Genomic DNA, 62198 nt, shown 5'->3' on the forward strand with positions numbered 1-62198 from the left:
ATTATTCCATATATGAAAGGGGTTGTCCCCTTCTCAACACCTGGTTCTTTGCGCTAAAGTTTGACTCTTTCTTACTACTCTACTTTTTAAATCAATAGAAAACTTTAGCGTAAAGAGCGAGGCTAAACGGTTTTTTTTACAGTTTTGATCAGACGATTTTGATAAAAGAAAAAAAAAGGTGGAGGAGAAGGAGGCCTAGTTGCCCTCCAATTTTTGATTACTTAAAAAGGCAACTAGAACTTTTTTCACGAACGTTTTTGTTAGTAATAAAATATACGTTACTTACGAATTAACTTGTGTAATGAACGGTTTGCAATATGAAGGGTTTGCCCCCTCGTCAATACCTCGCTCTTTTCACTAAAGCTTAAATTTTGTCCCAATTCTTTAATAATGACCCGTGAATCACAAAGGCCGTACAATAAATAGTTAAAATTACTAAAAATACTTTAGCATAAAGAGCAAAGTATCATGGAGGAGATGAACCTCCTTATTTACATAATAATTTCCGTACTTCTTAGGTTTTAATGCTGCTCCTTACTTTCATCTGAATTTTCTTTTGTCATTTATTTTAATTAATGCTAGAAAATCCTGGCTCTTCATGGAAATTCTCTCCTCTTATGACAAACTCTTCCATGCAGAGATCCTCCCACGTTAACTCCCTCCCCCTCAACACAAAAAATTCCCCCTGGAAACGACTGTACACTTCCCAATAACCCTTACTATATGTAAACAATGGTCAAAGTTTGTAACTTAGACCTAATATTTTCTGTCACTTAAAAAGGGCACTATAAATTTTAATTTCCGTTAGAATTAGCCTCCTGCGACATTGTAGGGCCACATTTTTGTAGATAGGAGCTTGAAACTCCTGCAGTAGGGTTCTCTGATACGCTGAATTTGACGGTGTCATTTTCGTTAACATTTAATGACTTTTAAGGGATGTTCCCTGCTATTTTCTAAAATAAGACAAATTTTCTCAGGCTCATAACTTTTGATGGCTAAGATTGAACTTAATGAAACTTATATATTTAAAATCAGCATAAAAATATAATTCTTTTGAGGTTTCATTTTTAAATTTTTTTTAAATTCCTTTTTTTAGAGTTTCGGTTACCATTGAGGCATTTTGTTGTTTTCTTTCAGGTCTATTAACTGTTATCCAGTGATTTAAGTTATAGATGGTGCTTAAACGCAATCACAGGACAACAGTATAGACTATTTTGGATTCAAATACAATCACATGCAGATGCTCTATTCGCAATGCTCCAGTTTATTCAGAATGCTCCATTACTAAAGGAAGATTTGGCTTAATGTTCGCTTCACAAACACCCAGTATCAGTACCTTTTTTGTTTTTTATCATGAATAAAATTAAATTTAATGCATTGTGGAAATCTTCTCTTCTAAACTAGAGCCGTTCAATAGAAAAACTACCAATAAAGTCTTACTATCACATAGGGTGTTCCATTGTTACCGAAAGCACCGCCCAACCTTCTCCCTCGGAATGTGTACGCGTACCAGCTTACATCTTGGTCTTGTGGGATAAAGACCAACTACAGATCAAATTGGAACCTTTAGAGTCGTCCAACGATAAAACTAAACATTCAACCCATACCTGGTTAACGAGGGAGACCTGGCCATAGCTGTAATGAAAGTAATGAAAAGCTTAATTTAATGATGCTCCTTGTAACGAGGAGCCAAATTTCTTTAGAATATTTAAGGCTTAAAGCAATTTGTTGACAATTTTCTGTTTCAGTCTATCTTCACCCTATTAGGTTTTTGGGAGCGCTTCATGATTTTATTGTGGGGGGCCACTACAATGAGACAATTGAAGTCTCTACAGTGTATGTATTTTAAAAAAGTAGTGGGCTTGAAACAGTTTGGCTCTCAAAGGTGACCTGGGTTTACCAAAATTGTGTCATAAGAGCATTATCAAGATGATCAAATTTTTATTACAGATATTACATTTGCCTGATAATCGTCTAGTGAAGGCGGCTCACAATAACTTGTTGAAATCTTCTAAAAAGGCGAGGTGGCCAAAACAGATTAAAGCCACGCTGGAAGAAGCTGGCTTCTCATGGGCATGAAATAATGACCAGGGTCCCCATTGCAAGCCTAATGATTTCCTTGGCATTTTGGATTTGGTTCTTTACCACCAGAAGATTAAAGTAGCTTATGATTTTATAACCAGATTAAAGTAATGTATTGAGAGGAGTTTTAGTTAATACTGAACCTACGGTGGAGCGTGCTAAGGTGTTGGTTGTAGGTGTTTGTAAATTTTATGCCATAGCCTAGGGCACACTTGGATTCTTGTGATGAAAATGGTCCGGGAGGATGGTCTGCTTGCGCCCTTTGTTTGGAATATGGGAGAGACGTAGAGTATTTTATGAGTAATTATACAAGTTTGGAGAATTTACGGAATTGCTTTTTTTTTTGGGGGGGGGGGGATAGGGTGCATCATGGCTCCCATTTATCTTGATGACCTTTTTTAAGGAGCTAATTATTATGGTGGAAAGTTTTGTAAAGAATGATTTAGAGGGGGCTACCCCTCCTCAATACCCTGCTCTTTACGCCGAAGTTTGATTTTTTGCTCCAATTACTTAAGAATGACTCCTGAAACACAAGATCTGTTTAATTAGAACAATTAACTTTTTAAAAATTCAAAAACTTTAGCATAAATAGCGAGGGAGTGAGGTGGGGCGACCCCTCGTAAACGTAGCAATTTCTGTTCGTTTTAAGTTGTAATGTTACTCCTTGATTTCAGTTGAAAGGAAAAACTGTTTTTCATTTTATTGTTTTTAAGTCCGCATGCCTCAATGACGATTTGAAGACATTTATATCGCAAGGCCATTGGTGAAATTTTAGGCGCTTGATAAAATAAATTCTTAAGATTTGAGTCATATGTGTAACTGCTGAGAATATCTTGTTTTCATAAGAAAGTATTAAGCAGAACCAGCCTTTGGGGGTGACAAGTGGTATAACCCCACTAGGCCTGCTCATAATACCCCATTGACGCCACTGCTCCAAAAACCCCACTGGGGACCCGCGCTAATAAACTTGTTACGAATTATAATCACAAATTGATTTTGTGACTTCACGAGGGGCCTCACAGAAAAACAGTATAATCTAAGGCTGGAGTATCCAAATATGCCATCCCTTTTTATGGCACTTGGTATTAACCAAGTGACATATAGCGATGTCCCGGTTTTGTTACTTTAGGCACTTCCAGGTAAGCTAGGACGATGAAATTTGGCAGGCGTATCAGGGACCGGACCAGATTAAATTATAAATAGTCGTTCTACCGATTTGACCATCTGGGGGGGGGGGATCCGGCTAATTCGGAAAAATAGAAAAAAATTAAGTATTTTTAACTTAACGAACAGGTTATGGGATCTTAATGAAATTTGATATTTGGAAGGATATCGTGTCTCAGAGCTCTTATTTTAAATCCTGACCAGATCCACTTAATGAAATTTGATATTTGGAAGGATATCGTGTCTCAGAGCTCTTATTTTAAATCCTGACCAGATCCAGTGACATTGGAGGGGGGCCTAAAATCTTGGAAAACCCATAGAGTGGAGGCATTGGGATGAAACTTGATGGGGAAGTTCGGAAGGATATCGTGTCTCAGACCTCTTATATTAAATCCCAACCGGATTTGGATAAGTTTGGGGGAGGGGCGGAACCTAAAATCTCATGAAAATAATAAGCACAAATAATAAGCACGGTGGGAAAAATAAGCACAAGTCTTAGATATGGGATTCACATAACTGGAACGGATCTGATCTTTTTAGGGGAGTTGGAGGGGGGACAGGATTTATTCTAAAAAATTAGAAAAAATGAGGTATTTTAAACTTACGAAAGAGGGATCGTATTTTAATGAAAATTCATATTTAGAAGGACCTCGAAACTCAAATCTCTTATTTTAGATCCCGATCGGATCCAGTGTCATTAGGGGGAGGGGGTCTTGGAAAACGCTAAAAGTGGAGAGATCAGGATTAAACTTGGTGGAAAGAATAAGCACAAGTCCAAGATTGGTGACTGACATAGCCCGACCGAATCCGCTCTCTTTGGTGGAGTTGGGGGGGGGGGGAGTAATACGGAAAAATTAGAAAAAATGAGGTATATGTAACTTTCGAACGGGTGATTAGATCTTAATGAAGTTTGATATCTAAAAGGATTTTGTGCTTTAGAACTCTTGTTTCAAATCCCGACCAGATCTGGTGACATTGAAGGGAGTTGGAGGGGAAGCCGGAACTCATGGAAAACGTGAAAATTGAGGTATCTTACGAATGGGTGATCGGATCTTAGTGAAACTTAATATATAGAAGAATATTATGTGTCAGATGCTCCATTTTCAATTCGAATCGGATCCGGGGACATAGAGGGTTGGAGGGGGAAAACAGAAATCTTGGAAAACGTTTAGAGTGGAGAGATGTGGACGAAACTTGATGGGAAGAATAAACACAAGTTATAGATACGAGAACGACATAATTGGTATGGATCCGTTGTCTTTGGGGGAGCTGTGGGTTGTTAATTTGGAAAAATTGAGGTATTTTTAACTTAAGAACAGGTGACTTAATGAAATTTGATATTTAGAAGGAACTCATTTCTCAGAGCTCTTATTTCAAATCCAAACCAGATCTATTGACACTGGTGCTTCTGGACGTCCTTGGACGATGAAAGTTGGTAAGCGTGTAAGGGATCTGTACAAATTGACTTGAAAGAGTCTTTTTCCCTGATTCACCATCTGGGGGGCTGAAGGGAGAAGAAAAGTTAGAAAATTGAGGTATTTTTAACTTACGAGTAGGTGATCGGATCTGCATTAATTTTGATATTTAGAAGGACCTCGTGACTCAGAGTTCTTATTTCAAATCCCGACCGGGATTAAGCCTCTGATTTTCCTTTTAAAGCAATCTATTGATTCTTAGAATTTTGCTAGAGCTCATACCATATGAGCTCTTAGCCCTTCCAACCTTGTCATAAGTGCCATCTAAGCTCTTGTTCAATTATGGAACAAGCGTCAATTATGAACGCCTTTGTTATATTGCCCCCTTCCTCTCCCAAGATTTTGCTTATTGATGCCCATGTCATATTGAGCCCCTCCCCTTAAGATTTTTTTCTAATATCTTCCCTTGACGGAGAAAACTAAGTGCAGCTTGGACGTGGCTCATTTGTTCACTTTTCCTTTTATCTAGCTCGTTTTGCACTTCACTATTTTTAATCGGTATTTTTTTTTCATTTAATAATCATATTCCTATTTATCATATTTATTCCTATATATTCCTATTTCAATTAACTCGTTACGGCCCAAGGCAGGTCAAAGTAGGCCTTTGAGAAAGATTATGGCAGGAAAGAGAGGAGAACTTTGAGCTAGGACTTCGCTACCCAGAACATTTTTTTTTTTTTTTTTTTTTTTTTTTTTTTGTAGTGTAACATTTCAGTGCGAAAGTATGCCTCCAGGCATGTGTACTGGTTTGTCATATCTATCTATGTAATTGTTGCAAATAAAAAATTAGCTATCTAGTTAAGTGCTAGAGTTATAGATATTCAGACTTATTTAAACTTACATCATTAAAAAAAAATTTCGTATTGAATGAAGCTGAATTTTTTTTTCGAAGTTCAAGAAAGGGCAGTCCCTAAAAATACTCTAGTATACCTGCTAGAAAAATAATAATAATAATTCGCTCAAAATTAGTCTCATTGTATAATTTCACATCTTTAGAGGTTTTCTACTGTGCTAACTTCCTTGATTGAAATATTCGCAGACATAGGATGTAAATTATTTTACAAACGGAGAGAAATTAAAAAGAAGTTTAAGAAAAACTTCTGGAAGAAGTTATCGGTCCTAGAAGTAAGTTGTTGTTTTTCGGGGTTTGAAGCGTTCTAACACCAGGTCATATGCATCCGTATCACTCAATTATACTAAGCCTTATGTAATCACTAACTTACTTGGGTGTCAATTTGGTCAATATTCACTGAACTAGATCATATATTACTTATCTTGCTATTGGTAGGGGGTTATTTACCTGCAGTAAGTAGAAGTATTAACGTTTGACGTTTCCTCTTCTTTTTCTTCCAGTTTTAATGGTTCCGTTTTAAAGTTTGCTTGTTATATTTCTTTGTCAATAATCCTTTTTTTAGGTGACGCTAGTCGTCAACGTGGATTTACAGATTCTCATTATAAAGCTTTAAATCGAATGCAAGATATAATTGGCTTTGAATATAGATTTCAAGTTTTGGCTTTTCCTTGTAATCAGTTTGGTGAGCAGGAGCCAGGTACCAACTATGACATCAAGAATTTTGTGTACGGAAATTATCGTGTTGAGTCTCCTGTGTTTTCGAAGATAGATGTCATTGGTGATAAATCGCATCTGGCGTTTAGAAACCTTGTTGGTAAGTAATTAGAATAAGAAAAGTGAACTGTTCATTGTAAATTGATAGCATATCCATAAAATTAATGTTTTTGCCTGTTTGACATACTCTCTCTCTTACCTATGCCTGATTGAGAATGCAACAAAGTGCAGCAACTAGCTTTTCAAAAATATAAGATAAAATTTCTGCAATTCTCATCTCCAAATCATAGCACAAAGAACTGATCTGAATGAACTAGCATCTGAATGGTGGCTAACCTTAATACTTGAGCATGGAACATGAGAAATACAATATTTTTCTGATAAGGCTGCCTTTTGGAAGACGGTAATTCATGGGGCTATAGGGACGAAACATTGTTTTTTTTGTATTCATTGATTTTGTGACATGCATAATATATGCATGAATTAATTTTATGAATAAAAAGTAGACAGAAACTAAGTTGTTAAAAAGAAAAGTATTGCAACAAAATGTGAAGACTGACATTCAAACTTAAAACAAGCATAAGTTAATTTGTATAAGAAGTCAAACTTAAAATGAACTGAAATTTCTACGAATGAAGAACTGAAACCAAAACATTTACACCAAACGAGGAGCTGTTTTGAATAGCTTCATTTTTTAATTGTAAGTTGTGTAAAGAAATCCAACGTTGTTGAAAATATATTACAATAATGTAATAAAATTAGCAAATTACTTTTTATAGTCTACCATTGTACCAATTTTGATTTGTTTTCATCTCTTTTTTCCTATTAAATCTATTCCTTCCACTTTTATAGAAGATATATTAGCTAAGTAAAGCTTTCAGTTTGACAAATTTCGGTAAAGCGCTAATGACAGTCTAGACCTTGGGGTGGGAAGGGTACCAACAGCGCACCCATTTATGGTAATTTGTGTTTGTTGTTGGACTTTAATTATGACTTAGTTTCTGTTCGCTCTAAGTTTCACTTCTGCCCGTTTCATAAAGTTAAAAAAATTTTCATCCGTAGAAACACCAACTTGTTCAAGAGCTTATAGGAAAAAGATTTAGTTTTTTGTACTAACTCTAAATATGTATTTGATTCAAATATCGGATTAAGATTGGAGTTAGATGTGAAAATAATTTACTTGTTTCCTCTAAAGCGCAAATGACACTCTAGAGCCAGACTTTGGGGTGGAGATGCTACCAACAGCGCACCCATTTATGGTAATTTCTGTTTGTTTTGAGTTGGACTTTATTTATGGCTTAGTTTCTGTTCGTTCTGAGATTCAGGGCTGTCATTTCCGTTCGGTTCCAAATATGTGTTTGATTCAAATATCGGATTAAGATTGGAGTCAGATTTTAGAAATCAATCCCGTTACCCAGGTAACGTTAAGATATAAATGAAAAAAGAAGGTCAATAATGCTTGGGTATGTTTTATAAATGAAGAATGATATGCAACCAAAAGTTCTGCTTTTTGTTAATCCAGCTGGAGCAAAACACAAAGCAAGACGCCCTTGAAGGCCTCTAGTAGGAAGAGATAATAGGTCAAGATTTCGCGAGAATACCATGGGAGTGTACTAAGATCGAAACTCTGAATGGAGTTGGTTATTGCAGCGATATGTTCATATGCATTTGCCTTTGGCGATTTTTGCCGTTCTGAGTTGTTAGTAGTTGTAGTAGAATATAAATAATCTTTTTCTTACGACTACATTCATTAGAAATGGTAAATGATCATTTCTAATATTAACTTCCGTTTTTATTCTAGCCCAATCATCTATACATCCAGAATGGAATTTATACAAATATTTGGATAATCCTGAAGGGAGGGTGATCAAAGCTTGGAGCACTAAAGTAACAATTGATGAGATATTCAGCGACGTTAAACGTGCTGTAGAAGAAGCAGGAAAAGACAATACTACGAAATTTCAAATCAAAGAAGAAGTTTTTAGTGAAGAAAGAAATAGAAGTAGTGACGAAGTTCTATTGAATGCTCAAGAAGATTCAAAAATTCCTAAGCCTATGATTGTCAGTGAAAGCGTAAAGGATGAATTATAATTTCATAGGATAGTTCTTTCATAATTCCTGGGCTGTAGTTCTGTCGTGTCTTCAGTATCAAACTTTCCTTGAAGTATTTTTATTTCTATTGTTTTCAAAAGCAACTTAACTTTTTCAGTGTTAGTAAAAATTGATATTCGGTGACGCTACCTGTAAATATAAAGTTTGTGCCTTTAAAACGGATTACTTTATGGAGTTTTCTGCTATATATTGAAATTTTAGTCTTCCGCTTAAGAAAATTAATAAAAAATTCGTAAGATTTTACGAATGGCTTTTCATGGTGCTTAAAATTTAATTTATAGTTGGGTAAAGAGGTAATGAGTCAAAGAAGTTTGGTACCTTTTGTTTTATTCTTCGTGAGTTGACGAAAACAAAGCAAAGATAAATTTAGGCGGATTTTTTTTTTTTTTTTTTTTTTTTTTTTTTTTTTTTTTTTTTTTTTTTTTTTTTTGATTATGTTTGATTCAATATTGCATGAAATGCCTATGGTTTTAGATCTGTTATTAGCTCTAATTTTTGATGTCTTCTATTTAAGATAAAACCTACCTTAAAGGTGATGGTCTATGATGTTATATTTCTGGTTCCGTTATTATTATATTTTTTTTACCTTGTATTTAGAATTTTGTAATAAAATGGTGTTAGATACAGTTACAACTAATATATAGATAGATAAATTTTTTTGATCTGAAGATTCGTAGAAAAAATCGACATCTTGAAAACGGAATTGACTGGAAGACAAAATAAAATAGAGAACAAATGCTCAAAGAAAATATCATAAACAGTATCAGGGATTATGCCTTAAGTATCCACTGTTTGAATTTTTCATTTAACAAGTGCTTTATTAACAATTTCTCCTATCACATTCGCGGGAGTTTCCAAAAAAATCATAAGTCATGTTTACCTCTAAATCAATCTAAATGGTGCTAAATGCTAAATGGTGCTAAGATCAATCAGACTAATTGGCACATTCACATGTATTTTTTAATAGCATTGTAGAAAAGGTTTGATAATAAGACATTAGAATTTTTTTTTCCAAGCAATATCAGGACCTCAAGTTTTTGAGAGTTTTTCCTCCATTCAAATCTAATGATTCCAACATGATGTATTATAAGCTGAAAATTGGAGCTATTATACTTAATGCTGATATTTAATTTGGGGTATCTACCATTCTTCTCTTTGAAGAAATTGCATTCTAACTTCTAAAAACTTCTAATCCCTAATTGCATTCTAACTTCTAATCCCGTTGATCATCGACCAAGATTCTAAAAGACTGAACATTTTTAGCCATCAACTGAAATTTCATGTTTTTCATGTAGATATTATGTAGATATTAGATATTCATGTAGATATTACTTAAACCCTAATAGGGACCCTAAGAATGTGTGCAAGAAGGTGAGAGAAAAAAAAAAGTGAAATCGACAACGCGCTCAGAGTCTTTCTTATTCATGTTGAAATATTTTATTGAAGAAGAGATTAGATCTTATTCTATCTTTTTTATTTTCTTAAAATATATGAAAATTAGTTTTTCTTTTTAGCGCAATCAGAGGCGATGCTATGGCATTGCTTATAGCAAAGGCCATATGGCTCTAATGTTTCATCATTTTTTCCCCAAAGGCATTTCATATGGAAGGGGTCATCGCATAAACTTCAGAAGGGACTCATTCCGTTTGAATCAGAAGTTCTAGTGACCTTTTTAAGAGTCAAAAGAGATCGGAGGGCTACTAGCCATCCCTAACGCCCTTTTCTCCCCAAATACATCGTATAAACATTTTGAGACATCCATTTTAATAAAAATTGTTAAAAGATCATTTAACAAAAACTCCTGGGTCGACACAAACTTCAGGGCCTGGGCGTAGGGTTTTTTCAGTTATGTCCTGGGAGCATATATGATTCTTATAGAACGGATGCTCGTATAAACCTCAAAGATGGCTCATTTCATTGGAAATTGAAAGTTCCCATTCACTTTTTAAGAGTCAAATGAGATCAGAGGGCGACTAGCCCTCCCACGCTCTTCTTTCCCAAAAACATCGGATAAAGAATTTTGAGATAGCCATTTTTTAAAGTTGTTTGAAGATCCTATAACGAAAACTTCAGGGTCTGCACAACCCATATAGCCTGGGGGCAGGCGTTGTAAGTTATATCCTAGGAGCATATATGGTTGTTGTAAAGGGAATGCTCCAATAAACTTAAGAGGGCTCATTGATTGGAAATTGAAATTTCTATTTCACTTTTTTAGAGTCAAAAGAGATCATCTGGTAACTAGCCCCTCCCCCTCTCCCAACCCGTTTTTCCCCAAACCCATCCGACAAAAATTTTGATGTAACTATTTTTTTAAAAATAGTCGAAACATCAGATAATAATACTCAGGGTCGGCAAAACTCCCAAGGGTCCAGGGGTAAGCTTTATAAGTTATTCTCTGGGGGCATATATGGTTCTTAAAGAAGGGATGCTCGTATAAACATTATAGAGGGCTCATTTGATTGGAAATTCAAAGCTCTGGTTCCCTTTTACAGAGTAAAAAAAGAGACCAAAGAACAACAACCCTTCTCCCACCACGTCCTTTTTTCCCTAAGCCCATGTGGTCAAAATTTTGAATTAGCCATTTTTTTAAAAATAGTTCGAAAATGCGATAATGAAAACTCCGGAGTCGACACGAACCCCTAAAGCACTGGAGCAACAGTTATAAGCTATGTTCCTAGGCCATATAAGGTTTTTTGTAGGGGGGGGGGGGGGGTCTTAGAGACTTCAGAGGTGACTCATTGAAAGTTCTAGTTACATTTTTATGAGTCAAAAGGGATCGGAAGGTATCTACCAACTCCCCAAACCTACTCCCTTTTCCACAATTGTATCGGAACCAAATTTTGTCATTGCCAGTTTGTTCAAAAGAGGCCAACAATCAGATAAAAAAATATTTAGGGTCAACATAACCTCCCCCCTCCCTAGAGCCTGGGAAGAGTTGTAATTTATGCTGTGGGGGCATATAAAGTCTTATGGAATACGTGGTCGTATACAACTCGGGGGAACTCATATGATTAGAAATTGAAAGTTCTAATTCCCTTTTTAAGAGTCAAAAGTGATCTGGTTGCCAATAACCCCTCCTCGCTTCCTCCACCAGCCCTCTCTTCCCCAAAAGGGTCTGATTGAATTTTATATAGCCATTTTGTTAAAAATTTACCAAAGATCACCAAACACTACAGGGATAACACAGCCCGCCAGAACCTTCGGGTAAGGGTTGTAAATTGGATTAACTTCGGAGATGCCATATTCGATTTTAATTTGAAATTTCTAGTCACAAGTGATCAGAAGGCAACTACCCCCTTCCTCCCTTGGAAGACCCCCTTTCCCCAAATGTATCTGATCAAAATTTTTAGATCTCCATTTTGTTCAAAATAGTTTAAAGATCAAATAACAAAAGCTCAGGGGTCAACATAGCCCGGGGGAAGTGTTGTAAGTTATGGCCCCCGAAGGAGGGGGCAGATAAGGTTTTTGTAAGGGGTGATCGTGTAAACATCAGAGGTGGCTTATTTGATTTTAAATTGAAATCTCTAATTAACTTTTTAAGAGTTATAAAAAGTGATGTTGGACACATATCCCCCCCCCCCCTTCACCCTCTTTTCCCCAAATGCACCCGCTCAGAATTTGGGATAACCATTTTGTTTGAAATTTTTCAACGATCAGATGACAAAACTTCAAGGTTCACATACCCTTGCCCCCCGAAACCCGTGGGAAGAGTTGAATTTTATGCCCCCGGAAAAGGTCGGAATAACTTCGAAGGGGACTCAAATGATTAGAAATTGCAGTTTAAATTGGAATCTCTAGATCAATTTTTAAAAGTCAAGAGCAATCAGACTGTTTGCATCCCCCCCCCCAACTTTTCTTTTTCTAAATGCTGTCTATCAAAATTTTAAGTTAGCTAATTGCTATACTCATGGGTTTGATAGTCCGAAATACAAGAGCTGAATGAACATTATTCATTTTTGTTTATTTTATTGCATTTTAGTTTTTTTTTAATGTCGAGTGAAGTCCCATAGTTTTGGGTACTTCGGAAAAACAATAATATCATAAACATTATCCATGGAACTATAAGAATCAGGATACAAAGTTTGTCAAAAATGTAAGTTTTTTCTAATATTGAATGTGCTTCGACCTGGTTTTTCGGTTATGTTAAAGTGTTTGGAGGTTATATGCTATTGTATATACCCTTAGCTCTTCTACAACATTTCTCTTGTGACCTTTTGACACCCATCCTGCACACAGTGTGCTTTCATTATATTTTACACCCCCTCAACATTTTGAATTTCAACATAATATTCTTTGCCTTTTTGGAGACTCGGGATCAAACATGCCCTATTTTCCCAACAAAAAACCCTTTATATAAACAATCGACAAATTATATAACTTAAAATACTTACCCCAGGGAGTCTGGGGGTTACGTCATCCCTGGAGTATAGTTATTAGTAATTTTGACTATTTTGAACGAGATATTCCAAAATTTTGATCAAATGTCTTTGGAGGAAGGGCAGCTAAAAAGAGAATGCTAGGGAGATCGATTGCCCTCCGAACACTTTTTAACATCCTCCTCAACATTGCAATCAAATAAGCCTTTTCCCAAGTTTGTGCGATCAGCCCTTCCAAATGAAATGCCTCTGGTAAATTCATAACAATAATAATAATACATTTAAGTCTTGTGACCTTTTACTATAGGCAACATTAGTTCATTCTTTACGACAAACAGCCAACTGGTTTTGTGCATCTTATTTGAAGGTCTTCAATTTTTCCTTATTTTTGATTAAGTTTAAACTTAATACACTCATCTATTCATGTGATATTGCATATACACTTTTTTGATAACAGAATGCATATAGTATCTTTAAATTGGGTTTAAAATGCTCCACATCATTCCCTAAAGGTTCACCTTAATACCCTTACCCTTTTCAAACACACCTAGAATATAGATCTCCCTTTTCTTTTTGATAAATCCTGCATATAAAAGAGGGCAAATTGCAAAATCTGTAAACCTTGTCCCGGGGAAGTTGGAGAGGGGGGCGATTGCATCTACGGAGGAACAGTTACTGGAGTGTTACTGTTTCGAAAAAAGAAGATTTTCCAAACATTTTCTTAGTGATGGGAAAAGGGAGCATCTAAAAGGGGCAAGGGGGCTTGCTGCCTTCCAAAAACTTTTCGATGTCCCCTAAAATTTTCAACTTAATACCCTCAGACATTCCTTATATATTGATGGTACGTCCTTCTGAAAACCAGCACGTACACAGTGTGTTTTACTGTGTCCGTTGTCGTTTTTCAAAGCTGTGGGGGCTATGTCATTCCCATATTAATAGTCGTTGAAGCTTATGACTATCTTGAACAAAAAGTCTATTACTAAATAATATGGAATATTTTTGAAAGAAAGGCAGCTAAGAAGGTCCTTAGAGAGGGCTGGCGGCCCTCCAACCACTTTCAACATCCTCTAAGTTTCAACTTAATACCCTCAGCCGTATTTAAAATACCCTCTTATTAAATAGACTGAATGGTAGTGTCTTTTGTTTTAACATAACAAACCCCTCAACATCCTCCATAATTTCAGCTTAATACCCTTAGCCTTTTCGGATACACCCATAATCAAATATTACCCCTTCTTCAAATGATAAATTCTGCTTGTAAACAATGGGCAAATTCAATAATTTAAATCCTTGTCCGGGGATATGGGAGGGGGGCGTTGCATCTCTGGAAGTATAGCTATTAGATCTTCTGACCAGTATGAGCAAAACGACGATCCCAAAATTTTGATCAGTGCTGAGGAGAGGGGGCCCTTAAAATTGGCAATGGGTGGGGGTGGGTTGTTGTCCTCTAATCTAATAAGAAAATTCACACTTAATGGAAATTGTAGGAAAACAGTTTATATTTGAGTGGCCTAGAAAAAAAAGGTTTGAATTGTCTTTGGACTAAAGAAATTAGCATATCTTCAGTTTCCTGATTCCACACTTCCAAATCCTTTTATAAGTTTTCTCTGGAACTCTTTCCATATTGGTCATCTTTACGAACTTTTGAAAAAGTTAACTAAAGTTTAACTTTAATGCTTACTCACGTAAAGGTTTAAGGAAGGCTAACGAAGCAACTTTTAGAGCTTTGCAGACAACTTTACAAACTTTACGGACGTCATCTAAGCCATCCTTAAGGCTTTCTATTATCCCGTTTCATTTTAATCATTTAAAAACAGCAACAAAAGAAATATGGTGGGAGGGTAGGCAGTACTTTATTTTTCTATTTCAATCAAGTGTGGTAAGTTGAACGTTTGTATCTTCTTGTAGTTTAGATTTTAGTATTTCTTTTAAGGGAAAGATGGGAAAATTATGAGATGGTTAATTTAAATGGCTGTAAATAGACAACTGTGGTGTCACTACAGCCAATTGTTATTTAGAAAATGGTATTAAAACTTAGTTGGATGTTAGTATATAAGTACTCCTGCTCGAAGTGAACACAACATTGTATTGTCAATACTTTTATTATTGTAAAATGATTTATTAATTCATTCCTTGGTGACTATTAATTCAATAAATAAATAGGCTAATAGGTTGTCAGAATGTTAGTTTTTCTCTGAGTTGGCCCAACTGTAAACAAGAAGCAAGAGTAGGAAGTTTACCATTACATTAGCTTTTCTAAAATTTGTATTGGGTTCCTTATGCTAGCCATATAATATGCTAGCCACATAACCTTATGCCACATAATGGTTTAAAGATGTAGCAGAATAAAAAAAAAAACAAAATTAGAGTAGGATTAGGACTATCAGTAGTCCTCCTTATTCAATTTGATTTGTATTTAGTGGTAAAATAATGGAAAAATTTAAAAATCACAATTTAAAAATTGTGACTAACTCCAATCTGAAAGCTTCAGCATTTTTTTGTCAATAAAGTGAAAGTTTATTTTTTCAATGTTGACTTTACAGAAATCATAAACTGCAGTTGCTGTCTTATTTGATTTGCATCTGAAAGTCAAAAGGCTGGCTTTTTAAAAAAATTCTCTTAACAGTTCCCCTCAAGCCATCACATATTGATTTCCTGTGGCTTGTTGCAAAGAATGAATGTTTGGCTTTCATACCAAAGTCTTCATGATGGTTTGTTGGGTTTTTGAAACTATTTCTATTTTTGTATTGACCAGTACAGCCGTAAGTGAAATAATGAACTTGGTTTATTTTGGGATGATTTTCTTTCAGCCATTTCGAAATTTCTTTTAGTATGTAATTCACAAAACAAGTGTCATGTTGTATATCATCACTTATGTCTTTCATTTCAAACAGTTTGTGGTAACAAACTGTAGTAAGGAGTGACCTGGCTCAATAGTAACTAAAACTCTAAAAAATGGAATTTTGATGCCTATCACTACATCAAAAGAATCACCTTTTAATGCTGATTTTGAATATATTCAAGTAGAGTTCAACTGGATGAATTGTGTTCTAGTGACAACTTTGGTTCTGTGATAACTCTCTCTCAGGTTCTGCTCTATTTCAGCTTTGGCATGCTAATTGCTTGATTAGGACAGTTAAGACACCAATGCTAGGTTAAAGACACCAAAGTTTATATATGAATGAAGTACACATATGTCTGTTTGTTTCCTGTGACCATACATTAAAACAGCTAAAGAAAAAAAGATTGAAACATTGGACTTTGGTACAACTATATTGAAACCATGTAAATGGTTACAAACAAATATATATTGAAAAATATCATAGAAAAGAAGTGTCATATAAGGTGTGAAAATTCCACAAAACAGAAAGAAGTCCTTGCAAGATGCAAGCAAGGCCATATCCAAAGGGTAAGTCCGCTTCCCCCCCCCCCCCCCCCCTCAAAATGTTTGTTCGACTCGTAAAAACGTAAAAAATTGAAAATAAAAATTTTTTTAGTGCATTTTTTGAAGTTTTTGCATATCTTGATTATATAATCATGCATTGGCGATGGCTGTTGTCTGGGCTGAGTTGTCTCACCTACCAAAGTGCCGAACTTGGTAACACCAACAATCAATTTGTTGCAGCCAAAATAGGGCTTTGCCTAAAAGATACTAAAACCAACCAGTCCATTTTGGTGACCTTATCCAGAGGTTTGGCAAAATGCTGCTGTCTGACATCTGGATAACATCATTCGTTCTGTGATAACTCTCCACTTCTGTTTCAGTGATAACTTTGGAACTTATTTTGAATGGTGTAAGAATAATTTTCACTGAAATCCATTATTACAATTGCAGTATTCAAAGGCAGATCTTCTTTCAGTTTTTTGAATGTTTTAGACTGTGATTTTGTAATATATGAATGTGGGATTAGGTTTTCTACTGATTTGCTCAGTAAAGAAATAAAGCTTTCAATGCTGATTGATTGCTTAACTATTTCTGTCCTGTGAGTATTAACCATTTGGCTTATAATTATTTCTTCTTCTAAATCATAATCTTCACTCAATTTTGCAGTTAAATATTCAATCAGGGCATCATCAGATGGACAGTTGTCACAATGGCATAGTATACACTCATTGTTTTCAACATTACAAATCAACATCTTGATCAAATCTTTGTAACTTTCTTCAATTTTTACAACATCTAGTAACAATTTCACATTCTGGTGTATGCTGCATACACATACTGTATGGGTACCTGCTGACCCAGCAAGGACATACTGCTTTGGTCTTATATTGCAAAATTTTGGGAATCCTATATTCAAGTTGGGGCATTCCCATATAAAAGAAGAGTAAAGCTCTCTCAAATTACTGAGAATAAGTCTTTTGCATGTAAATATTTTTTTAATGCTCACTTTATCTTTTGCTCTGGGTATAACTCTTGAATTCTCATCACTTTGGTAAAAGTCTGTCACAAGTTTAACTGTGTTTTTGGAGAGTGTTACCTTTTTTAGCGTCAGGGATAGCTAGGATACCTTTTTCTTTTTTAAGTTTTCTTGCTTGTTCTACCATATATTTGGTCACCTGAAATTCTGTTGCTACTTTTTTCTGCCATTTCTTTGAAAAGGCCCACGAGCTTATCAAAATCTTCTGCTTTTTTGATAAAATTTCTTTTTTCTTCTGACATTTCAATGTCTTAATCTAGAGCTTTCAAGATTTTTTTTTCTTTTCTTGCATTTGTTTGTGAAAGGGAGACATTTCTAGATTCAAATGAATCCAATTCAATCAGTAGTTCATCATCAGATTCATTTTCATTGATTTTAGTTTTTTCTTCACAGAAGTTTTGACATGAAGGGCATCTCTTTAGTCCAGGTTTAATAGAAATATTTTTTTCACACAATTGTTTTGAAAAACTTAAATGATACACTTCTTAGTGACTTTTTTATTTGCTTTTTGTGTTTTTTTAATGAATATGCATACTGTTTGATATTTTTCAAACACATTGAGAAAGTAGTAGCTATGATGGGAACAAACATTTTTAAATTCAATTAAATTGATTCCAGATCCAAGTTGAATTAATTATTTTTCTTCCTTGGTTAATTCTGATACAGATTGTAATTTTTTGGAAGGTGTTTAAGTTGTCGGAAAACAGTCTGATTGTTTAAATAGTCCAATCCTTCAAGCTTGAGGATTTGTCATTTTGATTTCCGCCTACCCCATTTTAAAACTTCAATTTACTTTCAAACCAAATGTTTCAAATTGCGTATTCTTTTAGTTGGTCGGTAATTTTGTTACTCATAAATAATGTTGAATATCTTTCAAATATGTGAAAAAGCCATGTATCTTTTTTGTTTATCTGTTAGCCTATGTATCTAGGAGTATGTAAAAAAAAAAAAAATATGAACACTCTACCAGGTCTGAGACCTGAGATATTTTATATTTAAGGAAATTTTATATTTAGAAGGATCTTGTTCTTCAGAGCTCTTATTTTAAATCTCTAGTGACATTGGGGGAGTTGGAGGGGGAAACTAGAAATCTTGGAAAACGTAAAAATTGAGGTATCTTATGCATGGATGATCGGATCTTAATGAAACTTGATATATAAAAAGATCCTATGTCTCATACGTTCTATTTTCAATTAGAATGGGATCCAGGGACATAGGGGGCTGGAGGGGGAAAACAGAAATCTTGGAAACCAGAAATCTAGGAAAACGCTTAGAGTGGAGAGATCGGGATGAAACTTGATAAGAAGAATAATCACAAGTTCTAGTTACGTATATTGACATAACTGAACGGATTCAGTCTCTTGGGGGGAGTTTGGGGGGATATGTTAATTTGGAAAAAAATAGAAAAATTGTGGTATTTTCAACTTAAGATCTGTTGACCTGATTTTAAGGAAATTTTATATTTAGAGGGAACTCATGTCTCAGAGCTCTTATTTTGAATCCCGACCAGGTTTGGTGACACTGGAGGGAATTGGAGAGGGAAACCGAAATCTTGGAGAATGCTTAGATCGGAGAGATTGGGATGAAACGTAATGGATAGAATAAGCAAATGTTGTAGATATATTACTGACATAACCGGACTGAATCCGCTCTCTTTGAGGGAGTTGGGGGAGTCCAGTGCTTTGGCGAGTTTGGTGCTTCTGGTCGTGCTAGGATGGTCAAAATTGGTAGGTGAGTCAGGGACCCGTACAAATTGTCTTGATAAAGCTGTTTCTCCCGATTCGACCGTTTGAGGGAGGGGGGGGGCTGAAGGGAGAGGTAAATTTTAGAAAAAATGAGGTATTTTTAACATACCAGTGGGGGATCGGATCTTGATGAATTTAGATATTTAAGAGGTTGTTGTGTCTCAGAGCTCTTATTTTGAATCCCGACCGCCATTAAGCCTCTGATTTTACTTTTAAATCAATCTGTTGATTCTTAAAATTTTGTTAAAGCTTATACCATATGAGCTCTTGGCTCTTCCGACCTTGTCACAAGTGCAATATGAGCTCTTAGCTCTTGTTTCAAAACAAGTGTTTAATATTAAAAATACAGGTATATTTGAATCGTGAAATATACATATATTTCTGGGAAGGGGCTAGGTTGGAAGGCTACCCTCATTCCATATGTACCTGAATTCCAAGTGAAATGTATGAATGTTGTCTGAATCAAAGATATCAGACAACATATTCCTAAGCTGTGTGATGATGTAAACAAATGCTCCTAAGCTGTGTGATGATATTGTGTCTGCATTTTGTAATTCTTTTTTCTTACCTAAATTTTATCTTTTCAGGACCCATTTTGGGGCCAGTACCCAAAGCATGGTACTATGGTATTTCTTGGGTTCGTCTGCAGGCATGTTTTGTATAATGTAGCACATTAGGTTTCTAATTAACACATTAATGTAGCACATTAGGTTTCTATTAGGTTTAATTCTATTAGGTATTCTATTAGGTTATCAATTAGGTTTCTCAATAGTTTATGGTTTTAGATAGTGATATTGAGTTATGGAGTGTTCTTGGTACGGAAAAATATTCCCTTGAATTTTTCCTTTTTTTCCTCATTTTTTGGGCTAAAAAAACTGAATGTTCGAAGAGATCACCTAGTCGACGACGCACTAGCAATTGTAAGTAAAGACAGTTTACTATCAATATACGCAAGACCTAACTCAAATGCTTTTACCTATAATTTGGTTTCACAAAAATTCTGATTATCTATCTAAGACTTCCAATAGAAATGGATAATTTCAGATTTTTAAGTCATAGACAGAGACAGCTTATGCTTAGGCACTCTTAAAGTGTACGTACAGCTGCTGACTTTAAAGTAAGAGTACTGACAAACCTGTGGGTTATTTGGGTGGTGCCCTCCCTGCAGGTATATCTTTGAACCTTTTGATCATTCTAAGGGAAGTGGCCAATTCAAACCTTTGATTTTGTGCAGTAGAGGGTTGCTGTGTCCCAGTAACAAAAAGGGTACTGTAGGAGGGCTTCTGCTTTTTTAGTACTTTTGGCTGTTAAAACATTAAGAGTATCTTCAATTTCATTGGCGAGTATTTCACACCTTATATGACAGTTCTTTTCTATGATATTTTTCAATATATATTTGTTTTTTACTAATTACACGGTTTCAATATAGTTGTACCAAAGTCCAACGTTTCAATCTTTTTTTCTTTAGCTATTTTAATGTTTGGTCACAAGAAACAAAGAGACATATGTGTACTTCATTCATATACAAACTTTGGTGTCTTTAACCTAGCATTGGTGTCTTAACTGTCCTAATCAAGCAATTAGCATGCCAGAGCTGAAATAGAGCAGAACCAGAGAGAGAGTTGTCACACAACCAAAGTTGTCACTAGAACACAATTCATCCAGTTGAACTCTACTTAAATATATTCAAAATCAGCATTAAAAGGTGATTCTTTTGATGTAGTGATATTTAAATGTAGTGATAATTTACATATTGTACCATGAGAGATTTATAGAACATAAGTTATATAAAAGACATGATTATAAAGTTGTTAATACACTAAAATAATCATAGAAAGGCATCAGTCTGATTGATTATAAATGGGAATTATTTAAATTTTATTGGTATCATGGCTAAAGAGATGGCTGAAAACTAGTAGAGAACAAGCCATGCACATATTGGGCTAAATTTGATTCCCAATCCTCTGAATTATCTGGGTTGTAGCAGTAGCTAGCAACATAGTAAGAGGCAATCAGGCAATTCATGCCAAGTTCCTGCCTGGGATCTGGGTCGTGTCCTAAAGTTTTTAAAAGCTACTCGATTTCTTTGCTTTTTGAATATGGGTATGAAAAATCTTAATCTTAAGACGGTATTCATTACTGCCATAGCATCAGGTCGTCGAAGGACTGCATTATTCCATTAGTTCTAGACATTCAAGGTAGACCTTGAATGTCTAGGAATGTGTAGAACTGCATTATATTGATTAAACTTTATTAGCTGATGCATGTTTTTAATTCGCAGGCGAAGTGAAAAAGAGGAGGAGGAGGTGGCAGAAGAGGAAGAGGAGGTAGAAGATGAGGAGGAGACAGAAGATGAGGAGCAGGAAGATGAGAAGGCAGAAGAGGAAGATGAGGAGGAGGAGGTAGATGGGGAACAGGAAGATGGGGAGGAGGAGGAGGATATTCAAGCGGAAAGAACAGGTTTATTTTGGAAAATGATATATAAATTGCTCTTCAGATATTTACGCTTTGTTTAAGATACAATCCTAGCCCATTATATGAAAATGAGAATTGATTAATTCAGGAAAAAGTTATACGGTACAGAAACATAAAAATGAGGATGATTCTGTACTTTCCTTTGGATATGGGTGTAGAATAGTATAGGGCGATAATTTGATTGAACGATATATTGATGTTATTGCTTTCAACATTTCTAATAACATTTTTGCTCAGTTTAATTTTAGAGTTTGGCAAAAATAAATAACAAAATTTGTAATTAAAGAGTATTTTGCATCTTTTTTCCAATTTTGAATAAAATGAAAAAGACTTCCATTTCCTGAATGAACATTACAAAAACCCTGATTTGGAATTAGTCGGGTTCAGGATAAAGAAAAATAAGTTACTGGCTATTTTTGGCTATTTAAATATGCAACATGTCAATATTTTCCCCTGAGAATCGGTTCAGCCTCCCAGAAATTAAGGAAAGAATTTTTTTTGTTCAACTGAAAGCAAGGAGCAACATTAAAACTTAAAAGAACATAAATTTTCCCGTATATGAAGGGGATAGCCCCTCCTCAAACCTCGCTCTTCACGCCAAAGTTTATTTTGTATATCATGACTCTTATTAACCTGCTCATGTGTTTCAGGTATTGTGTTTAAATAATTGGCACACAAGAGTTGTGTGCTCATCAACTATCATTGTCTGACTGATAATGTGCCTTCACACAGTAAAAAAATACGAGTAAGGAATCTCTCAAAGACTTAAAGTTTTAATAATGGTCCTAAAATGGGGTCAAAAAACAAAATAAAAAATGAGGCTTGGATCACAAAAGTTGAAATACCCATTATATTCTATCCTAGTTGCTTAATTAATGACCATCATTGCAGTGATATATCTAAGGAATAAGAAATATGATATCTTGTATGTGGGTAGGGATGCAGCATTGTATTTTGTGGTGGACAGTGGGTCATTCCTTGTCAAGTCAATGAGGTCATGACACCCACCTCTTTAGATTTTGATGAAACTGGGCTCAATAATTTTATTTGCAATCCTATTGATAAATACCAAATTTTATTTCTCTATCTCTTAGTTTTTTTTTCTACAAATTTCTTAATTTTCCTCATTTATGCAATTTTAGGCCTTGGATTTGTGACTTGCAATGTAACTTGTAGCTTAAAAAATAATATCTTGAAAACTATTAAAAGCTGGCAGCAGGTTCTGGAGGGTGAAGAAATAGAATTTCAGCATCTTCTTCTTCATGAAACACAGTTTTAACAAGTCCAAAGTACCACTTTCCATTGTATTTTGCAGCCACATAATGGTTTAAAGATGTAGCAGAATAAAAAAAAAACAACATTAGAGTGGGATTAGGACTATCAGTAGTCCTCCTTATTCAATTTGATTTGTATTTAGTGGTTTGAAATAATGGAAAAATTTAAAAATCACGATTTAAAAATTGTGACTAACTCCAATCTGAAAGCTTCAGCATTTTTTTTTCAATAAAGTGAAAGTTTATTTTTTCAGTGTTGACTTTACAAAAATCATAAACTGCAGTCGGTGTCTTATTTGATTTGCATCTGAAAGTTAAAAGGCTGGCTTTTTAAAAAAATTCTCTTAACAGTTCCCCTCAAGCCAACACATATTGATTTCCTGTGGCTTGTTGCAAAAAATGAATGTTTGGCTTTCATACCAAAGTCTTCATGATGGTTTGTTAGGTTTTTGAAACTATTTCTATTTTTGTATTGACCAGCACAGCCGTAAGTGAAATAATGAACTTGGTTTATTTTGGGATGATTTTCTTTCAGCCATTTCGAAATTTCTTTTTGTATGTAATTCACAAAACAAGTGTCATGTTGTATATCATCACTTATGAAGCAATGGCTGGAAGTTAAAAGTTTATCATCCTTTTCAAACAGTTTGTGGTAAATTTGATTTCAAAGGATTTCAATAAAAGGGGTACCAGAATTGATAATAAGTAAAATACGCTTAGCTATATATATATATATATATATATATATATATATATATATATATATATATATATTGTATAATATATTAGTTCTTCATCACTTTTTCGATGGTTTTATCTACGTGGGGCTCTTAGAAAATGTAAATTTTTTAAATCACACCTTATCTACCTATGAAAGTTTTTGCCCAGAAAATTTCTTTTCCGCCAAAAACTAATCCATTCTACCCCCGCCCCTCCTTAGGTAGTGCTCATTTTCACATTTAGTATTTATCTTGTATTGACTAATTCAGTTTTAAGGAACACATTTGTATCTGTGCTTTTCCTATATCACAAAATGTTCCAGGAAAGTCTAAAAGGATTTGTTAATAGCAAGCATAATTACATGTGAAGAAAAAAGGTCTTGACCAGACATTACAACCATCTTGAGGTTTTCGCTCTTGTAATGTATTTAGCCAGTCTTCAAAATTTATCTTTTTATAAATTTTTTAGTTCGGAAAAACATATTGTCTATTGTCTGCAAATGATTGACTTTTCTTTTCTTTTCTAGATAATGAAGTAGGTGGGCAGTAAATTACGGAACTCTCTGTATAAGCCTGTTCTCTGTTGCATTCGTCCTTTTGTGTATAGACGCTTATTTTTACATAAAAAGACAGTGCAGCAGAACTGGTTTCTTAAAATTTTAAAGTTTAAATAAAAAAAAACAAGGGTTCTAAACCTCAAGTTAAATAGAATCTCAGTAAAATTCGCGTATATTTTTTTTTTGCTCCCCTTTTTATATTTTACTAAAAAAAATAGAACCCTCAAAAAATTTCTAATCAATTTTGCTTCAATTTTTTGCTCATCCTTCACCTAACGAATTTACTGCTCATTGAAGCTGTGCAATTATGTGGCCTCTGCTCCTGACAAAGAACCTCTTCCTGACTCAACATACAACAACATTATTTTATTTTATATTTTAATATAAATTCAATCAATAAAATATTGTTTCTTTGTATTCTTGCAAACTGCTTGTTGTTCTTAGAGCTAGGGATAGTTCATAGGGACGGAGTACAAGGTAGAGAAAATTAAAATAAATACATAACTATGTTTATCAAAACAATATATGAAGAGCACTTACTATACACGAACAACTATTGTATACTTTCAACTTTAAGCATCCCCTTTTAAGAAGGGGATGCCATGAAGGAAAAGTGATATTGTGGTTATGTTTCAAAAACAGTTTCGACAGACCTATTTTGGGCCCACCATTTTATATTTGCGGATTAATGCTAAACTTAAAAAATGTAGCTAGGACTTTTTTATATATAGAGTGAACCTGATAAAAGTAGGAAAGGGGATCTTGCTTGTCCAAAAACCCCAATGCCAAGGTTTACTGTATCTATATGCTTACTAATGGCGAAGTAATAATCATAAAATGACTAAAATGATTCATTCTTTCGAAAAATGGCTCTCGGAAAACTTCAAAAATGGCTCTCATCTCTTTACTTTCTTCACTATTCTGTGGATAAGTGTGAAGCAAACAGTGAAACCCTTTTAAAATATTCTTGTGCTTTAAGAGACGTTCTTCTATAAAGTTTTATACTTTCAATCCAGAAGATGAATAAGTTAATTCTTTAAAATTGTTCTGTGCTTTCGGCTGAGACATTTCTTCTGTGTATCTGCCTGTCTACAATCCTTGTAAAACTAATTGTAGTTCCATTCAATTTGGCCAAATTTCCATTCAATTTGGCCGAAGAAAATAAAATCAGTGAAAAATAGAATGTTAAACTTTATTTTGCCGTGGGGGGAGGGAAGGTGTCAGCACGCCATAAGTTGAACACCTTACGAATCGTGCATGTTGTTTCAATATCTCTGGTGGGGTGTCCATATTGCTGATGGACGGGTTCTCTTTAGTAACAAACGTAGTGAGAGCCAATTCAAGTTTTGTTCCACTTTCTTTTTGTAGCTCTTTAATGTTAACAATGTTTGATATAGCAACAGGGCCCTTGACTGATACCTAGTGCTTTGCTCAATCTTTGACAAAATTTTTTAAGGCCTACTACCGCTCTATCTTGATAGGTCCATAGAACTTGCTTGCTTTTTTTTTTTTTTTTTCTTTTTTTTTTTTTTTTTTTTCTTTACCGAACTAAGTATTTATAGTATACATTACAATATAATACTCTTCTGATCTTGTCAAGTGCCTGACAAAAGGTTCTTTAGAAGGGCAGTCCAGTAGACGTGAACCAAATATACCCTCGTTCAAAATTTGATTCAATCCAAATTTCAATTTTCAACCCATCAACTAACAGTGGTCCCCCAATTACCTAAAAAAAATTCACATAATACCAATCTATTAGCTATATACAAGTTCATAATTTTTCCTTTTTCGATTTCAAACACCATAATTAGTAGTTGCCCTGAAAAATTAAAAAAGTACACCAGCTTTGCCTGAAAAACTTTATTGAAGACACGGCTGAATGTGAAAATTGCCTTTGCTTTTGAAATTTATTCTGCTTTTCAACTGGCTGCAAACTACCACGTTTTCTTATATTTTCTCATGCTGTCGATAAATGAGTTTCTTAAATTGAAATTGCTGGAACTCAAATAAGGAGAAATAATATGTAAAAATATTGTACAGATATGTAAGTTTCTGAACCGTCTCTATTTGACATTACGGGAGAATAAGGACACGGAAAAAAAACGAAGCTATCCACAGCAAAAAAGAAAATAATAATTTTGCAAAAAAAATCTTATTTGAGCCATGATTTCAATGAGGCTTTTTCAGGAAAAGACTTCGCGCTTCTGATTTTTATTTTTTATTTTTTCTTAGCAACTAAGCGGATTTGAAAATTGTTTCCACTCAACCAATTTTGCCTAAGAAAGCTATAATAAAGAAAGGTCAGTACTTGGAATTCTATTTTTTTTTCTTTTGTTGTCCTGTTGCCTTGCATTGTCTTGCTTTGCCTGCTTTGTCTCCGAACTTATTTAAGAAAACGCTCTAGTATGTTACTTCAAAAATCTAACCCAAAATACTACTCGAACCTTATTAGAAACTATATAGGATTAATCAAAATATAGCTTATGCTTTGTATACAAAATATTTTGTTGCCAAACCCCAATTCAGCTCAGGTTCGTTTTGATGGAAATTGGCATTAGGGCATTGTCAATAGTCCTTATCGAATTTACTTGTTATGGCACTTGGTATTAACCAAATGACATATAGCAATCGCCAATTCTGTCGGTCTGTCTGTCTGTCGGTCCCGGTTTTGCTACTTTAGGCACTTTCAGGTAAGCTAGGACGATGAAATTCGGCAAGTGTATCAGGGACCGGACCAGATTAAATTAGAAGTAGTCTTTTTTCCGATTTGACCATCTGGGGGGGGGGGAGTGGGGGCCGGTTAATTCGCAAAAATAGAAAAAATGAAGTATTTTTAACTTATGAGTGGGTGATTGGATCTGAATTAAATTTTATGTTTGGAATGATATTGTGTCTCAAAGCTTTTATTTTAAATCCTGACTGGATCTGATGAGATTGGGGGGAGTTGGAGGGGGGAAACCTTAAGTCCCAGTTTTGCTACTTTAGGCACTTCCAGGTAAGCTAGGACGATGAAATTTGGCAAGCGTATCAGGGACCAGACCATATTAAATTAGAAATAGTCGTTTTCCCGATTTGACCATCTGGGGGGGAGTGGGGGGTCGGTTAATTCGGAAAAAAATAGAAAAAAATGAAGTATTTTTAACTTATGAGCGGGTGATTGGATCTTAATGAAATTTGATGTTTGGAATGATATTGTGTCTCAGAGCTCTTGTTTTAAATCCCGACCGGATCAGATGACATTGGGGGGAGTTGGAGGGGGGAAACCTAAAACTTGGAAAACACTTAGAGTGGAGGGATCGGGATGAAACATGGTGGGGAAAATAAACACAAGTCCTAGATAGATGATTGACATAAACGGAATGGATCCGCTCTCTTTGGGGTAGTAGGGGGGGGGGTATTTCTGAAAAATTAAAAAAATGAGGTATTTTTAACTTACGAACGGGTGATCGGATCTCAATGAAATTTGATATTTAGAAGGATATCGTGTCTTAGAGCTCTTATTTTAAATCCCGACCGGATCTGGTGACGGGGGCGGGGAGTTGGGAGGGGGAAACCTAAAACTTGGAAAACACTTAGAGTGGAGGGATCGGGATGAAACATGGTGGGAAAAATAAACACAAGTCCTAGATAGATGATTGGCATAAACGGAACGGATCTGCTCTCTTTGGGGTAGTTGGGAGGGGGGTATTTCCGAAAAATTAAAAAAATGAGGTATTTTTAACTTACGAACGGGTGATCGGATCTCAGTGAAATTTGATATTTAGAAGGATATCGTGGCTCAGAGCTCTTATTTTAAACGCAACCGGATCTGGTGACATTGGGGGGGGGGAGTTTGGAGGGGGAAACCTAAAACTTGGAAAACACTTAGAATGGAGGGATCGGGATGAAACTTGGTGGGAAAAAAACACGAATCCTAGATACATGATTGACATAACCAGAACGGATCCGCTCTCTTTGGGGTAGTTGGGGGGGGGGGGGTAATTCTGAAAAATTAGAAAAAATGAGGTATTTTTAACTTACGAACGGGTGATTGGATCTCCATGACATTTGATATTTAGAAGGATATCGTGTCTCAAAGCTTATTTTAAATCCTGGCCGGATCTAGTGACATTGGGGGAAGTTTGGGGTGGGGAAACCTAAAATGATGGACAACGCTTAGATTGGAGGGATTGGGATGAAACTTGGTTGGAAAAATAAGCAGAAGTCTTGCATACGTGATTTACATAATTGGAACGGATCCGTCCAATTGGGGGGGGGGGGGGTAATTCTGAAAAATAAGAAAAAAGGGTAATTCTGAAAAATAAGAAAAAATGACGTATTTTTAACTTACGAAGGAGTGATCGGATCTTCATGAAACTTCATATTTAGAAGGACCTCGTAACTCGGATATCTTATTTTGAATCTCAACCGGATCAAGTTAAATTGGGGGGGGGGGGCAGTTGGGGGGACCGGAAATCTTAGAAAATACTTAAAGCGGTGAGATCAGGATGAAACTGGATGGGAAGAATAGAAACCTCTCTAAGATACGTGACTGACATAACTGGACCACATCTGCTCTTTTTGGTGGAATTGGGGGGGGGGGGTAATTTTGAAAATTTAGGTATTTGTAACTTACGAAAGGGTGACCAGATCTTAATGAAATTTAATATTTAGAAGGATCTTGTGCTTTAAAGTTCTAATTTCAAATTCCGACGAGATCCTGTGACATTCGGGGGAGTTGGAGGGGGAAACCGGAATTCTTGGAAAACATGAAAATTGGGGTATTTTTATCTTACGAATAGATGATGGGATCGTAATGAAATTTGATTTTAGAAGGAATTCATGTCTCAGAGCTCTTATTTCAAATCCCGACCAGATCTGTTGACATTGGGGGGAGTTGGAGGGGGAAATCTTGGAAAAACACTTGGAGTGGAGGAATCGGGATGAAGCTTGGTGGATAGAATAAACAAATGTCCTTGATACGCGATTGACAGAATCGTACTGGATTCGCTCATTTTGGGGGAGGGGTTCAGTGATTTGGCGAGTTCGGTGCTTCTGGACGTGCTAGGGCGATGAAAATTGGTAGGCGTGTCAGGAAGCTGCACAATTTGACTTGATAAAGTCGTTTTCCCAGATTCGACCATCTGCAGGGCAAAAGGGAGAGGAAAAATTAGGTATTTATAACTTACGAGTGGGTGATCGGATCTTAATGAATTTTGATATTTAGAAGGACTTTGTGACTCAGAGCTCTTATTTTAAATCTTGACCTGCACTAAGCCTCTTATTTTCCTTTTTAAATCAATCTATTGATTCATAGAATATTGTTAGAGCTCATACCATATGATCTCTTGGCTCTTAGCTCTTCTCGCCTCGTCACAAGTGCCATATGAGCTCTTACCTCTTGTTTTGAGCTCTTAGCTCTTGCACACTTCCAAATACAGCTTTCCCTCCCAGTCTTTGTGTGACTCAAGCTTATGCGCTGGGATTGATTTTGGCAGTGGCTATACCGTTTGCGCTGTGGGAGGGGAATAAAATAAAAGCCCTCTCCCTGGAAAATGATAGGAAGCGACCTAAAAATCTACTTTGTTTTATTCCTTCTACCCTTAGATCTTTTCCTGTTTGTTTTTTTCGAACGCCTAAGGCAAAAAAATAAAATGCACAATTTGATTCGTTTGAGGTACACCCACAAATTCTGGGGCTTTTCCCCAGCCTTTGTCTACCTCAGGTATACCACAGGAAGGTGTCACTTTAACTTTGAGGCAGGGTGTTCCTTTTCACAGAAGAAAGGGATTCAGACAGAAGCCCCATCCCCCCTAGTTAAAAATACCAGCCTTAAATTGTTCTTTTGTGCTCCCTCCCCCACCCCACAGGCTGAGCCTATGCGTCCCTGGGGATAGGGCTGTAAGTTGTGCCTTGGGGGCATGTTAGGTTTCTATGGAATAGAATTTACGGAATTTTATGGTATAAACTTCAGATTAGGGTTATTAGATTTAATTTTTGCTCGTTTTGAGTTTGACTCAGCTATTTATTAAATTAAAAAAAAAACAGGTTTTGTAATTGCAAGTAAGGAGCGACATTTAAACGATCAGAAATTATTCCATATATGAAAGGGGTTGTCCCCTTCTCAACACCTGGCTCTTTGCGCTAAAGTTTGACTCTTTCTTACAACTCTACTTTTTAAATCAATAGAAAACTTTAGCGTAAAGAGCGAGGCTAAACGGTTTTTTGGCTAAACGGTTTTATTTCACAGTTTTGATCAGACAATTTTGATAAAAAAAAGGGTGGAGGAGGAGGAGGCCTAGTTGCCCTCCAATTTTTTATTACTTAAAAACGCAACTAGAACTTTTTTTACGAACGTTTTTGTTAGTAATAAAATATACGTTACTTACGAATTAACTTGTGTAATGAACTTCTATATTTGTATATTTTTAATAAGTATATGAAGGGGTTTGCCCCCTCGTCAATACCTCGCTCTTTTCACAAAAGCTTAAATTTTGTCCCAATTCTTTAATAATGACCCGTGAATCACAAAGGCCGTACAATAAATAGTTAAAATTACTAAAAATACTTTAGCATAAAGAGCAAAGTATCATGGAGGAGATGAACCCCCATATTTACATAATAATTTCCGTACTTCTTAGGTTTTAATGCTGCTCCTTACTTTCATCTGAATTTTCTTTTGTTATTTTTTTTTAATTAATGCTAGAAAATCCTGCAGCCCCTTCATGGAAATTCTCTTCTCTCATGACAAACTCTTCCAAGCAGAGATCCTCCCACGTTAACTCCCTCCCCCTCAACACAAAAAATTCCCCCTGGAAACGACTGTACACTTCCCAATAACCCTTACTATATGTAAACAATGGTCAAAGTTTGTAACTTAGACCTAATATTTTTTGTCACTTAAAAAGGGCACTATAAATTTCAATTTCTGTTAGAATTAGTCCTCCTCTGACATTGTAGGGCCACATTTTTGTAGATAGGAGCTTGAAAATCCTGCAGTAGGGTTCTCTGATACGCTGAGTTTGACGGTGTCATTTTCGTTAACATTTAATGACTTTTAAGGGATGTTCCCTGCTATTTTCTAAAATAAGACAAATTTTCTCAGGCTCATAACTTTTGACGGCTAAGATTGAACTTGATGAAACTTATATATTTAAAATCAGCATAAAAATATAATTCTTTTGAGGTTCCATTTTTTAATTTTTTTTAAAATTCCATTTTTTAGAGTTTCGGTTACCATTGAGGCGGGTCGCTGCTTATTACAGCTCCTTGTCGCGAACTGTTCGATCTTAATCTCTGTTTGTCTTGAGTTTCATTTATTTATGAATATATGTAAAACTAGTGGTAGTTTTACGCTTGGGAGATGATTAACTTTATTTTTGGTTTAATGTAGCTCTACTTTTTTTGAAAAGATGTCTTGTGGAAAAAGTTTTTAAATTAATTAAAAGTAAAGACATAGATGAAAAAATTATAGTAGTTTCATTTAAATGTAAATGCAGCTGTATTACAGCAAGCATGCCAAATATAGTGCTCAAATTTGTTATTTTTTTTTTGCAAGTAAAACTAAGCTAAGTTAAACAGGATTGAAACGCAAGTAATTAAGCAACGCAGTTCAAAACCACAAGGGTGGAAGTAGGTTCAATAAGGTTAGTTTTGGCCCAAGATTTGTTGCCTTTGAATGCTTTTGCTTCATCGGCCTCCTTGGTAGTCGGGTTAATTTTAGATATTCGTTATTCTTATATTCTTCATCATTTATTCTTTTTATTTGTCTATTCTTTATTAGACGCTAGTTATTCTTTTTTCTTTTTTTTTAACTCTTCGCTTCAAGATTTTCATTTTTTTTTCTGTTTTCTTTCAGGTCTATTAACTGTTATCCAGTGATTTGAGTTATAGATGGTGCTTAAACACAATCACAGGACAACAGTATAGACTACTTTGGATTCAAATACAATCACATGCAGATGCTCTATTCGCAATGCTCCAGTTTATTCAGAATGCTCCATTATTAAAGGAAGATTTGGCTTAATGTTCGCTTCACAAGCACCCAGTATCAGTACCTTTTTTGTTTTTTATCATGAATAAAATTAAATCTAATGCATTGTGGGAGTCTTCTCTTCTAAACTAGAGCCGTTCAATAGAAAAACTACAAATAAAGTCTTACTATCACATAGGGTGTGCCATTGCTACCGAAAGCACCGCCCAACCTTCTCCCTCGGAATGTGTACGCGTACCAGCTTACATCTTGGTCTTGTGGGATAAAGACCAACACCAGATCAAATTGGAACCTTTAGAGTCGTCCAACGATAAAACTAAACATTCAACCCATACCTGGTTAACGAGGGAGGCCTGGCCATAGCTGTAATGAAAGTATTGAAAAGCTTAATTTAATGATGCTCCTTGTAACGAGGAGCCAAATTTCTTTAGAATATTTAAGGGTCAAAAAAATTTGTTGACAATTTTCTGTTTCAGTTTATCTTCACCCTATTAGGTTTTTGGGAGTGCTTCATGAGTTTATTGTGGGGGGCCACTACAATGAGACAATTGAAGTCTCTGCAGTGTATGTATTTTAAAAAAGTAGTCGACTTGAAAGCAGTTTGGCTCTTAAAGATAACTGTCTAGTGAAGGCAGCTCACAATAATTTTTTGAAATCTTCTAAAAAGGCGAGGTGGCCAAAACAGATTAAAGCCACGCTGGAAGAAGCTGGCTTCTCATGGGCATGGAATAATGACTAGGGTCCCCATTGCAAACCTAATGATTTCCTTGGCATGCTGGATTTGGTTCTTTACAATCAGGAGATTAAAGTAGCCTATGATTTTATAACCAGATTAAAGTAATGTATTGAGAGGAGTTTTAATTGATACTGAACCTACCGTGGAGCGTCTAAGGTGTTGGTTGTAGGTGTTTGCAAATTTTATGCCATAGCGTAGGGCACACTTGGATTCTTATGATGAAAATGGCTTGGGAGGCTGGTCTGCTTGCGCCCTTTGTTGGGAATATGGGAGAGACGAAGAGTATTTTATGAGTAATTATAAAAGTTTGGAAAATTTACAGAATTGCTTTTTTGGAGTGGATAGGGTGCATCATGGCTCCCATTTATCTTGGAGACCTTTTGTAGGGAGCTAATTATTATGGTGGAAAGTTTTGTAAAGAATGATTTAGAGGGGGCTACCCCTCCTCATCACCCTGCTTTTCACGCCGAAGTTTGACTTTTTGCTCCAATTACTTAAGAATGACTCCTGAAACACAAGATCTGTTTAATTAGAACAATAAGCTTTTTAAAAACTTTAGCATAAATAGCGAGGGACTGAGGTGGGGCGACCCCTCGTAAACGTAACAATTTTTGTTCGTTTTAAGTTTTAAAGTTACTCCTTGATTTCAGTTGAAATGAAAAATTGTTTTTCATTTTATTGTTTAAAAGACCATATGCCTCAATGACGATTTGAAGGCAATTATATCGCAGGGCCATTGGTGAAATTTTTTGGCTCTTGATAAAATAAATTCTTAAGATTTGAGTCATATGTGTAATTGCTGAGAACATCTTGTTTTCATAAGAAAGTATTAATCAGAGCCAGCCTTTGGGGGTGGCAAGTGGTATAACCCCACTAGGCCTGCTCATAATACCCCATTGACGCCATTGCTCCAAAAACCCCACTGGGGACCCGCGCTAATAAACGTGTTACGAATTATAATCACAAATTGATTTTGTGACTTCACGAGGGGCCTCACAGGAAAAACAGTAAAATCTAAGGCTGGAGTATCCAAATATGCCATCCCTTTTTATGGCACTTGATATTAACCAAGTGACATATAGCGATCGCAAATTCTTTCGGTCTGTCCCGGTTTTGCTACTTTAGGCACTTCCAGGTAAGCTAGGACGATGAAATTTGGCAGGTGCATCAGGGACGATCAGATTAAATTATAAATAGTAGTTCTACCGATTTGACCATCTGGGGGGGGGGGGGAGTTGGGTTCCGGCTAATTCGGAAAAATAGAAAAAATGAAGTGTTTTTAACTTGATGAATGGGTTATGGAATCTTAATGAAATTTGATATTTGGAAGGATATTGTGTCTCACAGCTCTTATTTTAAATCCTGACCAGATCCAGTGACATTGGAGGGGGGGGGGGCTAAAATCTTGGAAAACCCTTAGAGTGGAGGCATCGGGATGAAACTTGGTGGGGAAAATAAGCACAAGTCCTAAATACGTTATTAACATAACCGGAACGGATCTGCTCCGTTTGGGGGAGTCAATTCTGAAAAATGAGGTATTTTTAACTTACAAAGCAGTGATCGGATCTTTATGAAATTTGAAGTTTGGAAGGATATCGTGTCTCAGAGGTCTTGTATTAAATCCCAACCGGATCTGGATAAGTTTGGGGGAGGGGCGGAACCTAAAGTCTCAGAAAATGCTTAGAGTGGAAGGATCGGGATGAAACTTGGTGGGAAAAATAAGCACAAGTCCTAGATACGGGATTGACATAACCGGAACGGATCTGCTTTTTTTAGGGGAGTTGGGGGGATGAGGATTTATTCTAAAAAATTAGAAAAAAATGAGGTATTTTAAATTTACGAAAGAGTGATCGTATCGTAATGAAATTTCATATTTAGAAGGACCTCGAAACTCAGATCTCTTATTTTAGATCCCGACCGGATCCAGTGTCATTAGGGGGGGGGGTGTCTTGGAAAACGCTTAAAGTGGAGAGATCAGGATGAAACTTGGTGGAAAGAATAAGCACAAGTCCAAGATAGGTGACTGACATAACCAGACCGGATCCGCTCTCTTTAGTGGAGTTGGGGGGTGGGGATAATACGGAAAAATTAGAAAAAATGAGGTATATGTAACTTACGAACCGGTGATCAAATCTTAATGAAGTTTGATATCTAAAAGGATTTTGTGCTTTAGAACTCTTATTTTAAATCCCGATCAGATCCGGTGACATTGAAGGGAGTTGGAGGGGGAAGCCCGAACTCTTGGAAAACGTGAAAATCGAGGTATCTTACGAATGGGTGATCGGATTTTAATGAAACTTAATATATAGAAGAATCTTATGTGTCAGATCCTCCATTTTCAATTCGAATCGGATCCGGGGACATAGATGGTTGGAGGGGGAAAACAGAAATCTTGGAAAACGTTTAGAGTGGAGAGATCGGGATGAAACTTGATGGGAAGAATAAGCACAAGTTATAGATACGAGAACGACATAATTGGTATTCATCCGTTCTCTTTGAGGGAGCTGGAGGTTGTTAAGTTGGAAAATTAACGTATTTTTAACTTAAGAACGGGTGACCGGATCTTAATAAAATTTGATATTTAGAAGGAACTCATTTCTCAGAGCTCTTATTTCAAATACCAGCCAGATCTATTGACATTGGGGGGAATTGGGGTGGGAAAAAGGAAATCTTGGAAAACGCTTATAAATGTCGTAGATACGTAATTGACGTAACCGGAGTGGATCCACTCTCTTTGGGGGAGTTAGGTGGTGGGGTTCAGTGCTTTGGCGAGTTTGGTGCTTCTGGACGTGCTTGGACGATGAAAATTGGTAGGCATGTCAGGGAGCTGTAAAAACTGACTTGATATAGTTGTTTTCCCCGATTCAACCATCTGAGGGGCTGAAGGGAGAAGAAAAGTTAGAAAATTGAGGTATTTTCAACTTACGACCGGGTGATCGGATCTGAATTAGTTTTGATATTTAGAAGGACCTCGTGACTCAGAGCTCTTATTTTAAATCCCGACCGGGATTAAGCCTCTGATTTTCCTTTTAAAGCAATCTATTCATTCTTAGAATTTTGCTAGAGCTCATACCATATGAGCTCTTGACCCTTCCGACCGTGTCACAAGTGCCATTAGAGCTCTAAGCTTTTGTTCAATTATCGAACAAGCGTCAATTATTAACGCCTTTGTTATATTGCCCCCTTCCTCTCCCAAGATTTTACTTATTGATGCCCATGTCATATTGAGCCCCTCCCCTTAAGATTTTTTTCTAATATCTTCTCTAGAAGGAGAAAAGCAAGTGCAGCTTGGACGTGGCTCATTTGTTCACTTTTCCTTTTATCTAGCTCGTTTTGCACTTCACTATTTTTAATCGGTATTTTTTTATTTTATAATCATATTCCTATTTATCATATTTATTCCTATATATTCCTATTTCAATTAACTCGTTACGGCCCAAGGCAGGTCAAAGTAGGCCTTTGAGAAAGATCATGGCAGGAAAGAGAGGAGAACTTTGAGCTAGGACTTCGCTACCCAGAACATTTTTTTTTTTGTAGTGTAATATTGTAAGTGCTAGTTTTTATTTTCGTAGCGTAACATTTCAGTGCGAAAGTATGCCTCCAGGCATGTGTACTGGTTTGTCATATCTATCTATGTAATTGTTGCAAATAAAAAATTAGCTATCTAGTTGTGTGCTAGAGTTATAGATATTCAGTTTTAATTTTACTTACATCATTAGAATTTTTTTTTCGTATTAAACGAAGCTGAATTTTTTTCGAAGTTCAAGAAAGGGCAGTCCCTAAAAATATTCTAGTATACCTGCTTGAAAAAAATAATAAAAATTCGCTCAAAATTAGTCTCATTGTATAATTTTACACCTTTAGAAGTTTTCTGATGTGCTAACTTCCTTGATTGAAATATTTGCAGAAAAAGGATGTAAATTATTTTACAAACGAACAGAAATTAAAAAGAAGTTTAAGAAAAACTTAAAAGTTGAAACTTAAAACTGAAGAAGTTTAAAAAGAACTAAGAAATTTAAGAAGTTTGAGAAAACTTATATCGAACCGAAATTATTCCGTATATGAGAGGGGTTGTCCCCTCCGCAACACCTCGCTCTAAGCTAAAGTTTTTATCATTTTAAAAAGTAGAGTTGTGAGAAAGAGTCGAACTTTTGCGTAAAGAGCGAGGCGTTGCGGAGAGGACAACCCCTCCCATATACGGAATAATTTCTGTTCATTTTAAGTTTTAATGTCGCTCCTTACTTGCAGTTAAAATACTTCTTTTTTTTTAATCTATTCAGAGAAGGACGGTGTCATATGCCATGAAAATAAAGCCGTGAAATATATACCAGTAAGTTTCTTCTTATTGTTGGAATAGAAACATTTTTCGGTTTTGATGGATTAGAGTTGAGGTCTGAAAACTCATTATCTTAGAAGTTTATTGACAAAGAGGGGGACATGTTTTAGGTGAATGGTGCCAATAATGCTAAAGTAGAGCGCTGTTTTTTTTTCTTATTCATCGTAGGTATATTCTTATTAAAATAGTGGTCTATTTAATCGTCCTGTATTTATTAATACAAAGATCTAGGTGGGATTTTATTGGCAAGACGACGAATAATATATATTTTTTTTTGTGATATTTGCAAGTAAAATTGAATGTGTGTCCAAATCCTTTGACACTATAGACCGCAACTACCCCGAGTTCTAAGGTATCTGGTTCTAAGGGTATATACGAATGCATTTATTTATTTGAAGACGAAAGCTAAAAGGATGAGCATGCAGTTGGTGGTTTCTTCATATACTTCAGATACTTCTCTCTGACATAGGCTATATAACTCGACTTCACCTAGCACGCCATAGACTCTGGCTCGTGAACAAGCAAAACCATCCTTTTTGGCCCCAGGCAAGAGTTCTGCGGAGCTTTCCAAAATGTAAAGTCATATTCATCAATCCGGCCTGAGGTTCACACTTTCCGTAAAAACCGCACAGGTTAGACCCTTACCTGTCTCCAGGAATAATCTGAAATCGGCAGCATAGGAAAAAAAACCGGGACAATACCAAAGTATTGCTCTCGCAACACAATTAATGAAGCCTCAAATGAATGAGCCTCGTCAGATGAAGCTTCAAAATAATTGTCTAGTGCAGGGCTTCTTGAAGTTTAAGAAGTTTAATGGAGTTAAAATTTTAAGAAGCTCTGGTCTAGTGTAACTGTTTATTTTGTATTGGCTGCGTGAATGTTTGGGCAATTACATCTGATTAAATCTGATTCCAGCAATTACATCTGGTGTTACAAAGGTCTCGTTTAAGCATACTACTCGCCTACTTTAAGCAAACCCTATTGCGGAAACCTCTCTAGTTTCATCAGCTCAAACTAAACGCCAGAAGGAAGACATTGCTTTGGTTAGCAAGAGATACTACCTATGTCCTAAAACATAAAATATTTTAGGTGATGGGAAACCACATTAGGGAAATCTCAAGACACCCTTGTAAACTAATAACCTACGCGAAGTGACTGAATTGTCTGAGCCGATGAAATAAATCCTTTTATTGCAAACTAATAGTAATTACGACACTTAAGGTATGTGGCTTCTGTGTCAAACTGTGAGGAACCAGCTGAAATCAGTCGGGTGCCTGCTGCCTGAGACGCTTAAATCAATGTGGTCTCTATCGGTGTGATTATTCGAGGTAAGCATAAGCATCCTTTATGTACTGGATTTCCAGCATTCCTTTGTCGGTCTGAAAGTAGATTTCTTCGAAATGGATACAGGCAATAATATATGTTGCTAACAGCAATTCTTACTTGCAACATTTACTTGACCCTTTTTAACTGTTACACAGACTTGGAAAAACATAAGTAGAATAGCGGACTATCTGGAGAACTTACAGAAAAGAAAAAGAATTAACGGGTAATAAAAAAAAACAATAATTTTTCTCGATAAATGTTTCGTTGGTTTTTCGTTCAGACAAAATTAAAACTGCTATAATTATTCATCTGAATTAAGCGCTTATGAAAAATATCGCAGTGAAGTATTTCATGCTCCATACCTACAATCCTAAGACTAAATAATATGTTTTTGCTTCCATCGTGCAAATCTTTTTAGTTTTAGTTTTAAATTGCATCTGCCTTCTCCTGCACGCCCTTGCGTTTGCTCATCATTATTGTGCTCATGTATATTAAATTCCTCATTAGTTCAGAACCAAATTAGTTTGAAGGCCCCTAATTATTAGTTATAATGGGAGACAAAATCGGAGCCAAAGTGTATTTCTATCAAAATATATTGGCACTTCATTAGTTTTGCAAATCTGTGGAAAAAGAATATTAAGTCCCTAAGGCCGTTGAAAAAGGCGCTTGACTTTCAACGTTATACAAAAAAAAAAAAATCAGACTAAAGCTAAGATTTAATTTAAGAGTATGTTTTGAAGTTTTCACGCCTTATAAATATTAAATAAAATAAAAAAAGTTTTTTAACTGAAAGTAAGGAGCGACATTAAAATTTAAAACGAACAGAAATTACTCCCTATATGAAATGGGTTGTCCCCTCCGCAATCCCTTGCTCTTTACGCTAAAGTTTTTAATTGTTTTAAAAAGTAGAACTGTGGCAAAGAGTCAAACTTTAGCGTAAAGAGCGAGGGATTATGGAGGGGACAACCCATTTCATGTAGGGAGTAATTTCTGTCCCTTTCAAGTTTTAATGTCGCTCCTTACTTTCAGTTAAAAAACTAGTTTTTTTTATTTAATTTCTGAACGTTTTTGAATTAATGCATGTTTGGTTTTGGCTCTCCGCACATAAATTATTAACATGAAATTTGCATATTAATTCTTTTTTTGGCTAAATGGCTTTCTCATAGTTTTCATTAGACGATTTTGAGAAATAAGGGGTGGGGAAGGAGGCCTAGTTGCCCTCCAATTTTCTGGTTACTTAAAGAGGCAACTAAAACTTAACGTTTAACTAACGTTAACTAACGTTTTTATTAGTAAAAAATATATGTAACTTATGAATTAATTTACGTAACAAACTTTTATATTCTTATATTTTTATTATGTATATGAGGGGTTTGTCCCCTCTTTAATACCTCGCTCTTTACGCTAAATGTTAAGTTTTGTCCCAATTCCTTAAGAATGGCCCTTGAATCAGAAAGGCCGTAGAATAAATAGTTGAAATTACTAAAAATACTTTAGCATAAAGAGCGAGGTATTTATCTCCTCCTAAATACCACGCTCTTTATTCTAAAGTATTTTAAGAACCCTCATATGCGTAATAATATCTGCTCGTTTTAAGTTTTAATGCTACTCCTTACTTTCAATTGAAAAAAACTTTTGCATGTTTATTTTTTCATTGTTTTTTTTTTCATAGTAATGCTAGAAAATACCGCGCCCTTTTCATTAAATCTCTCTTCTCCCATGATATATTCCTCCAAGGAAAGATCCTTCCAGATAGCCCCCTCCCCTCAAACCCACCCCCAAACAAAAAAAAATCCCGCTGAAAACGTCTGTGCACTTCCCAATAACCATTACTGTATGTAAACACAGGTCAAAGTTTGCAACTTGCAGCCCCTCCCCCAGGAACTGTGGGGAGTAAGTCATCCCCAAAGACATAGTTATTATGGTCTTCGACTATGCGGAACAAAATGGCTATCTCAAAATTTTGATCCGTTGACTTTGGGAAAACAATGAGGGTGGGAGGGGGCCTAGGTGCCCTCCAATTTTTTTGGTCACTTAACAAGGGCACTAGAACTTTTCATTCCCGTCAGAATGATTCCTCTTGCAACATTCTAGGACCACTTAGTCAATACGATGACCCCTGAAAAAAAAACAACAAACAAACAAATAAACACGCACCCGTGATCTGTCTTCTGGCAAAAAATACGAAATTCCAAATTTTTGTAGATAGGAGCTTGAAATTTTTGGTATAGGGTTCTCTGATACACTGAATGCGACGGTCTGATTTTCGTTAAGGTTCTATGACTTTTAGGGGGTGTTTCCCCCTATTTTCCAAAATAAGGCAAATTTTCTCAGGCTTGTAACTTTTGATGGCAAAGACTAAATTTGATAAAACTTGTATATTTTAAATCAGCATGAAAATCCGATTCTTTTCATGTATCTTTTAGCATCAAAATTCCGTTTTTTAGAGTTTCGTTTACTATTGAGCCGGGTCGCTCCTTACTACAGTTCGTTACCACGAACTTTTTGATAAAATAAGCGATTAGCATTCTATTATTAATACCTTCCCAACCTAAACTAGACTTAGCAGCTTCCTTATTCATCATGAGTAATAACCGAATTTTTAGCAGTATTAGTACGCGCATGTTGCCTTTTCCTCAGTTGAACATCCTCCCCCCACTGGGATGTCCTGGAAGTTTCATTTTGATACGATAAGCCGTTCCAAAGGTATTGTTGATATCCCCTATTGACAATTTGCATGAGCATTATGAGCATAGTAGGTCTTGATTTAGTTCAACTTTTCACTCAACATTTCGTAAAATTTTTATTTTAATATCCTCACCCATGGTAGTAGTTGATACAGAAACTTTAGTTGTAGTAGTAGTAGTAGTAGTAGCAGTAGTAGTAGCGTGCAAATATTGCCTTTTGGTCAATTGAAAGAGCAAACCTCTTTTAAAGCTCTTTCATCCTTAACTATTGCAGTCTCAGAAATAATATTTGGAACATATTAGGTATTGATCAGGCCACCAGCCGACCCCCCCACCACACCCCCTCCAGAGAACTTTGAAGCTACTTTGTCTATAATAGTACAAAAACATAAATTTTACAAGCTCTAGCCTGCCATTAAAAAAAAAAATTTTAACTAAAAATCTCACTGCAATATTTTGGGATGTAATTTCATCAGTGCTACTTGACGGTTTTTCCCATATTTCATTTTTTGGCAACGTTTTGACATAGCAGATTTAACGACTGGTCGGAAAACACAGGACTTCATTTTAAATACGGAGTAAATCATGCAGTCATAAACTTGGTCCTCTAGCGTGATATTCTATATTCAAATGATAATATGACTTTAAACGTTTTATTTGTATTCTTTGTCTTTTGTTTTCTACAATTTGTATTCTTCAATGATGCTTCATACAAATCCCAAGATGTTGTAAAACTTGTTGATTATGTGAATCTACTTCATTGGATTGATCTGGGATCTCCTCTCCACTTATCAGAAGGTGCAAAGGTGATATGATAAAATTTTTTAGCTTTCATTTGTTTTCCTAATAAAATAAATACAAATTATGAATAAAAAAAAACAAATGTGATGGATGTATAGATCAATCCTTAAGGCTAATGTTCCTCTGAAATAAGCGATTTTGTGACAAGGCAGTAACTGTAAATTACTTCAAAATGACAAGATGCTTATAACATTCGATTCATTGGTCTTAGGTCTATCCGTATTTGCTACGTAACACTAAATAACGCAACATAAATTCTTAAGTTATGCTAATGTATAAAATTTTGCAGTGCAGCGGCAAAGAACAAAGTTGTTTCGACAACTTTATGGTTTTAACATTTATGAACAATTGCTACAAATGGAATAATTGAAGTAAAATGGAACAAAAAGACAAAAAATTTAAAGATAATGCATTGATTAACATGTCATTACTGTACAATAATATGAACTTGTTAAGCAATATTAACTATGTTCCACTGAGATAACATCAAAAATGAGTATGGAACTCATGTCTTTTTGTTTCAATAGCTTGACTTTTAACCTTTCAGATGCCAATCCAACCAAGGCCACTTTCTTGTAGATAATTTTGAAGACAACACTGCCTTTCCATGACGATAAATAACTGTTCAAATAGGGATAAATCCTTTTAATAGAGAGTGATAATTCACAAAAAAAACTGGATATTTTGGTCACATTTACGAAATATCTATATTTGTTTGTGAATTATCAATGTCCATTAAAAGGATTGACCTCTATTTGAACTTTTATTTTTGGTCCACTTTCTTGTTTTGTCAGACTTTATAATAAAAACAAAAGATTGACTATGCGCTTTATTCAGTATAAGATATTTCCTTTTACGATAAGGCCTAATATTAGGAACAGTTATATTTTTTCATCTGAATACTTAACAAAGTCGATGCAAGTCAATTCGACTCAGTCCCTTCTAATTTACTTAAGAAGAATCTTAAGTAATCTTAAGAATCTTAAGTAAACACCAACTAATTCTGGACCTGATTAAAGGTCTTTTTAGACCTGATTAATTAGATCGTGAACAGTTCATCTGTTCACAATACATAGCCTGGTGAGCCAGTTGAACCAAGCTGCTGAATAACATCCCAAGAACTTGCTTTAAAATTATATTCGATGATTAATATATGACCAAGCAAACGAAAATGTCAAGAGTTTGCAGCGGGATCATTCCCGAAAGCCTGGAAAACTGCTCATGTGGTCCATATTCTAAAGGCAGAGTCCGACCCTACTAATTTATGATAGTATCGTCCAATAAATCTGCCTTGCTGTGTAAATAAAGTTTATGAAAGCGTCATTAATAAGACCCTTTACCATTACCTTGAGTCGCATCTGTTGTTGGAAGACACGCAATATGGTTTTCGCAGAAAACGGTCTACTTTAGACTGTCTGATTGCACAGTATCAAGAGTGAGTTGAGTTCCTTTCTCAGGGGCACGATATTCGCCTTCTCTCCTCTGACATCGCAAAAGCCTTTGATCGTGTATGGCACAAGGGACTCCTTTTTAGATTGAAAGCTTATGGAAATGATGGTCGACTATTTGAGGTGCTTGCTGACTTTCTTCGTCAACGATCTTTGCAAGTTGTCCTCGATTGCTTCATATCAAAAGAACACTCAGTCTTATCAGTAGTACCCCAAGGAAGTATTCTTGGGCCAACTCTTTTCTTGGTGCTCATAATCAGCCTAGGGAACAACCTTGCGAAGAAACCTCACTACTTTGCTGATGACAAGACAATAAAACATCAACTGCAAAGGACAAAGGTCCCAGCGAACCCAACAAGAAGCTTCAGGCTGACCTGTAGAGAATTGAGGCGTGGGCATATCATGGCTCAGTTTTAACGCATCGAAAACAAAAAGCTCCTAATTTCTAAGGTGCGTAATATGAGGGCTCATCCTGATTTTTGTCTTCAAAGGAGAGGCAATAACGCGAGTTTATATACTGCTCCTACTTGGAGTTAATTTCTCTTTGGATCTCTCATGGACTGAGCATCTCAGTAAAATTTGATATTCTTGCTCCAAGAAGTTAGGAGTTATCCTAAGATGCAAAAATATTCTCCCTGATGAGTCTATTCTGACATTTTTCACTTCGCGCATCAGGCCTGTCATGGAATATGCATGGCCCCTCTTCACTGGTGCACCAAAAAGCCACATCGCTCCACTCCAACAAATGTAAAATTAAACAGTTCGTGCAGTAGGCTCTGGAAACACGAAAAGCCCCACAGCTGATCCAGGAATGCCTCGATGTGGTGTCCATGTTGGTTTTCTTCAATTACATGTATGCTTTAGGAGCTATCGAAGCTCGTTCCTGATTGACCAAAGCCCTTGCGATAAACTCGTCGAAGTGCAGCTCGTCAGGTCTACCTTGAGCAGGGTAGTCCCCGCTAAAAATATCTGAAAACGAGTTTCACCCGGCGGTCGATTGTCCCATGGGATAGATTGCCGGCAGAGGTAATATCGGTAAATCTTTCCCTTGACGCGTTCAAGAGAAGGCATAACAAGCACCCCAACCTCAGTGTGAGGTAATTACCAGGACTAGTGGCAAATCATCATCTGTGATGGAGCCGTGAAGCCTGTAAAAAAAATGCATCCATAAGTTTACTATATTTTCTTAAGCTGTTTTGTGCCACGCTTTTAGTTTTTTTTTGGATTTTTCACCCATGTTTCGTTGATGTTTAATTTTGCGCTCACTAATATCAAAAACTGTGTAACTGCATATGGGGATCTTAACCATTTAAAATTGAATTTCCCACTTTATATAATTTCTTAAAATATACCTGATTGTATAAGTTTCTACTTGCATTCAAATAATCAGGTTTCTTTTTAATATTCCCTAGTACTTCAGCGCCTATTTTCTTTTTTTCCGATTCTAACATGGCTACTAATTGTCTGATATATCACCGAGCTAACCCAAAAGGTATTCCTCGCAGTTCTCTCAAAAGTGATTGAAAAGTAAGAACACCTTTCTAAAAATACATTGGTTAGATATGTAGATGAATTAAGCGAGACTATCCATTATCAGTTTCTCTTGTTCAAAATGCACTACTTTATGCTCGAATATTGTTGAACAAAATCGTTCAGGCAGAATTGTTTTAATTTTTTTTATATTTTCCTGTAAAACCTAAAAACCTGTAAACCTAATTATTTCGTTAGACCTCTTCGTCTAGGACATGACCGCATAGCTTAGGAGCTTTAAAATACAACTGATATAAAATTAACGTTTCCAGTGATTGTTTTTTAGCTCTATCTCGCATGGCAGATATAAAACGTGATATAGCACGCACATACACGTACAGAAGGGCTTCGGGTCCATTTAACCTGTCCTTTATCTCAAAAATTTATCCCGCAGTTTCCTATGTTTGCATACAATTTACCTCCGTTTGTGTTATTTCGAATCTAACCCCTCTCCTGGAAGAGGAGAGACGCATTTAATCACATACGTGTGTCTGAATCCTTAGGGAGTATTTATAGTGCTTCCTAGGAAATTCCCTCTCCGTATGCCTAATCTGTGTACAACTATGTATATCCACGATTAAGCATAAAAATAAGCCAGACTCTACCTTGAACGACTGAAGTAAGCCTACTTGAAATCTTCGGGTAGGGGGAAAGTTGATGAAAAGACTTCTCGTTGACTAGGGACGCTGCATGGTCCAGTTGCTGCTCTGATACTTCATAATGTGAACATCGCAGATATGCAGTGCCCTCTACATGTGCATATGCTAGGTGCTGCTGCAACTTTAGCCAAATAAGCGAGCTTTTCCGCTTTTCGGTGTTAAGAAGTGTACAAATATTCTTTTCTCAACTTGGCCCAAAATTCTCCGTGATAAATAATTTTAGTGGGAAGGAGGGGGTTCAAATAAAGATGTTGTTTTTATCCAGCCGGTAGTTGAATTTAAAACTCTGGTTTTTGGGAGGGGAAGGGCCTGTTCTCCATCTAACTACACAGCTTGTCCGATCATCAAAAATTGCTAGTTTGTGTATTTTGTTTTGAATCGACATTTACAACTAACGAATAGGCATGATATTATTACTGAATTTAGTAGATTGACAAACATATTATTCTGCCCTCCTCATGAAGCATTAATTACAGTTATATTTTTATAATGTGACCTATATTGTATCCTTTTTTTAGCGCTTCCTGTTCTTTGTGTTGACAAAATCAAAGATATTGGAGCTCCTTAGACAGTTGTGAGAGGGCTCACGTCCTTAATAATTTTTAGAACTAAGTAGTTTCGATAATTCAAGATTACTGATGTCGCAAAGGACGGTATTATCCACCGGTAATGTAAATTATCTGATAAAAGAGAAAAAAAGAAAGATGATAAAAGAGACAAAAAAGTAAGGCAAAAGAATCAAAACAGCAAGTAAACCCCCTCCCCTTTTTGTTGAATTTTGGATATCAGAGACAGTCGTGGGACTAGTGGGCTAATTCTGGCTACCGGTATTCAGCTCTTGCATTTTTAAAATTCATAGGTTACAATTTGCAGCTTTTTTAGACCTGAAAGGAGCATATGATAATGTGGATAGGAACTTGTTAATGTTAAACCTGTTATCTTTAGGACTGCCTCACTATTTTGTATTGTTGCTGTGCGAAATGTATAAGTACGTGAAGTTAGTAGTGAAAGTGGCGGCGTTTTCTTTAAATAGTATTGATTTAATGTAGTTAATTTATTGTTTGTTTGTTGTTATGTAATTTTCCTATGGCCCACGGGCTTTTTCTGGAATAAATTATTAAATTATTATTATATATGGAATAGAAAAAGCTAGAAAGCGATTTTGTTTTTTATGACGTCAGTTAGTAACAAGTTATCTGTAAAAGTAAACTATTTTATTGAGCTTCAAGGAACATCCAAATAATTCTATATTAAGATTTAAAAGTTGCAACTAACTCTTCAAGCGAGTAAGGGTTCAAAAAGACATTTCGGGAAATTTAAAACCAATAAATCTCTAGAGAATCTAGAGTACATCAACCAATCGTGCGTGATTTTATGTTCAAGGAAAATTTTTCAAATTGCTATTTTCGTGAACTCCTGTTCCTTATTTTTTTTACTGATAAACCCTTCAAAAGAAATTTAAAATTTTTAAAGCAACATAGCTCTTCACTCTATACTTCTTTCCAAAGATTATTGATTCACAAATAAACACAATTCATTATAAGGAACATCCAAATAATTCTATATCAAGATTTAAAATGTGCAACTAATTCTTCAAGCGAGTAAGGGTTCAAAAAACATTTGAGGAAAATTAAAACCATAAATATCTAGAAAATCTAGAGTACAGCAACCAATCGTGTGTGATTTTTTTTAAGATGGTGGAGGGTAAGTCTCAATTTTACTGAAGTATCACAAAGCGCCCCCCTCGCCGAAGCGAAAATTTAAAGTCTACTTTCCTCCCCTTCACCCTATACTCCCTCAAATTTTCAATTGGTTAGATTTATATTTTTTTAAGATGGTGGAGGGTAAGGCTCAATTTTACTGAAGTATCACAAACAGCCTGTCAAAGCCCTGCAGTCATATTGTCAAAGTCCCAAATATTTGTTCCCTTTCCTTATTTTTAACACCTGACTAAAAATTTTGGGCCATGGTTAACCCAGCATATCTACAGAAATAATGGTTGTTAAATAATCCATGGAAAATTAGCAGTGACCGTGGCACCAACGCTTTCACTATACTCGAAATTATCTCCTTTAGTTCCACAAATTTTATCTCCATTTCTCTCATTTTTGCAACCAGTTCTATTGCTTTGATTTATCATTTTATTTCTATGGAATTCCTTCCTTTCAAGCCCTACGAAAAAGGGTTATCAACTTCCGGCCATTATGGGTATCACACTCTCTCCTAAACTGCTTTTAAGTTTCCACTCCATATCCGTCACTAATTTGCCTCTGGTGGTGCACGCACGAAGCTGGTCCTAGGTACATATTTTCAAGGGTATTCAGCAATTCTAATTTAAACGACTATCATAAAAGACATTGAATATCACTAGTGGAGCCAGGGAGTCGCATTGAGGCGGAAAAGAGAGGGTGGTCTGGTAACTTCAGTCCACTTCGTTACTTTAAAATTCACTAGATCTAAGAATTTCTAACCGAGTAAGCCCTTTTCCATGTTGCCAGATTCATTTACTCATTGTGATTAGTCTTTGCAAACAACCCAACAAAAATAGATAATCTGCCAGACAAATTGATCTTTGCTAAGTCTATGCTACTGCGTAGACCGGGACATGGGTTCTAATATCGACAAAGATAGCGGGAAGGGGAATTAAAGTAAAATATATTTTAAGGTTTAATTCTTTTTCAGGTGAATATTCGACGAAGAAAGACTGAACTAGTTCTCCCCAAGGGGCAATTTGCAACTTATGAAACAAATATCCGGCCAAAACACATCATTCTGAAATCGGAATACGATCGTTCAATCTACGTCTCCGTATTTCAAGCTCTGAATCCCTCAAATTTGAAAGAGTCCAAATACGTGTCCTGTGAATCTAATTCTTGGTTATTTAATACTACAGACGAAGAATTGAAACTCATCAAAATAGAAAACAGAAACAGCGCTGTTCTTACTGTCAAAAAACTTGCAGCTGGGTCAAGTACAGTTGAGAAAACTATTGCTATCCTTCACCCAGACGGAAAGAAACGCTTACGACAGTTGAGAAGCTTTGAAGAATCTCCCATGGTTATATCTGTCTTGGGATTGAGCGGGTCGGGAAAATCGACCATCGCTTCTTTACTTTCTGGGAAAGAGGAGATGTTCGAATCTGGACGGAGAAGCACAAGAACTACCACCATAGGTATTGATATGTCCCCTATTATTCCATTTTCAGAATATTTACCTACCCTAAAAGATCAATACAAAGATGAAATCAACTTTTCAAATCATAGAAATATACCCTTGATAATAACTGACAGTGAAGGTATGGGTGTTCGAGGTAAATATATTGACCTTGTAGCATCGGTACCACCCTTTCTTGTCTCAAATATGATGATCTGGATAACAACTGACTCTTTAAGGGTTGACGAAGAACTGAAGAAATTGGATAAATACTTGAATTTAGCTAATAAAATCCAGGATGAGTCCACGTGTGAAGATTTTAAAGCTGCTCATTTAATAGTGGTTATCAACAAAATGCAAGGGGATGAGTCAGATGAAGAATTGACTGACGTACTTGTTGAAGATGAATTAGACAATGAAGACAATTTTTCACTTGCAAGAAATGTAATTACAAAAAACCTCAAAGAATGTTTTCAGTCTCTACAAGTAATAAGATTCCCATATCTTAAACTTCCGTCAAACGCCACGTCCGTGAAGTATGATTATCTAAAAGGCCCTGATGGAGGGAAGTTCATAACTAGCTTGCTCAAAATCGTAAATTTGATACTAAATACGTCTAATGTAAGACGTACGGTGTCAGGTATACCTATAGGCCCGGATTCAATAGAAGAACTTATTAAAAAAGTTATAGACATATCAAACAATGGATCTGAGTTTACTAGAAATGATTTCAAAAGTGCGCTTCTGATTGCTGAACAAAATAGAATGATTTAGGGTGCCAAATTTTATGTCATAAAATATGCATGATTGACAATGAAATTGTTGACAATGGAGAAAGTATTCTAATGGGCCTGTAATTATTAACATTAGTTTTACCACTTTTTTGTACACTGGGAAAACTCGTAACTCGGACGTTTTTGTATTTACTACTGAAAACCTCTAATAACAAAACTAGATTGAAAATATGGATAAACGGAACTTAAATCACATATGCAGGATATTTCAACAAATTAGTTAAAAGTCGGTACCTTAGTGAATTACCTTACTTTAAGCCTATTGAAGATTCTTTGGAATTCTTTAAAACTAACCCGGGCCAAAAACATAATGTACTCTTCTGATTGAGGCATTTAATCTTTACTAAAAGGCCGATTCAAGGGGTTTATCAGGTTTGAACCCTCCCCCCACCCTGAAATTGTCTAACTCGTAAAAACGTATCAAAAATGCATGTAATCAAATTTTTATGTGTTTTTTAAAGATTTTTTTCATTAACTGATCTCAGGAGTGATTCAGCAATCCATTGTTTTTTTTTTGTTTTTTATTAAGGATTTCTTACTATACTATTTTTAGTAAGGCCAATGATGATTTTACTGGTCATTTAATACTTAATAAAAACAAGAGCTAATAGCTCATATGGCACTTTTGACGAGGTCGGAAGAGCTATGAGCCAAGAGCTCATATGGCGTGAGTTCTAGCAAAATTCTAAGAATTAATAGATTGATTTAAAAGGGAAATCAGAGGCTTAATGCCAGTCAGGATTTAAAATAAGAGCTCTGAGACAAGAGGTCCTTCTAAATATCAAAATTCATTAAAATCCGATCACCCACTCGTAAGTTTAAAATACCTCATTTTTTCTAATTTTTATCTCGCCCTTCATCCCTCCAGATGGTCGAATCGGGAAAACCGACTTTATCAACTCAAATTGTGCAGGTCTCTGAAACGCCTACCAATTTTCATCGTCCTAGCACGTCCAGAAGCCCCACTCGCCAAAGCGCTGGACCCCCCTAACTCCCTCAAAGAGAGCAGATCCAGTCCGGTTACTTCAATCACATTATTTATGACATTTGCTTATCCTACCCAAGTTTCATCCTGATCTCTCCACTCTAAGCGTTTTCCAAGATTTCCGTTTCCCCCTCCAACTCCACCCAATATTACCAGATCTGGTCGGAACTTAAAATAAGATCTCTGAGACACGAGTTCCTTCTAAATATCAAATTTCATTAAGAACTGATCACCCATTCGTAAGTTAAAAATACCCCATTTTTTAAAATTTTTCCTCTGCCTCCCCAGATGATTGAACCGAGGAAATACTGTTATCAATTCAATTTGTGCAGGTCCCTGACACGCCTACCAATTTTCATCGTCCTAGCACATCCAGAAGAACCGAACTCGCCAAAGCACCGGAAATCCCCCCCAACTCCCCCAAAGAGAGTGGACCCGTTCTAATTATGTCAATCATATTTCTAGAACTTGTGCTTATTCTGTCCCCGGATCCGATTCAAGTTAAAAATGGAGCATCTGAGACATAAGATCTTTCGCATCTAGTTCGCATCTAGCATTCATTCAGTGCAGTCGCATTTCGCTAGCTCTGATAATTTGTGACGTGTGATTTGACCAGTCAACAACTAATTGAATTTAAGCCGGATTAACTCTGTACCTGTTTGGAATAAATAACGAGTGAAATACTTTTGAACTTGTAATTGAAACTTGTTCGATAAATTTATAAACTTGTATACGATTACGGCTTAAGGATTATTTATGGATTGTGGCTGTGAGTTAGTATTCAGCACTACTATCATCTGAGTCGTGCATTGAAATATTCGGATTACTTGCAAATCACTGGATTACTAGCCCCACTCAAAGATAAGTTATTATTTATTCTCATTGCATTCATTTAGCCAGTGTGGATCATTTCATAATTGTGCTTATTGAGAACTTCTCTGTGGATATACCTTTTTCACTTAATTGTTTTTGGACTGATGCCGAGCCGTGAGTGAAATTTGCTTATCATGGACAATTGGAATACCAGTACGCTTTATTATTGCCCAGTTTTGAATTTTGCTCAGCACAATCTCGATGAGGGGTTGGACCATCAGTCTATTGTGAAATACGCTAGTGATTTTTTCCCGTATGAAGATGTTCTTGGAGCTAAGAAACTTTTATATAGCAATTGCTTCCCAGATGAGCCTATACCTCGTCGTTCGGGACCCAGTGCTAAGAATAGTTCATTGTCGGACATTATCGCTACTCTTTCTCGCTGCTCTGCAGAAAATATTGATATTCCAGAGTTCGTGATCAAATCCCCCTCTGAAGTCCCTAGCATTCCGGCGTCAGCTTATTCTATCCTTACCGCCAAAGTCAACCAGTGCCTTGATCAGTTAAAATTACTTGCTCACCTCAATAGTCCAACAACGTCTATTAATAGTTCTTTGGTCTCAGATAGTAAGGGTACCAATCACAAACCCTCGTACGCCGTTGTTCTTAAATATCCGCCTCCAGAACTAAGAGACCCCGTTTCTCGCAAGGAAAAGCTTGATTCTTTCGCCGGACATGACGGTATTGTGTCGGTAAAGTCCGATCCGGTAAGGAAAAGATGGGTTGTTGTTACGCGGGATAAAGTTTCCGCCAATTCTCTTGCCGCATCTGCTGTTGCGAGCTATCCAAATATTCTTGCTAAAGTGATTGATCGCAAACCTCTTGGAGTAATTAGGGGACTTCCCGATAGTGTTTCTAGCAGTATACTCATCTCCGCTATTCCTGGTCTTGTTGAGGCCAGCCAGATCGGCTCTTCTCATACATTCCGTTTAGAGTTCCTTGATTCCGCTGCACTAAAATCTGCCATCGCTACAGGTCTGCGCTTGGGTTACGAGTCTTTTAAAATATCGGAATACAAAGAATTGCCCAGACGGTGTCTTAGATGCCAAAGTATCCATCATTCGTTAGCTCACTGCCCATGTGCCCCGAATGAGATGAAGTGCTCTAAATGTTCTGGATGCCATTCCAATACTAAAGACAATCCTTGCTTAGAGGCTCCGAAATGTGCCAACTGCGGCGAAGCTCATGTTTCCTATAGTATGAATTGCCCAGTGATAAAACGCGCTCTGAACTCTGCTCCAAAATGAACCAAGCCACTATTTTAAGTTTTGCTTCTCTTAATATTAACGGCACAAAAGACAAAGACTTGTTAATTAATGAATTATTAGTCCATGACATAGTGTTCTTGCAAGAACATCTTTTGACCAAATCAAACGTTTCTAGCCTGAAGCGATCTTCTGTCCACCATTTCTTTTCGCAAGAGGCCAAGCAAACTAGAGGCCGCCCTTCCGGTGGCCTAGCAATTTTTTCCGTTCCCCATCAAAGCCCTCTGTGATTCATTGTGATGATAACATCTTAGCGATTCAATGTGACAGTACCGCCTTTATAAACGTTTACTTACCTTGCGATCGACGTTCTATAGCATCGTTCACATCTTTCGCTAAATGTTGCTCCAGTTTAAAGTCTCTACTCGAAAGTCTACGTTTGAAAGACCTAAATTGGGTTTTAGCTGGTGACCTTAACTGTGACATTCTTGGTACCTCCGATAGATCAATCCTCTTGCTAGAATCACTTCCTAGCATATATCACGTCGCAGTTAAGAGCCTCCCATTCACGTATATTCATAACAGAGGCTGTTCAAAATCGAACCTGGATCACGTGATCTCTTCCAGTTCCAGCTTAATATCATCGATTGTCAGGGTGGACGAAGAGAAGATTGACGACGATCACCTTATTCTTAGCTGTAATTTGTCCTGTGAGCTATCTGGCAAAACACTTTCGGCTCAGCCGAAGTGGCATACGAAGTTGAATTGGGACCGTGCTAATGTCCCACTATACCTTGCTACGCTAACTGCTTTACTCTCGACCATAAAAGTGCCATATCACCTGCTGCAAACGTCAGTTTCCTCGCCTGCTAGTACAGTTGACCTAAATTTCTATTATTGTCAAATCGTCCATTGCCTTAAATCAGCTTCCAAAGCTGCAGTGCCTGTGGATAAAGTTAGGATTGGTACAAGAAAGCCTAATTGGAACGTTGATCCTGAAGTAAAACGTGCTAAGCAAAAAGCCAAATTTTGGCTACGTATATGGATATCATGTGACCGACCATCTTCCGGAGCTGTTTTCTCTGTGAAACAAAAGTGTAAACTTGAATATAAAGCCAGTTTAAAGAGGGCACGCTTGAATGCATGGCCAGGCCCCACCGATAAGGCCTCCTGGAATAAGGTTATTAATAGTGAGAAATGTTCCCCATCTACCCTATCTTGTCTCCAGCTAGCTAATTTTGTTGATCATTATAAGCGTGTGTTCAGTGTATTTAATAGTTTTCTTCAGTCTTTTTATTATAAGTTGCTTAAACCGCTTTTACGATACCGTCTCCTGCAGGCTCATGTCCAGCCTGTAGCAATATCTGAAATTCGCCGGGCTTTAAGAAAAATTAAGTGTTCAAATAGCCTTGATGGTGACGGCCTTTCTTACCGATTTTTTGCTTATGATTGTCCTGCTCTACTTAACCATTTACAAATATTTTTCCAGTCTTGCTTAGCACAGTCGCTTGTTCCTGATAGTTTCCTTTGTGGCCGTGTAACGTCTATTCAAAAGCGAGGCAAGGACCCCACGTCATGTATGAATTATCGTCCCATTACAGTATCGTGTTTCTTAAGTAAGTTGCTTGAACATTTGTTACTACCAGAAATTGAGTCGAATTGTGATTTTACGCCTTTTCAATTTGGTTTTCGGAAAAGTTTCGGTTGCTCCCATGCACATCATGTTTTAAGCCAACTCATGAAAGATGCCGTAAAAGCTAAAATGTCTTTATACTGTCTTACTGTTGATATTTCTGGAGCTTTCGACAATATTGTGCACTCTCAGGCTCTATTTTCCCTTGCGTCTTCAGGTGTTAATCCTTCCGTACTAAGTTTATTGTCTTCTTGGTATTCAAAGTCTAAAATTCAAGTTACCTGGAATGGCCAAATATCTGACCCGGTAAAAATTAATAAGGGAGTTCGGCAAGGTGCCGTATTGTCTCCTAGTATATTTAAATGCGTGCTTGCATCGTGCCTGCGTCCCCTTAGAAGTTCTGTTTTTTACGGTAATACTGGTTTGTCTTCTATTGCATATGCAGATGACGTTCTTCTTGTTGCCCGGACTCGCCGTGGATTGCTTTCTAATTTTACTATATTAACCAATGAACTATCTAAGATTGGACTGTCAGTTAATGCGTCTAAATGCGAGTTTATTTGTTTTAATAGCCCTTATGCGGTCGCTCCATTCGTTACTGGGACTGCAGTTCTACCATGTTCTTCTTTAGTTAGTTGGCTTGGTCTCTGTTTCGGCCCAACACTTTCCGCTACCTGTTCATCCCTAGTGAATCAAGCCGTGAAAAACCTACGCGTCGCTTACGGAAAAATATCCCCAAACAAAAGCCGTTACAACCGCAACGGTTTGTGCATGATTTATAACGCTTATTGCGCCCCTGTGCTTTTGTTTTTATCAGGCATGGCTCATCTGTTTCGTAAGAAAGATCGACATACTCTACGTACGGCTTATTTCAGATATTGCAAATTCCTCCTCCGGCTTCCTAGATGGCACCGAAACAAAAAAATAATTGCTCGATTTGGTTTAGTAGATGTGCCTTCTCGAATTCGGTCTTCCAGTGATGATTTATGTAAAAAGACTGTCAACTTTATTCACGTTTATGACCCTCTGCAGCCTTTTTTCCATATTGATACTGGTTGATTAATCCATATTGTCTTTTGTTAGTTTGAATTTTGTATTTCTTCGCTGTTTATCGTATTTGTTTTTGTTTATTTATTTATAATACTCCGTACTTTGTGTTTTTTATACTTTACGGGTAATAAAGTTCATTCATTCATTCTATATATCTAGTTTTATTAAGATCCGACTACAGATTCGTAAGATAAAGATACCTCAATTTTCACGTTTTCCAAGATTTTCGGTTTCCCCCCCAACTCCCCTCAATGTCACTGGATCTGGTTGGAATTTAAAATAAGAACTCTGAAGTATAATACCCTTCTAAATATCAACTTTCATTAAGATCTGACCACCCGTTCGTAGGTTACCAAAGAGAGCGGATCCGTTCCAGTTATGTCAATCAAATATCTAGGACTAGTGATTATTTTTCCCACGAAGTTTCATCCTGATCTCTTCACTCTAGGCATTTTCCAAGATTTCCGGCTCCCCCCCCCCAAATCCCCCCAATGACGCTTGATCCGATCGGAACTTATAATAAGATATCTGAGTTACGAGGTCCTTCTAAATATGAAATTTCATTAAGATCCGATCACTCCTTCTTAAGTTAAAAATACCTCATTTTTTCTTATTTTCAGAATTAACCCCCCCCCCAAATCCCTCAAAGAGAGCGTATCCGTTACAATTATGTCAATCACGTATCTAGGACTTGGGATTATTTTTCCCACCAAGTTTCATCCCGATCCCCCTACTCTAAGTGTTTTCCAAGATTTTAGGTTTCCCCCTCCAACTCCCCTCAATGTCACCAGATCCGGTCGGGATTTGAAATAAGAGCTCTGAGACACGATATCCTTCTAAATATCAAATTGCAATAAGATTTGATCAGCCGTTGGTAAGTTAAAAATACCTCATTTTTTTAGTTTTCCGAATTAACCGTCCCACACTACCCCCCCCCCCCCCGATGATCGAATCGGAGAAAGGACTATTTCTAATTTAATCTAGTCAGGTCCCTGATACGCCTGCCAAATTTCATCGACCTAGCTTATCCGGAAGTGCCTGAACTAGTAAAACCGGGACCGACAGACGGACCGATGGAATTTGCGATTGCTATATGCCACTTGGTAAATACCAAGGCCATAAAAAAGTTCAAAGTATCCATCTGTTCAGATCTTTCACTGCTAGTGCTTCATTCCAATCTAGATTTCCAAGAGCAACTTTTCAGTTTTAATTTCCCCTTTTTGCAGTAATTTCTCTAATCAAACTCTTTTGAATCTCATAATCGGTTATAGTTATACAATGATCTGAAGATTCGTCCATAATTACAGATGTAGTTTCACTTCTGTAACCCCTGGTTCCCACTGCTGCGATTTCGCGCAAAATCCTGCGACATGCGACAAATGACACAAATCGTGCGACAAACGACGCAAAACCATCCGTTTTTCTGCAATGTCGGATGCGTTGAATAATTTCAACTCCTACGACAAATCGCATGTGTTGTCCTGATTAAAAAAAATAAATCATAACCAAAGTCATGGAGCTGATTGAAAAGCTAATTTTGGCTGTTAAGTGTCAGCCCGTGATCATCCAAGGATCACGAGTTTGAGAACCTGATTTGAATTCTTCTAGAGTTTGTCGCAGTGACGCAAAAGTCTGCGTTTCTTTGTGAACCTCCATCCGATTCTGTCGTACGTCTGTTCCACCAGAAAAAAATCGTGTCGGGATTGACGCAGCAGTGGGTACTATAAGTAAGGCAAAGAATATTGCCAGTGCGTGTCTTAGATGAATTGGCTTCTTCGAAAGAAAAGCTAAACTGATGAAAGAGGTAAAGCGTTTTTCTGAACAGGGTTGTCACGTGTAACACAAAAATGTTATTTTAGCACTATTTCATCATGTTTAGCATTGTAGCACTTGCTACGTTCACTGTAGCACTTTTGCTCTTATTTGATCATGTTGAAAATATAGATATAGGAAATGCAATTAGACGATGTGTTTCACATAAAAATATAGGTCACAACATTTTTTATGCATGACAATAATCTAAATACATTTAAATGTGGGATAAAAGAATTAACTTAAAAAACGTATGGTCAAACGGACCATACGTGTGTCGTAATTCGTTCATAACATTATCTTTTGTCTTAATGCTTGCGTGACTTCTTTTCGTTATCTATGTATTTTGTTCTTCATGTATTCATTCATAGTAATTTTTGTTCGTTTTGGCTTGAATTTATTTAAATTTATGCTAGTTTTCTAACTGTGTTCTAATTTTATTACTGGTTAATTTTAGCAATTTTTGTGAATATATTTAATTTTTTCCGGTTAAGGATTGAAAACTGGAAATTAATTTAACTTTTATGCAAATCTGAATATTCATTAAAGATTACCATCCGTAGTTTTGCATAATAGAAGGTCCCATATTCAATTACATATCCCTTGTCTTTGAGCAGTCTTTCTTAAAAGAATGTGACAATAAGTCAAACTTTATCTTAAGGAGCGAAAGCCTTTGGAGGGGCAGCCCCAGATAAGTACGGAATAATTTCTGTTTGTTTCATGTTTTAACGTTACTCCTTACTTTCAGTAGAAAAGTTGTGTTTTTCAATTTAATTTCTGGTCCTTTTTCAAATCATTCTGTGAAATGCTCCTCCCCCTTCGTAAAATATCCCTTAAAACTTTTCTCTTCAAGGAAAATTTTCCCCGTGGAAGAGCTTTCCGCAAAAAATCCCAAACTCCGAAAAATGTCCATAAGTTTCCCAATGACAAAATGGGTAAGCGACGGGCAAATTATATAACTTACAGCCCTTTCCCAAGGGGCTCTTGGGGTCATATCATCCTGATAAGCAATGCTATTGGATCTTTCAACTGGATATTTGGATGCCTTTGGGGAAAAGGGGTACGAGTTGCCGTCCAGTTTTTTGGTCACTTAAATAGGGCACTAGAGCTTTTGATTTCCGTTCGAATAAGTCTTCTCCCCATTGTTTAAGACCTTTGGTTCGATACAATCACACTTGAAGAAAAAACGCGCATCTACGACCTCTCTTCTAGCAAATATTCCCCTTTTTTAAAATAGGAGGCTGAAACCTTTACAGTAGGGTGTAATTTTTATTATGATCACTTGACTTTTGAGGGTATTCCCCTTTTTTTTAAATCAGGAAATATGCTTCAGGCTCCTAGCTTTTAGTGAGTATTATTAAAATTAATAAATATTATAGATTTGGAATCAGCATAAAAGTCCAATTCTTTGATGTTTTAATTGTTATCAAAATTCCTTTTTTTTTTAGAAATATTGCTACTATGGGGCCTAGTCGCTTCTTACTTTACGGTTTGTCACCACGGAGTATTTGATTTCTGGTCGTTGTAAGTTTGTGTTAATATAGGAATTTATTCGTGCTAGTTTGCAAGCTTCAATATGGCTGTTTACTTTTCTTTTTCTTTTCCTTTTTCTTTTTCTAGCACGAATTAATTCGCGCTAGTCTGCACGCTTCAATATGGCTATTTACTTTTCTTTTTCTTTTTCTAGCACGAATTTATTCGTGCTAGTCTGCAAGCTTCAATATGGCTGTTTACTTTTCTTTTTCTAGCACGAATTTATTCGTGCTAGTCTGCAAGCTTCAATATGGCTGTTTACTTTTCTTTTTCTTTTTCTAACACGAATTTATTCGTGCTAGTCTGCAAGCTTCAATATGGCTGTTTACTTTTATTTTTATTTTTCTTTTTCTTTTTCTAGCACGAATTTATTCGTGCTAGTCTGCAAGCTTCAATATGGCTGTTTATTTTTATTTTTCTAGCACGAATTTATTCGTGCTAGTCTGCAAGCTTCAATATGGCTGTTTACTTTTCTTTTTCTTTTTTTTCTAGCACGAATTTATTCGTGCTAGTCTGCAAGCTTCAATATGGCTGTTTATTTTTATTTTTCTAGCACGAATTTATTCGTGCTAGTCTGCAAGCTTCAATATGGCTGTTTACTTTTCTTTTTCTTTTTCCTTTTCTAGCACGAATTTGTTCTTGCTAGTTTGCAAGCTTCAATATGACTGTTTACTTTTCTTTTTCTTTTTCTAGCACGAATTTATTCGTGCTAGTCTGCAAGCTTCAATATGGCTGTTTATTTTTTTTTCTTTTTCTAGCACGAATTTATTCGTGCTAGTCTGCAAGCTTCAATATGGCTGTTTACTTTTCTTTTTCTTTTTCTTTTTCTAGCACGAATTTATTCGTGCTAGTCTGCAAACTTCAATATGGCTGTTTACTTTTCTTTTTCTTTTTCTTTTTCTAGCACGAATTTATTCGTGCTAGTCTGCAAGCTTGAATATGGCTGTTTACTTTTCTTTTTCTTTTTCTAGCACGAATTTATTCGTGCTAGTCTGCAAGCTTCAATATGGCTGTTTACTTTTCTTTTTCTTTTTCTAGCACGAATTTATTCGTGCTAGTCTGCAAGCTTTAATATGTCTGTTTACTTTTCTTTTTCTTTTTCTAGCACGAATTTATTCGTGCTAGTCTGCAAGCTTCAATATGGCTGTTTACTTTACTTTTTCTTTTTCTAGCACGAATTTATTCGTGCTAGTCTGCAAGCTTCAATATGGCTGTTTACTTTTCTTTTTATTTTTCTAGCACGAATTTATTCGTGCTAGTCTGCAAGCTTCAATATGGCTGTTTACTTTTCTTTTGAGAAACCTCTTTTTCGGTAAGACACAATAAAACATGACATTAGGCTAAATTTTGGTTACAATTAGAACTGACCTGCTTTCTAGGCCAATCAGTCTAATATAGTGGGAAAAAACGCGATCAGCAGCTGAAAACTCCTATGCATATTATAGACTTGTAGAGGTGTAATAACAATAAAACCTATTTTCTTACTCTATATTCCAACTCTAGTTTCTTTACGATGCACTAGTAGTCCTAGCCTATGTACATATTTGTATACCTCAGGGCAGATTCCCTCCCCCCTACGCAGGTATAGCAAGGGCTAGGAATGGGGGGCTAGAACCTCCTCTAGCGCACGAGAGTTACTAGAAGGGGCTAGGGTAGGTAGTGTATCTTTATAAAAATCTCCAAAGCGAAATTCAAGCAAAACATGGACAGAAAACATTCAGTTTTTTAATCTAGCTGGTTGGTCCTTCTTTCCAAAGAAAACAACGTTACTTGTGTATTACTCAGAACACACTCAATAAGTAAAGTTAGGTTCTTTCGTGAAGCAAATACAATGCAGGTAAGCCTACGTTTTAATCAGGTAAACCTAACCTAAATTTAAATTTAAATTAAATTATTTATTTTTTTTGGCTAAATGGATTTCTCATAATTTTGATCGAATGATTTTGAGAAAAAAAGAGCGGGGGAGGAAGACTAGTTGCCCTCCGATTTTCGGTTAATTAAAAAGGCAACTAGAACTTTTAATTTTTTACGAATCTTTTTATAAGTAAAAGATATACGTAACTTATAAATTACTCCGTATATGAAAGGGGCTTTTCCTTCTCAACGCCCCGCTCTTTACGCTAAAGTTTGACTCTTTCTCTTAACTCTACATTTAAAAACAGTAAAAAAAAACTTTAGCGTAAAGAGCGGGGGGTTGAGAAGGAAAAGCCCCTTTCATATACGAAATAATTTCTGTTCGTTTTAAGTTTTAATGTCGCTCCTTACTTTCATTTAAAAAACTTGTTTTTCTTTATTTAATTTCTGAACGTTTTTGAATCAATGCATGTTTTGATTTTGGCTCTCCGCAGAGGAATAATTAAAACGAAATTTGTATATTTATTTTTTTTGGCTAAATGGCTTTCTCATAATTTTGATCGAATGATTTTGAGAAAAAAAAGCGGGGGAGGAAGCCTAGTTGCCCTCCGATTTTCGGTTAATTAAAAAGGCAACTAGAACTTTTAATTTTTTACGAATCTTTTTATAAGTAAAAGATACACGTAACTTATAAATTAGCTTACGTAAAGAACTTTTGTATTCTTATATTTTTATTACATATATGAGGGGGTTCGCCCCCTCGTCAGTACCTCGCTCTTTACACTAAAGCTTAAATTTTGTCCCAATTCATTAAGAATGACCCCTGAATGACAAAAGCCGCAGAATAAATAGTTGAAATTACTAAAAATACTTTAGCATAAAGAGCGAGGTATTAGGAGGAGGTGAGCCCCTCATATGGGTAATAATTTCTGTTCGTTTAAGTTTTAATGCTGCTGCTTACTTCCAGCTGAAAAAAAAAACTTTTTTATAGTTTTTTTTTAAGTAATGCTAGTAAATCCTGCGCTCCCTTCATGGACATTTTCTTCCCCCATGACAAATTCCTCGCTGGAAAGTTCCCCCAGCACATCCCCCTCTTCTCAACCCCTGCCTCAAACCAAAAAATCCTCCTGAAAACGCCTGTACACTTCCCAATAACCATTACTATATGTAAGCACTGGTCAAAGTTTTGAACTTGTAACCCCTCCCACGGGGACTGTGGGGGAGTAAGTCGTCCCCAAAGACATAGCTATAAGGTTTTTCGACTACGCTGAATAAAATGGCTATCTCAGAATTTTGATCCGCTGACTTTGGGAAAATAATTAGCTCAAAAAACAAATGAAGTACTTTTTTCTTTCTTTTTTTGTGAATCGGGCAATGAGCTGTTTTATTGGAAATAGGTTTAGACAAATATTGAAGCCGATGCGTATTTCTATCACAATGATACTGGCACTCCATTAGCTTTACCAGTCTGTGGAAAAGAATATTAAGTCCCTAAGGCCGTTGCAAAAGGTGCCTGACTTTCAACGTTATACAAAAAAAAAATCAGACTAAAACTAAGATTTAATTTAAGAGTATGTTTTGAAGTTTTCACGCCTTATAAATATAGCAATGGGTTGTAGTATTGGAAATAAGTTCCGACAAAAATTGGAGCCAAAGTGTATTTCTATCACAATATATTGGCACTTCATTAGTTTTGCCAGTCTGTTGAAAAGAATATTAAGTCCCTAAAGCCGCTGCAAAAAGCGCCTGACTTTCAACATTATATAAAAAAAAAATAGACTAAAACTAAGATTTAATTTAAGAGTATGTTTTGAAGTTTTCACGCCTTATAAATATAGCAATGG

The 62198-nt window shown here is 36.1% G+C and overlaps 2 protein-coding genes and 2 long non-coding RNA genes across 4 annotated transcripts; all 4 read left to right on the plus strand.

The window, feature by feature from the left end:
• The first annotated feature begins 5445 nt into the window (after positions 1-5445).
• LOC136040708 (glutathione peroxidase 7-like) lies at positions 5446-8790 on the plus strand. The gene is made up of 3 exons (XM_065725010.1): positions 5446-5467; positions 6137-6388; positions 8090-8790. The coding sequence occupies exons 1-3, from the start codon at positions 5446-5448 to the stop codon at positions 8377-8379; spliced, it is 564 nt and encodes a 187-aa protein (XP_065581082.1). The 3' UTR covers positions 8380-8790.
• A 5802-nt stretch (positions 8791-14592) lies between these two features.
• LOC136040823 (uncharacterized) lies at positions 14593-24384 on the plus strand. The gene is made up of 3 exons (XR_010620894.1): positions 14593-14655; positions 21224-21402; positions 23938-24384. It is a non-coding gene; the product is annotated as an uncharacterized LOC136040823 (long non-coding RNA).
• Positions 24385-25786: 1402 nt separating this feature from the next.
• Positions 25787-32044, plus strand: LOC136040634 (uncharacterized). The gene is made up of 2 exons (XR_010620845.1): positions 25787-26267; positions 31805-32044. It is a non-coding gene; the product is annotated as an uncharacterized LOC136040634 (long non-coding RNA).
• A 9569-nt stretch (positions 32045-41613) lies between these two features.
• On the plus strand, positions 41614-55300 carry LOC136041042 (uncharacterized). The gene is made up of 2 exons (XM_065725574.1): positions 41614-41830; positions 48145-55300. The coding sequence occupies exons 1-2, from the start codon at positions 41663-41665 to the stop codon at positions 49387-49389; spliced, it is 1413 nt and encodes a 470-aa protein (XP_065581646.1). The 5' UTR covers positions 41614-41662; the 3' UTR covers positions 49390-55300.
• The last annotated feature ends 6898 nt before the right edge of the window (positions 55301-62198 follow it).

Source organism: Artemia franciscana, chromosome 21, assembly GCF_032884065.1.
Source record: "Artemia franciscana chromosome 21, ASM3288406v1, whole genome shotgun sequence".
Lineage (NCBI taxonomy): Eukaryota > Metazoa > Arthropoda > Branchiopoda > Anostraca > Artemiidae > Artemia > Artemia franciscana.

What these genes read in the sequence shown, in the direction of transcription:
- LOC136041042 (XM_065725574.1), top strand. Translation starts at nt 41,663, where the DNA reads ATGACTTTAAACGTTTTATTTGTATTCTTTGTCTTTTGTTTTCTACAA. An exon ending in ACTTATCAGAAGGTGCAAAG is followed by an intron (nt 41,831 to 48,144) that starts GTGATATGATAA and finishes ATTCTTTTTCAG; the next exon opens with GTGAATATTCGACGAAGAAA.
- LOC136040708 (XM_065725010.1), top strand. Translation starts at nt 5,446, where the DNA reads ATGCCTCCAGGCATGTGTACTG. An exon ending in GCCTCCAGGCATGTGTACTG is followed by an intron (nt 5,468 to 6,136) that starts GTTTGTCATATC and finishes TCCTTTTTTTAG; the next exon opens with GTGACGCTAGTCGTCAACGT. An exon ending in GGCGTTTAGAAACCTTGTTG is followed by an intron (nt 6,389 to 8,089) that starts GTAAGTAATTAG and finishes TTTTTATTCTAG; the next exon opens with CCCAATCATCTATACATCCA.